Here is a 60,948-nt window from a genome sequence, read left to right on the forward strand (position 1 = left end):
CACTGTAAGCAAAATGTTTGCCTTGCGGTAAGTTGAGCCAATGTTTGAGACAATGGCAAGTTGAGCAAATTGAAGTGTTTTCTTCCCAAGCATTATGCAAGGCATTATCGCTGGGATATGAGGTAGCAACAAAAAGTGCAAAGTGTTTGTTAGGTGTTAAGCCTGTGTTAAAATATGTTTAAAATGATTCAAAGACAAAAAAGCAATTGTGATTGTGTTGAATTGTGTTTCGTAAATAAAGATAGACATGGTTTTAAAAAGGTAATGGTGATATTTAATTCAGTACAGAAATGTGTAGGCAGCTTAACTTACCCTGTCCCGCGGCTCATCTTACCCCATACCCAGGGTAAGTTGTGCCAGGAGGCCACTTTTCATGGACAAGCTATGTTTTCAAAACTGTAATATTTACATGAATTCTGATTATTTCCAGGGATACACAACATCCTGATGCTGAATGTAAAAAATGTCTGAACTTACCCCACTCTCCCCTGTGACTGTTTTACACATTAATTTCTACCCGCACTTGATAGTGATAAGCTGTTTTCACAAATCTAATAGCCCCAAACGACAGCATTTGACCCTGACATTTGTCGGGTTACAAAGTTGGTGGAGGGAGTAGCATTTTACCCTCTGGTGCTAATGTAGTTATAGCATTAGCAAATAATTAATTATTTGGATTTACATATTTGGGTCAGGCCACTTATTATGGCAAAGAGGGACCAATTACTTTTTACCAGTCAAAGGTTTGGACACACCTCATTCAAGGGTTTTTCTAATTTTTTTTTACTATTTTCTACATTGTAGAATAATAGTGAAGACATCACAACTATGAAATAACACATATGGAATCATGTAGTAACCAAAAAAGTGTTAAACAAATCTAAATATATTTTATATTTGAGATTCTTCAAATAGACACCCTTTGCCTTGATGACAGCTTTGCACACTCTTGGCATGACAGCTATGCACACTTTATGGGCTCTCGAGTGGCGCAGCGGTCTAAGGCACTGCATCTCAGTGCTTGAGGCGTCACTACAGACCCCCTGGTTCGATTCCAGGCTGTATCACGACCGGCCGTGATTCGGAGTCCCATAGGGCAGCGCACAATTGGCCCAACGTCATCTGGGTTTGCCTAGTTAAATAAAGGTAAAAAAATAAAAACATCTCTCAACCAGCTTCACATGGAATGCTTTTCCAACAGTCTTGAAGGAGTTCCCACATATGCTGAGCACTTGTTGGCTGCTATTCCTTCACTCTGCGGTCCAACTCATCCCAAACTATCTCAATTGGGTTGAGGTCGGGAAATTTGTGGAAGCCAGGTCATCTGATGCAGCACTCCATCACTCTCCTTGTTGGTAAAATAGCCCTTACACAGCCTGGATGTGTGTTGGGTCATTGTCCTGTTGAAAAACAAATGATAGTCCCACTAAGTGCACATTCCACAAATTAACTTTTAAGAAGGCACACCTGTTAATTGAAATGCATTCCAGGTGACTACCTCATGAAGCTGGTTGAGAGAATGCCAAGAGTGTGCAAAGCTGTCATCAAGGCAAAGGGTGGCTACTTTGAAGAATCTCAAATACAAAATATATTTTGATTTGTTTAACACTATTTTGGTTCCTACATGATTCCATATGTGTTATTTCATAGTTTTGATGTCTTCACTATTATTCTACAATGTAGAAAATAGTAAAAATAAAGAAAAACCCTGAAATGAGTAGGTGTGTCCAAACTTTTGACTGGTACTGTATAAATCAACATTAACATGACATAACTGTGTTATATAAACATCCAATGGGTTACAATCCGTTCACATACAATCCATTCACATGTTCTCTTTTAGACTAACGGTCAAAATAGACAATGGTTAAATCAGCGAGGCAACAACAGACTGTGGTCTGGAAGGCGTAATATTTGTATTTTCCTTAATGAACTGTATAGTTCATTAATTGAAGACGACTCACTTATTTTTTTATATATTTGTTTTATTTCACCTTTATTTAACCAGGTAAGCCAGTTGAGAACAAGTTCTCATTTACAACTGCGACCTGGCCAAGATAAAGCAAAGCGGTGCGATAAAAACAACAACAACACAGAGTTACATATTGGATAAACAAAACGTACAGTCAATAACACAATATAAAATCTATATACAGTGTAGTAAGTTATGGAGGTAAAGCAATAAATAGAGGTAAAGCAATAAATAGGCCATAGTGCAAAATAATTACAATTTAGTATTAACACTGGAATGATAGATGTGCAGAAGATGATGTGCAAATAGAGATACTGGGGTGCAAATTAGCAAAATAAATAACAATATGGGGATGAGGTAGTTGGGTGGGCTAATTACAGATGGGCTGTGTACAGGTGCAGTGATCGGTAAGCTGCTCTGACAACTGATGCTTAATGTTAGTGAGGGAGATAAGAGTCTCCAGCTTCAGAGATTTTTGCAGTTCGTTCCAGTCATTGGCAGCAGAGAACTGGAAGGAATGGCGGCCAAAGGAGGTGTTGGCTTTGGGGATGACCAGTGAGATATATCTGCTGGAGCACATACTACGGGTGGGTGTTGCTATGGTGACCAATGAGCTAAGATAAGGCAGGGATTTGCCTAGCAGTGATTTATAGATGACCTGGAGCCAGTGGGTTTGGCGACGAATATGTAGTGACGGCCAGCCAACGAGGCAGTCAGTTGAGAAACCAAGGCTGTTTAGTCTGCCAATAAGAATGCGGTGATTGACGGAGTCGAAAGCCTTGGACAGGTCGATGAAGACGGCTGCACAGTACTGTCATTTATCGATTGCGGTTATAATATTGTTTAGGACCTTGAGCGTGGCTGAGGTGCACCCATGACCAGCTCGGAAACCAGATTGCATAGCGGAGAAGGTATGGTGGGATTCGAAATGGTCGGTGATCTGTTTGTTAACTTGGCTTTCAAATACTTTCAAAAGGCAGGGCAGGATGGATATAGGTCTGTAACAGTTTGGATCTAGTGTCACTTTCCAATCTCTGGGGATCTCAGACGATACGAAAGAGAGGTTGAACAGGCTTGTAATAAGGGTTGTGACAATTTCGGCGGCTAATTTTAGAAAGAAAGGGTCCAGAGGTATAAAGATTACTTCAGTCTGCATAGCGATATCAAAGTGTTTGGGCCCATGAATGCTGTGTAGAGCGGCTCAGTGAAAGTGAAAGTTGCATGGACCTTGTGCAGGAGCTTCACTGTATCCTTGGTTATGATGTAAAATGAGAGCGAACCTCCAAAGCTATCCAGGCACACTCCTACTCTCTGTGAAGCAGTGGACACAAGGGTTTTCTCCTTCATCTCACTGTTATGCACGAACTTATAGGTATTTTTATGACACATCATAACCGATTACTTATCAGTGGTTCCTAACACCCCGTACAAACTCTCTCCTTCTCCGATTTCCTTGTGCGTGAGCCCTATGTAGCATGCCTGACCCTTCCACTCTGCCTTCCAATAGCTATGCCCTGACAGGCTCTCTCTACACAGCACCGTGTGTTCAGATGGATTACTTGAATGGTCCCTCTCCAATTCTGTACGTGACATTGCTTTGTTGTCCTCAGAGAGAGATACCACCCTGGATATTGTGCTGTCATCAAACGTAAGAGGACAGGCACCTAGGGTAGAAGTTGGACAAGGTCATAAGCAGGAGGATCAAGATAATCGATCTGTAAATATTTTTAAATACATTTTCAATATGATACATGTAGATTAATAAAATAAAAACCATGTAATCATATTAAAAACATTAATAAACAGTAGTGGTGGGCAACAATAATGATAAGGCTTCCATTTTAGAACTGTCGCCCTCCTCGTCTCTCTGTCCTGGCTGACTCTGTACAAAGAAAGAGTTGAGATTTGGCCAAGGGAGAGCACAGTTCATGATAAAGTATGACGGACAAGTGGTTCAATATGAACAGAAGTACAATGAAGTAACAAACTGTAGATGGCTCAGTGAATATTAAGGGTACATAAATATATGAATTAAAACATACTTACAGAAGCTTCTCTAGTTTGCTGCTAGGGTCTTCCAGCAGGTCTGAAAAGTGTTTCAGGGTCGTCTGCATGCGCGTGGCCCAGGTCCAGCTCTTGCAATAGGCAGGATTCAAATGCTGTGCTGACACCTGAGAGGCACAATCATCCTCAGTTACATCACAGCCAAAGAGCCTAGGGAGATCAAAGAAAGTACTAGCCATGCATATTTAATTGAGGGGAAGGATGACTTTTTTAGATATGTTTGTGTGTGTGTGTGTGTCAAACACACACACACACACATACGTATCACTCCATACAGAGCATTGCATTCTCACCCTGGTTACCCTTAGGCTGCAGGACACCATGCTTTCAACAAGAGAAAGGCACTTCCATTTTATTTTTCTCACTGGGTACATCATGGGCAATTGTAAATATTTATTTTCATATTTTTGGTGGAGTGACACACAAAGAAAAATGCAGAGGTGCCCAGTGGCTCCATATCTTCCCTATGTAAAGACACCCCGTGCCAGTTTCTAGACAAAGATTAAGTGTACACTGTAAAAATATATATATACTGTCAGCCAGTTAGCTGTAAGTTTACAGTAATGTACTGTTAAACCGAAGTTTCTTTGGAATTTACGGTATCATACTATACCTTTTGTTACAGTAACTTATAGGTAACTGGCTGCCAGTAAGTTACCGTAAAAACTAGAGGATATGTTGTACAGTGTTGTCCCGGACATTAAACTAAAAATCTCCATTGAACATGCTTCTTATTCCAGGACAAAGCTTAATAAAAACCAACCCCTCAAGTTCAAGTACTTTACAGCATGCAGGATTTTGTTGTGAACATCAGTAAGTGCATCCAGAGCAAATGTCAAGGGAACTAACAAAAGTCTCTGCAATTTGCAGTGAGGAGCCATAAACCCATAAAAAATCAGTTCAACTCTAGAATCCCGCAGCTCAATATCACTGACATTCAAGTCCTCCAGCTTTGTTTGGTTTGATCTGATCACTGAGGCCAGACCCTCACAAGCCTTCTCGGTTAGACTACACCTCTCCAGTCTTTAGAGAGTGGAGATGAAGAGGGAAAAGATAGAGATAATTTGAAGTGACAGTGCATATCCAAACAATCAGGGCAGTTCACCTTGGAATGAAAATTCTCTCTGCATTCCTTTACCCTACCCAGTCCATGGACGTTGATTATTGGTCTAAATTTCATCCGCCTTGGCCTTGATTTGAGCATCCACAGACATTGATTTTTGGTCCAGTCCGGCCTGGATTTGGCCTAGAAATACAGTGAGGGAAAAAAGTATTTGATCCCCTGCTGATTTTGTACGTTTGCCCACTGACAAAGAAATGATCAGTCTATAATTTTAATGGCAGGTTTATTTGAACAGTGAGAGACAGAATAACAACAACAAAATCCAGAAAAACGCATGTAAAAAATGTTATAAATTGATTAGCATTTTAATGAGGGAAATAAGTATTTGAACCCCTCTCAATCAGAAAGATTTCTGGCTCCCATGGGTCTTTTATACAGGTAATGAGCTGAGATTAGGAGCACACTCTTAAAGGGAGTGCTCCTAATCTCAGCTTGTTACCTGTATAAAAGACACCTGTCCACAGAAGCAATCAATCAATCAGATTCCAAACTCTCCACCATAGCCAAGACCAAAGAGCTCTCCAAGGATGTCAGGGACAAGATTGTAGACCTACACAAGGCTGGAATGGGCTACAAGACCATCGCCAAGCAGCTTGGTGAGAAGGTGACAACAGTTGGTGCGATTATTCGCAAATGGAAGAAACACAAAATAACTGTCAATCTCCCTCGGCCTGGGGCTCCATGCAAGATCTCACCTCGTGGACAGGCAATGATCATGAGAACGGTGAGGAATCAGCCCAGAACTACACGGGAGGATCTTGTCAATGATCTCAAGGCAGCTGGGACCATAGTCACCAAGAAAACAATGGGTAACACACTACGCCGTGAAGGACTGAAATCCTGCAGCGCCCGCAAGGTCCCCCTGCTCAAGAAAGCACAGGGCCGTCTGAAGTTGCCAATGAACATCTGAATGATTCAGAGGAGAACTGGGTGAAAGTGTTGTGGTCAGATGAGACCAAAATTGAGCTCTTTGGCATCAACTCAACTCGCAGTGTTTGGAGGAGGAGGAATGCTGCCTATGATCCCAAGAACACCATCCCCACCGTCAAACATGGAGGTGGAAACATTATGCTTTGGGGGTGTTTTTCTGCTAAGGGGACAGGACAACTTCACCGCATCAAAGGGACGATGGACGGGGCCATGTACCGTCAAATCTTGGGTGAGACCCTCCTTCCCTCAGCCAGGGCATTGAAAATCGTGGATGGGCATTCCAGCATGACAATGACCCAAAACACACGGCCAAGGCAACAAAGGAGTGGCTCAAGAAGAGGCACATTAAGGTCCTGGAGTGGCCTAGCCAGTCTCCAGACCTTAATCCCATAGAAAATCTGTGGAGGGAGCTGAAGGTTCGAGTTGCCAAACATCAGCCTCGAAACCTTAATGACTTAGAGAAGATCTGCAAAGAGGAATGCGACAAAATCCCTCCTGAGATGTGTGCAAACCTGGTGGCCAACTACAAGAGACGTCTGACCTCTGTGATTGCCAACAAGGGTTTTGCCACCAAGTACTAAGTCATGTTTAGCAGAGGGGTCAAATACTTATTTCTCTCATTAAAATGCAAATCAATTTATAACTTTTTTGACATGCGTTTTTCTGGATTTTATTTTGTTATTCTGTCTCTCACTGTTCAAATAAACCTACCATTAAAATTATAGACTGATAATTTCTTTGTCAGTGGGCAAACGTACAAAATCAGCAGGGGATCAAATACTTTTTTCCCTCACTGTAGATGTCTATGATTGGTTCTGATTTTATCCGGACTGGCATTATTTGGCCCAAAAATAGATGTCAATGTTTGGTTCAGATTTGTTCTGGACCGGCCCAAAAATCAACGTCTGTAGATGTTCAAATCAAGGCCAGGGAAGACCGACCAAATTCGGCCTTGTTTGAGGGCAGAGCTCATTAGAAATATACCCAGTGTGCTTTGCAAGTGTTCATTTTCACATTTACATTTTGGCAATTTAGCAGACACTTATCCAGAGCGACTTACAATCAGCGCATTCAACTAAGGTAGATAAACAACCACATATCACAGTCATAGCAAGTAAAATGTTTCCATAACCATTACTGAGAATGTTGTAGACAGTTAAAGGGTTCTGTTGATTGTGTCAAAAGCCCTTGAACATGATCACTGCCAATTCTGAAGAATATGACAAGGCTAACATAAGTGTGAGTGATATATGGGAGCAATTATATATATTTCTTACTTCAATATCCGTTTTGCTCCAATTAGCTTTTTATTTTGTATTTTTTAAATCTGACATAATGCTTTCCTCTAACATTATAGGAGTGGCTCTTTTTACTGACTCTGATCTTTTCAACTGGTTCAGTCAAAAGAACTAATCTTTCGACTCATTTCTCTCATTTGATACAGTCATGCCCAGAGAACGCAGGACCCATTACCGGCGAACTATGAACTAAAATCTCAAAATAATCATGATTCTACAAGCCTCTTGTTCACCATCGGGGGCTTATAAGAGCTACCATTTGTGACTGAGACGTATAAAAGTGTGCTTCAAACAATGTACATTTGTAATTGCTAGGCATACAAATAAGATTATTTCTTGATAACCTTGAAACGAGGTCTGTTGCAAATGCAACCGGAATAGATTGTCAATGATTCTTGGCGGAATCCAATTGCTTGACTGCTGCAAAGGAGATTAACACAATATCGTCTGCGAACTGCAAAAGCCAGCCCCCCACATGATTAGTTCTCGAGTTTATTGAGCAGAATCAGGCTGTGTATCCTATTTCTTGGTTCTACCAGGCTGTGTCCTTGTCCATTGATTACATTCAATAATCAATGAATTGCATTAATTCTTGCACCATGAGATCAATTATCAGTTCTAAACATTTATTTCCCTGCGCATAGGCTACATACAGTGGGGGGAAAAAGTATTTAGTCAGCCACCAATTGTGCAAGTTCTCCCACTTAAAAAGATGAGAGAGGCCTGTAATTTTCATCATAGGTACACGTCAACTATGACAGACAAAATGAGGAAAAAAATTCCAGAAAATCACATTGTAGGATTTTTAATGAATTTATTTGCAAATTATGGTGCAGATCTCCTCTAGAGCAGTGATGTTTTGAGGCTGTCGCTGGGCAACACGGACTTTCAACTCCCTCCAAAGATTTTCTATGGGGTTGAGATCTGGAGACTGGCTAGGACATTCCAGGACCTTGAAAATGCTTCTTACGAAGCCACTCCTTCGTTGCCCGGGCGGTGTGTTTGGGATCATTGTCATGCTGAAAGACCCAGCCACGTTTCATCTTCAATGCCCTTGCTGATGGAAGGAGGTTTTCACTCAAAATCTCACGATACATGGCCCCATTCATTCTTTCCTTTACACGGATCAGTCGTCCTGGTCCCTTTGCAGAAAAACAGCCCCAAAGCATGATGTTTCCACCCCCATGCTTCACAGTAGGTATGGTGTTCTTTGGATGCAACTCAGCATTCTTTGTCCTCCAAACACGACGAGTTGAGTTTTTACCAAAAAGTTCTATTTTGGTTTAATCTGACCCAATCCTCTTCTGGATCATCCAAATGCACTCTAGCAAACTTCAGACGGGCCTGGACATGTACTGGCTTAAGCAGGGGGACACGTCTGGCACTGCAGGATTTGAGTCCCTGGCGGCGTAGTGTGTTACTGATGGTAGGCTTTGTTACTTTGGTCCCAGCTCTCTGCAGGTCATTCACTAGGTCCCCCCGTGTGGTTCTGGGATTTTTGCTCACCGTTCTTGTGATCATTTTGACCCCACGGGGTGAGATCTTGCATGGAGCCCCAGATCGAGGGAGATTATCAGTGGTCTTGTATGTCTTCCATTTCCTAATAATTGCTCCCACAGTTGATATCTTCAAACCAAGCTGCTTATCTATTGCAGATTCAGTCATCCCAGCCTGGTGCAGGTCTACAATTTTGTTTCTGGTGTCCTTTGACAGCTCTTTGGTCTTGGCCATAGTGGAGTTTGGAGTGTGACTGTTTGAGGTTGTGGACAGGTGTCTTTTATACTGATAACAAGTTCAAACAGGTGCCATTAATACAGGTAACGAGTGGAGGACAGAGGAGCCTCTCAAAGAAGAAGTTACAGGTCTGTGAGAGCCAGAAATCTTGCTTGTTTGTAGGTGACAAAATACTTATTTTCCACCATAATTTGCAAATAAATTCATTAAAAATCCTACAATGTGATTTTCTGGATTTCTTTTTCTCAATTTGTCTGTCATAGTTGACGTGTACCTATGATGAAAATTACAGGCCTCTCTCATCTTTTTAAGTGGAAGAACTTGCACAATTGGTGGCTAACTAAATACTTTTTTTCCCCACTGTAGCATCCCTCTTTTTGAGCCGGGTGTTTGAGTAACTAAACTAGCCAGCTGGATTTGCTAGCTAAGTAAGTGAAAAAAAATGACGAAATCTCTCTCTCTCTTTTGCTTCTTCATTTTTGAACTATTGTCTTTCTCTCTCTTTGAATCAACTACTCACCACATGTTATACACTTGCAGTGCTAGCTAGCTGTAGCTTATGCTTTCAGTACTAGATTAATTATCAGATCCATTGATTGGGTGGACAACATGTCAGTTCATGCTGCAAGAGCTCTGATAGGTTGGAGGACGTCCTCCGGAATTTGTCATAATTACTGTGTAAGTCTATGGAAGGGGTTGAGAACGAAGAGCCTCCTAGGACGGAAGCTAGCTGTCCTCCGGCTACACCATGGTGCTACCCTACAGAGTGCTGTTGAGGCTACAGTAGACCTTCATTGTTTTACCATTTTTAATTTTATGAATTTCACTGAGGAGGATGGTCCTCCCCTTCCTCCTCTGAGGAGCCTCCACTGGTCTGTACTCTATGCTGTTCACCCCACCTAACCAAATGAACACCCCACTTCCATATCCTGTCGCCAAAATGTGCATTAGCAGTCGAAATTACTAACCTACCTTTACATTTGGTAGCCCTCATTGTTTTTACTGTAGTGTACTGGAGCCTCTTCATCTACAGTGAGGGAAAAAAGTATTTGATCCCCTGCTGATTTTGTATGTTTGCCCACTGACAAAGACATGATCAGTCTATAATTTTAATGGTAGGTTTATTTGAACAGTGAGAGACAGAATAACAACAAAAAAATCCAGAAAAACGCATGTCAAAAATGTTATAAATTGATTTGCATTTTAATGAGGGAAATAAGTATTTGACTCCTCTGCAAAACAAGGCTTAGTACTTGGTGGAAAAACCCTTGTTGGCAATCACAGAGGTCAGACAATTCTTGTAGTTGGCCTCCAGGTTTGCACACATCTCAGGAGGGATTTTGTTCCACTCCTCTTTGCAGATCTTCTCCAAGTCATTAAGGTTTCGAGGCTGACGTTTGGCAACTTGAACCTTCAGCTCCCTCCACAGATTTTCTATGGGATTAAGGTCTGGAGACTGGCTAGGCCACTCCAGGACCTTAATGTCCTTCTTCTTGAGCCACTCCTTTGTTGCCTTTGCCGTGTGTTTTGGGTCATTGTCATGCTGGAATACCCATCCACAACCCATTTTCAATGCCCTGGCTGAGGGAAGGAGGTTCTCACCTAAGATTTGACGGTACATTCCCCCGTCCATCGTCCCTTTGATGCGGTGAAGTTGTCCTGTCCCCTTAGCAGAAAAACACCCCCAAAGCATAATGTTTCCACCTCCATGTTTGATGGTGGGGATGGTGTTCTTGGGGACATAGGCAGCATTCCTCCTCCTCCAAACACGGCGAGTTGAGTTGATGCCAAAGAGCTCAATTTTGGTCTCATCTGACCACAACATTTTCACGCAGTTCTCCTCTGAATCATTCAGATGTTCATTGGCAAAGACGGGCCTGTATATGTGCTTTCTTTAGCAGGGGGATCTTGCGGGCGCTGCAGGATTTCAGTCCTTCACGGCCTAGTGTGTTACCAATTGTTTTCTTGGTGACTATGGTCCCAGCTGCCTTGAGATCATTGACAAGATCCTCCCGTGTAGTTCTGGGCTGATTCCTCACCGTTCTCATGATCATTGCAACTCCACGAGGTGAGATCTTGCATGGAGCCCCAGGCCGAGGGAGATTGACAGTTATTTTGTGTTTCTTCCATTTGCGAATAATCACACCAACTGTTGTCACTTTCTCACCAAGCTGCTTGGCGATGGTCTTGTAGCCCATTCCAGCCTTGTGTAGGTCTACAATCTTGTCCCTGACATCCTTGGAGAGCTCTTTGGTCTTGGCCATGGTGGAGAGTTTGGAATCTGATTGATTGATTGCTTCTGTGGACATGTGTCTTTTATACAGGTAACAGCTCGTTTCCTGTATAAAAGACACCTGGAAGCCAGAAATCTTTCTGATTGAGGGGGGGTCAAATACTTATTTCCCTCATTAAAATGCTAATCAATTTATAACATTTTTGAAATGCGTTTTTCTGGATTTTTTGTTGTTATTCTGTCTCTCACTGTTCAAATAAACCTACCATTAAAATTATAGACTGATCATTTCTTTGTCAGTGGGCAAACGTACAAAATCAGCAGGGGATCAAATACTTTTTTCCCTCACTGTAAATGAGTTTTCACCTCCAGTTTTGGGTTAATGTGTAAAAATGTGAGGAAATTATCCCCCTTCATTCCCCTGGTGTAGAGGTATTATCTGTTAGATCAAATGTTATTTCTGGGTCAAAAAAAGATTCCCTGTTCTTCGTCCTCTCTATTTCTGATGCCTAATCACCCACTTGCATTCCACTGCCTACCTGATTCATAAATTGATCAGGTCATTCTGCATCTACTGGGCCAAATCTCTATCTTTATATCTCCATTAGATTAAGCCAAGCCAAGTGCTTGACACACACACACTAACTCATGCACACACACACAGAGGGGAGAGAATCTGTGCTTGAGTCAGTCAGCAAGAAAATGAGCAGGAGAGAGAAATACAGAGAGAGAGGTAAAGAGGAGATATAACACCAATGGTAAGGATGACTGCAGCTGGTTGGAAGCACTGGAGCCCGAATAAGAGTTGAGTGATGCCTTGGTAGCTGCTTGGGAAGTTAAGTTACTTCCACTGGAACCAAAAGGTAAGAACCACAAATATATAGCCTTGTGTGTGATGCTTGAGGCAGTCCTCTTGACTTAAGCTGCCATGCTCTGTTGAATGTAATTTGAGCAAAACACAATAGCTAACTAGTTCAATGTATGCATTTGTGACTTTTATAATGTGTGTATTTTGAATTCTGCACTGGAGTGAATCACAAATGAATACTAACATTGATCTGTGAATTGCAGCCAAAGAAATCACATTCAAATGTGTTATAAAAGGAAGAAAGGCATAGTCACAATCCTTGTTAGCCTAGAATAAACCAAAATGATGGTATTGTTTTAATGATATTCAGTTCCTCAATCTACCCGGTTACAGATGTTGTCCAATGACCAGACACACACACTGAGCTCTGTTGGATGTGTACTCCTCCCAGAGTGCGAAGAGCCTTGGCGTGACCCTGGACAACACCCTGTCATTCTCCGCTAACATCAAGGAGGTGACCCGATCCTGTAGGTTCATGCTCTACAACATTCGGAGAGTACGACCCTGCCTTACACAGGAAGCGGCACAGGTCCTAATCCAGGTACTTGTCATCTCCCGTCTGGATTACTGCAACTCGCTGTTGGCTGGGCTCCCTGCCTGTGCCATTAAACCCCTACAACTCATCCAGAATGCCGCAGCCCGTCTGGTGTTCAACCTTCCCAAGTTCTCTCACGTCACCCCGCTCCTCCGCACACTCCACTGGCTTCCAGTTTAAGCTTGCATCTGCTACAAGACCATGGTGTGAGGGGAACGGCACCTCCGTACCTTCAGGCTCTGATCAGTCCCTACACCCAAACGAGGGCATTGCGTTCATCCACCTCTGGCCTGCTGGCTCCACTACCTCTGCGGAAGCATAGTTCCCGCTCAGCCCAGTCAAAACTGTTCGCTGCTCTGGCACCCCAATGGTGGAACAAGCTCCCTCACGACGCCAGGACAGCGGAGTCACTCACCACCTTCCGGAGACATTTGAAACCCCACCTCTTTAAGGAATACCTGGGATAGGATAAAGTCATCCTTCTACCCCCCCCTTACCCCAACCCACCCCCCCCCCAAAAAAAAAAAATTATATATATATATATAAAAACTAAAAAACTAACACATTTCAAAAATTAAAAATAAATACTACAAAAATAATGAAAAATATAAAATAAATAAAAATTAAAAAATTTGTAAAGTGGTTATCCCACTGGCTATAAGGTGAATGCACCTATTTGTAAGTCGCTCTGGATAAGAGCGTCTGCTAAATGACGTAAATGTAAATGTAAATGTTTGAGTGATATCCGGGACCACAAGCCTACCTGGTAATAGAAATGTAATATATACAAATGTTTGCCTTTAGGAGCTGGTTTTCCAGACACATACTGTATTAAAACCACTCCTGTCTCCTGACTAAAACGCACTTTCAATGGAGATTCTCCATTGGGCATGTTTTTTTCGTCCAGTTGTAGGCTTAATTTCAAATAAAAATCTAATGTTTTAACTGGTATTATATACAGTACCAGTAAAAAGTTTGGACTCACCTACTCATTGCAGGGTTTTTCTTTATTTTGACTATTTTCTACATTTTAGAATAATAGTGAAGACATCAAAACTATGAAATAACACATATGGAATCATGTAGTAATCAAAAAATTGTTAACCTCTTAAGGATCTGACCCTTTTTTTCAATCTTCGCCTATAATTACATACCCATATCTAACTGCCTGTAGCTCAGGACCTGAAGCAAGGATATGCACTCCCAGAAATGTCAAACATGATGGATCATTAGCTTATACACTAACTTTCACACATCTAGATGGCCCGGCGGGGTGGGTGTGGAGCCAGAGACAGCAGGGGTTCAAACTGTAGAACCCAGTTCCTACATTTGAATATAAAAATGGATTTTTATCTCTGGGACCCTTAGGATGACAAATCAGAGCAAGATTACTGAATGTAAGTACATTATTTACCTTCAGAGGTGAATGTATCAAACCAGTTGCCGTGATAATTATTTTGTTGTTGCACACTCTCCTCAAACAATAACATGGTATTTTTTCACTGTAATAGCTACTGTAAATTGGACAGTGCAGTTAGATTAACAAGAATTTAAGATTTCTGCCCATATAACACATGTCTATGTCCTGGAATGTTTGCTGTTACTTACAACAGTCATGCTAATCACATTAGCGCACATTCGCTCAACCGTCCCGTATACGGGACACCGATCCCGTAGAGGTTAAACAAATCAAAATGTATTTTATATTTGAGATTCTTCAAAGTAGCCACCCTTTGCCTTGATGACAGCTTTGCACACTCTTGGCATTTTCTCAACCAGCTTCATGAGATAGTCACCTGGAATGCATTTCAATTAATTTGTTTAACACTTTTTTGTTTACTACATGATTCCATATGTGTCATTTCATAGTTTTGATGTCTTCACTATTATTCTACAATATAGAAAATAGTAAAAATAAAGAAAAACCCTTGAATGAGTAGGTGTGTCCAAACTTTTGACTGGTACTGTTACATACAGTGCATTCGGAAAGTATTCAGACCCCCTGACTTTTTCCACATTTTGTTACGTTACAGCCTTATCCTAAAATTCATTAAAAAATAAATACATTTAGTCAATCTACACACAATACCCCATAATGACAAAGCTAAAACAGTTTTTTTTTTTTTTGCACATTTATTTAAAAAAAAAAACACATACCTTATTTACGTAAGTATTCAGACCCTTTGCTACGAGACTCAAAATTGAGCTCAGGTGCATCCTGTTTCCATTGATCATCCTTGAGATGTTTCTACAACTTGATTGGAGTCCACTGGTGGTAAATTCAATTGAGTGGACATGATTTGGAAAGGCACACACCTGTCTATATAAGGTCCCACAGTTGACAGTGCATGTCAGAGCAAAAACCAAGCCATGAGGTTGAAGGAATTGTCTGTAGAGCTCCGAGACAGGATTGTGTCGAGGCACAGATCTGGGGATGGGTACCAAAACATTTCTGCAGCATTGAAGGTCCCCAATAACACAGTGGCCTCCATCATATTTAAATGGAAGAAGTTTGGAACCACCAAGACTCTTCCTAGAGCTGGCCGCCCGCCCAAACTGAGCAATCGGGGGAGAAAGGCCTTGGTCAGGGAGGTGACCAAGAACCTGATGGTCACTCTAACAGAGCTCCAGAGTTCCTCTGTGGAGATGGGAGAAACAGAAGGACAACCATCTCTGCAGCACTCCACCAATCAGGCCTGTATGGTAGAGTGGCCAGACGGAAGCCACTCCTCAGTAAAAGGCACATGACAGCCCTGTTTGAGTTTGCCAAAAGGCACCCAAAGGAATCTTAGACCATGAGAAACCAGATTCTCTGGTCTGATGAAACCAATATTGAACTCTTTGGCCTGAATGCCAAGCGTCACGTCTGGCGGAAACCTGGCACCATCCCTACGGTGAAGCATGTTAGTGGCAGCGTCATACTGTGGGGATGTTTTTCAGCGGCAGGGACTGGGAGACTAGTCCGGATCGAGGGAGAGAGGAACGGAGAAAAGTACAGAGAGATCCTTGATGAAACCTGCTCCAGAGCGCTCAGGACCTCAGACTGGGGCAAAGGTTCACCTTCCAACAGGACAACGACCCTAAGCGCACAGCCAAGACAATGCAGGAGTAGCTTTGGGACAAGTCTCTGAATGTGCTTGAGTTGCCCAGCCAGAGCCCAGACTTGAACCCGATCAAACATCTCTGGAGAGACCTGAAAATAGCTGTGCAGCGACACTCCCCATCGAACCTGACAGAGCTTGAGAGGATCTGCAGTGAAGAATGGGAGAAACTCTCCAAATACAGGTGTGCCAAGCTTGTAGCGTCATACTCAAGAAGACTCGAGGCTGTAATCACTGGCAAAGGTGCTTCAACAAAGTACTGAGTAAAGGGTCTGAATACTTATGTAAATGTGATAGTTTATTTTTAATAAATTAGCAAAAAATTCTAAAAACCTGTTTTTGCTTTGCCATAATGGGGTATTGTGTGTTGATTGATGAGGGGGGGAAGTATTCAATCCATTTTAGAATAAGGTTGTAATGTAACAAAATGTGGAAAAAGTCAAGGGGTCTGAATACTTTCCGAATGCACTGTAGTTTACAACAGGTATAAAAGGTGCAGCGAAATCCTTATGTGCTAGCTCCCTCAACAATGCAGTACATTAGTCAATAACAATAATCAGTGGTTAAAATACTTAAGCAAAAATACTTTAAAGTATTACTTAAGTAGTTTTTTGGGGTATCTGTACTTTACTTTACTATTTATATATTTTTTAACTTTAACTTTTACTTTACTACATTCCAAAAGACAATAATGTACTTTTTACTCCATACATTTTCTCTGACACCCAAAAGTACTCGTTACATTTCGAATGTTTAGCAGGGCAGGAAAATGGTCAAATTCATGCACTTATCAAGAGAACATCCCTGGTCATCCCTGCTGCCTCTGATCTTGCGGACTCACTGAACACAAATGCTTTGTTTGTAAATTATGTCTGAGTGTTGGAGTGTGCCCCTGGCTATCTGTAAATAAAATAAAATAAAAATTGTGCCATCTGGTTTGCTTAATATAAGGAATTTGAAATGATTTACACTTTTTACTATTGATACTTAAGTATATTTTAGCAATTACATTTACTTTTGATACTTAGGTATATTTAAAACCAAATACTTTTAGACTTTTACTCAAGTAGTATTTTACTAGATGCCTTTCACTTTTCCTTAAGTCATTTTCTATTAAGGTATCTTTACTTTTACTCAAGGATGACAACTGGGTGCTTTTTCCACTGCTAACAATAATGACAATAAAAATATAGCTCCAAGCAGCAATGCTGGACCATAAGGACAAATTTGAAACATTGTCCTAGGATGAGCAAATGTCTTACCACACTTGCCAATAATAACTCAAAATCAAACAGATCATGCAATACGCTTTTAATGTATTTTGGACTATTTTTAATGATGAATCCTTTAAAACATATTATTCTACAGAACCACTGTGCCAATAGGCAAAACATTTGGTATATAGCATCTATAGATGTTAATCTTCAAACACAATATTTTCCAAGACGCTTGCTCAAACAGTATGGCCGCTATGAGCCAATGAGCTTGCATTAATGACTTTTCCTGTCCAATAGCACCACCATGTGGCCAAACTGACCCATAATTTACAGCATAGCTAGACTCATATACCTGAGCATGTGTGCCACATTTCAACACTCAGAGTCAAACAGATCAAGAAATAATAAAATATAAACATGTGCACGTTATAGCGCCAACATGTGGTTGAGCTCAATGTGCTTAGACATGTTGAGTCTTGACAGTGTTTGAAACATATGTACCAAGTTTTTTACCAATACGAATATCCGTGTCAGAGTTACATGCATTTATGTGCTAGACCATGCCCATTTGAAAGTTTATTGGTCAGTAGCGTCCATGTTGTTTGAGATGCTATCCTGGAGAACTTGGTTCATAGATGCCATGTACGATTAGTTGCTTATAGTTTACCTTGAATTTCAGTTCAACTTTGTGACACTGGGTGGAGGCTAACCCTGTGCATTGGTGTTCTGCTCAGTACAACTGAGATGTGCAGGTAACTGCCAAAATAAAGGAAACACTTGAGTAAATGAGGGATACAAAGTATATAGGTCACACAGGGTGGGGGGCGTGACCTTCAAAAGTTAGCATTTTCAATCGGTTGTTATTGCGCCACCATGTGGCCAATTGGCATGGCTTTGCATGAGAGGGTGTGGCCCTTGGCCCTTGGCCCTTGGCCATCTTGCAAAGTTGCACCCTCCTGGGCCTTATTATCTCACAGGAATTCAAATTGTTACACGAAATGGACGGAAGAACCCAAATAATAATGAATGCCAACAAATACAATAGATTTTCACCCACCTTCGCTGGCTTGAACCCCTAAAAAGTCAAGTCAAGAGAGGTAGTATGCATAGTAATAATGGACTGTATTACACTGTATTTGCAAATATAAAGTGGGTAGTGATTGTCCCTTTGTGTTTTGACTGGTTGTCAGGCAATCCGTGTGTGTGTGTGTGTGTGTGCATGCGAGCATGCATGTGTCCAATCCTAAAGTGAAGCATACGCCCCAGGAGCACCCGGAATGTTGTGACCTCCATCTCTATCTGTATCATGGTGGATATTGATAGCCCTCCTCCTATATAGCAAACCAAATACAGCCGTTATGCACTTTGTGTAATCCTTTCCCCTGACTGCAGCAGCTACACCCACCTACAGTATGATTGTCAATAAGTATTTGCAGTCAGTAAAATCAGATGGTAAATCGTTATGGCCAGATGTAATCTTGTTACAGCTCTATCCAGACAACTATTTTGGCCCTAATACTAACTGCATTGTAGTTAAACCCCCTTATCAGAAATGCCACCATTGACTCTCCGTATCACAGTTGTGTGCTTTCCATATAAACTCAATTGCTCAAACCTAGACGGAGACGATTGCTCAAAACCAGATAAAGGGAATTTGTTTTGCAATTCAAATAGGACAGCTGACGTGGAAGAAGCTGAAATTAGATTAGGGCACAAATGATCAAATACAAATCTCTTATAATAGAATACTGTACATTTCAAAGGTAATGGCCCTGACAAATGTTGCAAAAGATAAACAAGAATTAGTAAGTGGAAGAAGCATGAAAGCACAGCCACATGCAATTAGAATTATATAGCTCTACATGCAAAGCAAACAGACACCCACATTTAGAAGTGATACTTAAGAGAGAAGGAGAGCATATTGCGCCATCCTCTGCGCGTTGAGACTGGTCCCTTAAACAATATACTATACATTGGTACTAGGCCTGATCACTATTGTTAAATCCCTGGCAAGCTGTTTCCCAAAAACCATTGTTCCACTAAAACTGATCAATACAACATTGCAACTCTCTCTCTGTAAATTCTAATGTGTTTCTATAATATGGGGCAACGCTTCCAGACAATTTCTTCTGGCTATTGACTGTGGTGACATTTGAAATACCAGGTATCAACGTTGCTGTGACGAGTATTGAGTATACGAAGAGGCAGGACGCAGACGCAGAAATTAACAAGGTCAAGTCTAAGGTCTATCTTAAGATGAATGCACTCACTGTAACTCGCTCTGGATAAGAGCATCTACTACATGACTAAAATGTAAAATGTAAATGTTTAACATACAGATTTCACACTACTGTATTGAATTGAAAAAATTAAATAAAATAAAAACATGATTGGATTGTGAAAAAACACCAATCTCTTTCATAATTTCTTTGAACAATAAAAGCTAATTTACCAATATTTCTGAAAATTGATATATAGCGTTTTGGAATGAAACTCTTCATTTGCTGCTTGTTCTTGTTTTATCGAAGGAGAAATGGTTTTTGTTTGGTCTGACTAATGTTCATTAGCTGCAAAAAACACTCAAAACTGGACAGTTTTAGCTCCATCTCTACATTCAAAAACTCAATCATGGACACTCTTACTGACACTTGTGGCTGCGTGATGTATTGCTGTCTCTACCTTTTTGCCCTTTGTGCTGTTGTCTGTGCCCAACAACGTTTGCACCATATTTGTGCTGCTGCCATGTTGTGTCGCTACCGTGCTGTGTTGTCATGTGTTGCTGCCATGCTGTGTTGTTGTTTTAGGTCTCTCTTTATGTAGTGTTGTGGTGTCTCTCTTGTCGTGATGTATGTTTTGTCCTACATTTCAAAAAAATATCCCAGACCCCGTCCCCGCAGGAGGCCTTTTGCGTCTTGGTAGGCTGTCATTGAAAATAAGAATTTGTTCTTAACTGACTTGCCTAGTTAAATAAAGGTTAAATAAAATAAAAAATAACAAAAAATGGCTCTATAAAGAACCTTTCTCAATCTCAAAAGGTTCATTGTAGAACCATACAGGGTTTTTTTATTCTGGTTTAATAGCCATATTATTTTGTAAAAATTCCATAGGTTTTATTATTGTGTTTATGAACAGGTTGAATCAGGTGTGCTAGCTCTGGAATGGCTGGGGGTCTCTAAGGGAGAGAATTGCTGAGAATTTGGTAAAGGCCCTTTGTGAAATATTATTATTATAATTGTATTTATTTTTGCTTTTTCAGGCGGTGCTGCAGCACCCCTACTTCCCGCAGCTATGTCTACAGCACAACGCCAGAGTCATGTCTCAAGTGTAAAACTAATAATGACTCAATAATCCACACTTTCTGGGAATGCTATAAAGTCTGTAAATTGTGGGCAGAGCTAGAAAGTTGGCTGTCAGAAGTATTACAATGTAATCTTACAGTACTTTTAATCCGTCTGTCTGCATATTTCAAAACATGGAATATGAGGGTGTAGTGAGATACCCAATGGGCTGAACGATTCTCTTCTCAACACTCACATTGAAAAAACCTATATTAAAAACTTGGAAGTTAATCAATCCGCCATCATTGACACAATGGAAAAATCTAATGGTTTATTATTGAAATATTGAAATAGGATGGGCGACCGAGAAAAGCAAATTTGTACAATTAAAGGCGAAGTGGCAAACAGTAATGCTGGCACCAGGGGTGGGGGTGTGAGCATGCGGGTCTGAGCAGATGAGATGCAGTCATTGTCTGTGTGTGTCTGTAAGATGTTGTTCGTATGTATTTGGAGTGCAAAAAAAATACGGATATTAATATTATTAAAAATCGAATAAATCTCTCCAATCTTTTACAGGAATGACATGTCAAGCTCGGAGCTCCTATTTGGACACTGAAATGCTGTGGGGGTATCGCTTCACACCAGTCCTCTCCCTGGAGAAGGGCTTCTATGAAGTGGACTACAACAGCTTCCACAACATCTATGAGACCAACACAGCCTGCTGTAGTGCCAAAGACCTGGCGACCACCACAGCCAAAAAGATCCAGCTCAAATCAGGTCTGGTGGTACGACCAACTTCCAGACAGTCCGTGTCATCAATGTGACAGCCTCTTTTCAGCTATGGTGTATTTTCTCAAATTAATTTCTTATATTGCAGCATAATTTCTCTACTATATTTTTTCTACCATGTGAATAATTATGGGCTATATTCAATCCGTAGCGCTGAAAATTCGCTTTATAGCGCAATTGACAATTAAAGGCAATGTTTCCGTGGTCCCGGAGATTGCATTCACGGTAAACGCTGCATATTTTGGCCCAATCGGAACTTAGCCTACCTTTACATTTTAACACGGATCTTCCGCCATACTTCGTCGATAGGGATTGAATCCAGCCCTAAATAAATGTACTTGAACTGCAAAATAGGACAAAGACTTCCAGAGTGAAAAGCAATAGGATGCTATGTGCAAAGGTCACCTACAGGACAGGGAGGAATGTGTTGGAAATCTGTAGCAGTTGTATGAGAACGTGGCAAAAACATTAATGAGTCCAGTTCTGTGGGTTAGGTAAATATTCCGTCAACATCCCACCAAACATACACAGAACATGGTTGCCATGTTCTCAGAATATAGGATATCAATGTTCTAGACATTTTAATTCTAAGTACTGGCCAATGATTATAACGGTGATTCTGATCCAACCATAAATTCATACATTGTGCATCTGGCCTGGGAGGATGGAAGTTCAATATGTACACTACCAGTCAAAAGTCTGGACACACCTACTCATTCAAGGGTTTTTCTTTATTTTTACATTTTTTTACATTGTAGAATAATGGTGACGACATCAAAACTATGAAATAACACATGTAGTAACCAAAAAAGATTGAAATAAATCAAAATATATTTTATATTTGAGATTCTTCAAATAGCCACCCTTTGCCTTGATCACAGCTTTGCACACTTTTGTCATTTTCTCAACCAGCTTCATGAGGTAGTCACCTGGAATGCATTTCAATTAACAGGGGTGCCTTGTTAAAAGTTAATATGTGGAATTTATTTCCTTCCTAATGCGTTTGAGCCAATCAATTGTGTTGTGACAAGGTAGGGGTGGCATACAGAAGATAGCCCTATTTGGTAAAAGACCAAGTCCATATTATGGCAAGAACAGCTCAAATAAGCAAAGAGAAATGACAGTCCATCATTACTTTAAGGTCAGTCAATACGGAACATTTCAAGAACTTTGAAAGTTTCTTCAAGTGCAGTCGCAAAAACCATCAAGCGCTATGATGAAACTGGCTCCCATGAGGACCGCCACAGGAAAGGAAGACCCAGAGTTACCTCTGCTGCAGAGGATAAGTTCATTAGAGTTACCAGCCTCAGAAATTGCAGCCCAAATAAATGCTTCACAAAGTTCAAGTAACAGACATATCTCAACATCAACTGTTCAGAGGGGACTGTGTGAATCAGGCCTTCATGGTCTAATTGCTGCAAAGAAACCACTACTAAAGGACACCAATAAGAAGAAGAGACTTGCTTGGTCCAAGAAACACGAGCAATGGACATTAGACCGGTGGAAATCTGTCTTTTGGTCTGATGAGTCCAAATTTGAGATTTTTGGTTCCAACCACCGTGTCTTTGTGAGACGCAGAGTAGGTGAACGGTTGACCTCCACATGTGTGTTTCCCACCGTGAAGCATGGAGGAGGAGGTGTGATGGTGTGGGGGTGCTTTGCTGTTGACACTGTCAGTGATTTATTTAGAATTCAAGGCACACTTAACCAGCATGGCTACCACAGTATTCTGCAGCGATACGCCATCCAATCTGGTTTGTGCTTAGTGGGACTATCATTTGTTTTTCAACAGGACAATGACTCAAAACATACCTCCAGGCTGTGTAAGGGCTATTTGACCAAGAAGGAGAGTGATGGAGTGCTGCATCAGATGACCTGGCCTCCACAATCACCCGACCTCAACCCAATTGAGATGGTTTGGGATGAGTTGGACCGCAGAGTGAAGGAAAAGCAGCCAACAACTGCTCAGCATATGTAGGAACTCCTTCAAAACTGTTGGAAAAGCATTCCAGATGAAGCTGGTTGAGAGAATGCCAAGAGTGTGCAAAGCTGTCATCAAGGCAAAGGGTGGCTATTTGAAGAATCTCAAATCTAAAATATATTTTGATTTGTTTAACACTTTTTTCATTACTACATGATTCCATATGTGTTATTTTATAGTTTTGATGTCTTCACTATTATTCTACAATGTAGAAAATAGCAAAAAATAAAGAAAAACCCTTGAATGAGTAGGTGTGTCCAAACTTTTGACTGGTAGTGTATATACACATATACTGTACATACATACATACATATCCTTTAAAAAAATATATTTTCCTTTATTACTTACCAACCCCACCACCCCTCCCCTAATTGGAGTAAAATAGTGAACAACAATGCTTAGGCCTCTACTTCCAGCTTATACATACTATATACATTTTATGGACACAGTCAATCTTACAATAGTTATATTTATTTCGTTTTTACTCCTGAACTTCCTCTACCCTCAACCTCTCTGTTCATTTTCATGATGTCCATCCGGTTTGCTTCTATATGCCATATCTTTCAAACTGTGCTCTTTCACAAAAGCTCTTAACCTATAACCTATATACTTATTATGGACACAGTATGTTTTACATTAGTTATCTTGTTGTTATTAGTTGTTATTAGTCCCAACCTTCAGCTCCATTCAACCCCTCCCATCTATCTCTTAACACCATCCATATTGGATTTCTATTTGCCATATATTTTTCAACTGTACTGTGGTGTTTCACAAAAGTTCTGAACCTTTCTATTTTCATTGTTTCTACAGATAGTGAATTGAAAATATTTTTTTTTGCTAAAAGTGTTATTATATTATTTATCAATTGACTATGACTTTTCAGATCACCCAGTAGTGCTATCTGCAGGGTTAGCTCCAGGTTAATATTGCAATCCTTCAGCCATTCCTGGACTTGTGACCAAAAACAAGCTAAAAATGGACAGTACCAAAACAAATGATCTAATGATTCTGTCTCTTCGCAGCAAAATCTGCAGAGCTGGGAAGATTGTACCCCCCATATAAATAACATTCTATTGGTAGCAAGAATTTTGAATAATCATTTAAATGGAAAAATTCTAAGTTTTGAATAGGCCGTCGTTTTGTGTATCAGTTCATAAACCATGTGCCATGGAATCGGTACATAAAAAATCTCTTCCCAACTATTTTGCAATCTATATGGGACGGCTGTCAATCCTTTGGTCCTTAAATACTTTTTTATTTATCACAATTTTCTTTAACCAATTATGGTCTTTAATGGAGGGCAGACAGACAAGTTCCTTACTTTTTCCCCCTTCCATTTTAACGGTAATGCTACAATTATTTGGTTGTAATTTTGGGTAGAGCAGACATTTCCATTTGTTTTTGTTAGCTGCATGTGCGACATAACTCCACCAGTCCTACCTATGATATCATTTACAAAGATGTATACCTTTTTTAAACTTTTTTTTATTTTTTTTCCATTTTCTTTATCAATTAGTATATTTGAGTTTAACCACAAAATAGTGATATTTGGGACATGATTTCCTTTTCAAATAACTGAAAGTGAGAGGTTGTAATCTGAATAAAGGGAAAAAGGCCATTCTTGAACATGGGGTGAGACAATCTTACTAATTTGCTAGAGAACCAGTTCGGATTTAAGTATAACTTTGTATGACTGAAGCTTTTAGTGATAGGTCTAATGGTTTAATCTTTAATAATTTCAGTCCTCCGAATTCATGTTCCTTATATAAATAGGCCCATTTAATTTTGTCTGGCTTGCCGTTCCAAATCAAATGGAATATATTTTTCTCATATAATAAAAAAAAACACTGTTCGCTAGGCATAGGCAAGACCATAAGCAAATAGGTAAACTGGGATAATACTAAAGAGTTAATCAGGGTGATTTTCCACAAATAGACAGGTATTTACCTTTCCATGGTAGCAAGATCTTATCTATTTTTGCTAACTTTCAAATAAAATGTATTGCCGTGAGATAATTTCTTTCTTTTGGGATATGTATACCGAGTATATCCACATATTTTCTAATCCCTTGATATTATTGTTGGATCTGATTTTAATAGCTAACATTTTGATGACCATAATAAATAGATATGCCGAAAGTTGACAACCTTATTTTACTCCTCTTGACAGTTTAAAACTTTCTAAGAAATAGCCATTATTTACTATTTTACACCTAGGGTTACTATACACGATTTTAACCCATTTTATAAGAGATTCTCCAAAATTGAAATGCTCCAGGCATTTATATATAAATTCCAGTCGTACTTTATCAAAAGCCTTTTCAAAGTCAGCTATGAATAGCAGGCCTGGTTTCCCAGATTTTTCATAGTGTTCTATTGTTTCCAGTACTTGCCTTATATTATCTCCAATGTATTGTCCATGTAAGAAACCTGTCTGATTAGAATGAATAATGTCCGACAATACCTTTTTAATTCTATGCGCTATACATTTTGCATCACAACACTGAAGTGTAAGGGGCCTCCAATTTTTTAAATGGACTGGATCTTTATATTTCCCACTTGTATCCTGTTTCAGTAATATGAAATCAGACCTTCTTCAGTAATAATGAAATCAGACCTTCTTGAGTGTCTGATAATCTACCATTTACATAGGAGTGGTTAAAACATGCTAATAACATAAAGTAAGCATTTCACTGTAATGTCTGCACCTGTTGTATTCGGCGCATGTGACCAATAAAATTTGATTTGATTTGATTTTATCGGTCCTCTGAGTATATCAAAAAAGGTTTGGTATACCTCAACTGGTATGCCATCCAACCCTGGAGTTTTCCCGGACTTAAAGTCTTTAATTGCATCCAGAAGTTCCTCTGTAATTTCGCCTTCACGTGAGTCTTTCTGTATGGCTGTTAATTTTACATTATCAATAGAATGTAAAATTCTATTGATGGGGCGGCAGGTAGCTTAGTGGTTAAGAGCGTTGTGCCAGTAACCAAAAGGTCGCTGGTTCTAATCCCCAAGCCGACTTGGTGAAAAATCTGTCGATGTGCCATTGAGCAAGGCACTTAACCCTAATTGCTCCTGTAAGTCGCTCTGGATAAGAACGTCTGCTAAAAATGAAAACAAATCCATACAATTAGCTTCAGTCAGAGGAGATGGAGGTGACTGAAACGAAAACGTATGCTTAAAGTACTTAAAGTAACCAATTTCAGTTAATTATTTTTGGTAGCATTTCTATGTTGAAAATCCATCCAGTTTGCTTAATTTTTTATAATATATTACACTTGATCTTTCTTGAATAAGTTCCTCCATTTCTTTTTGTTTTTCCTCTAACTTATTCTGAGCCTCTATGTTTTCTTTGCGACTTGCGGTAACTCTCTGGTGTCCTAAATCAATAGTTGTTTAGTAGTCCGAAAATGTCGGACGCATTAACTTGATTGACCATGCTGTAGGTCATGTAATGGTTTGTTACATGCAATATGCTTTGTGGACTTCACAGAACAGATGCTCTCCGGTTTTGTGATGAAACAAAACTGTGGTTGAATTTATTTACACATAATTGCACAAGGGTTGTGGAGACACCACACAATGGATGTGTAAAATAATGTTTGCAGACAAACTCTCCATTGTATCTAAGCAGTTGTGTCAAATGTGTTGTATATCAGTTGTACAACTTGAGTGCGTACGAGGCCTTCGAGAGCAATGTGAAGCAGTTCATCGCAGTAATGTTCTTTAAATGAAAGGAGGGGTGGGGAAAGGTTGGATGTTTATCAGATTGTGATAAAGGTGTGTAGGTAAGGGAAGTCCTTTCTCAGTGTCCCAACTCTCTTCCTTCACTGTGATCCTGTGTGGCTCAGTTGGTACAGTAGTCTGGATCGTGGGTTTGATTCCCGCTGGGGCCACCCATACGGAAATATATGCTAATGCCAATCGCTTAGATTCTGCTAAATGACAATTGTGTTGCCTTGGTCAAGAGTGAGGGTGTAGGTTTACAACAGCACCAGAGTCCTCTAGTCGCTTCAGAGCTTTCGCCTCATGGGAGAGGTTGTGGTACGAATTCTGTCAGGAAGAGCAGAAATTCAAACATCAATTGATTTTCAAATAGGTCTACAGACCATGCAAAGTGGTATGAAATTGTTCATGACAACAGATAACGCCAACGTCTCTCCTCTGTATCAACACATTTAATTTGATGTGTCTCCACATATCATATTCAATGTCATTCATATGTGACTTTGCATATTGTTTTAGACAAGACAAGTGATTGTTGATAGACCAAGGGATACATCCCAATTATCTCTCCTTCCTCCCAAAGTGTGCTCTCTTTCACTTGCTTTCACTGATTTGAAAGGAAATGACTGGCTTAAGGAATATGGTGGAAACTTCCTCTGGCCCATTCCTCCACCATTCCAATGCTTTTAGATTTGTGGGAAGTAGTGAATGAGTGTACACTTCAGAAGAAATTAGATATTGTTGGGACGCAACCCATGTCAACATCCTCCCTCACCTTCATAGACTTCATGGTGTCGTAGCCATAGTAGTGAATGGGGTGCTTCAGGTACTTAGACTCTGGGTAGCCAAATCCAGTGATGTGGACCACGTCACAGTAGTTAAGGGCCACGTAGATGGCCAGAATGCCAGTAGTAGGGTGCGCTGGGATCTGTGAGGACAAGCATAAGAGACCCATTAGAGATATTATATTTTATTTCACCAGCAGGTGGCAGCACTAGCGTGTAAAAATAACAATGAAAGACTAACAGTCTTCTCCATCACTACATCAGTTTTAATAATAAAACATAAAATAATAATATGTGCACAATTTAGAGACACTTTTATGGAAAGCTATTTACAGTCATGGGTGCACACATTTTACATATGGGTGGCCCTGGGTATTGAATCCACAATCCTGGCATTGCAAGCGCCATGGTCTACCAACTGAGCCATAATGCCTAAACACTGTACATACTTACAGCCGGTTTCCCACACACAGGTGAAAGTCTTGGATTTAAAAAATGATCCATTGAAAACAGACCATAGTGTACTTACTGTACTGTACAGTACCATATGAATTACCATCTGACTCATTGTTACCATCGAACTCATTGTTACCTAACTCATTTGGTACCATCTAACTCTTTTGGTACCATCTAACTCATTTGCTACCATCTAACTCATTTGGTACCATCTAACTCATTTGGTACCATCTAACTCATTTGGTACCATCTAACTCATTTGGTACCATCTAACTCTTTGTTTTGTTGCTGGTTTTTTTGTTGTTGTTGGGGGGGGGGGGGGGGGGGGGGTTAGATCAGCTTTAATATTGCAGATATATTGTAAGTTCTATCAATTTCATTGTTTGCATCATTTCTAATCCTCCTTATTTTTATTTTCTCTATACATTTTCCCTCCTACCCTACCATCCCTATCCTGATTGGAGTAAACTAACGGACAACAATACTTCTACTACTACTTACAGCTATTTTCGCTCACATCTATGGTACCTGTAGTTAAATAAATTATACATATATTCCACATTTTCTCTTTCTTCAAGTGCTGAACTTTCGCCCACAGCGGCCAATCCACCAATCATTCTGATCTTAACTCCATCTCTCCGATGTCCACAGATTAACCCATCTTTCCAAGTATAATGCCATTTTGCTATTTCCTTTTGCAATACATCCCTCCATTTTACTATGATGTCTTATGAGGGTCCTAAACCTCCCTATTTATTACATTTCTACCGATATTGCCCTAAAAATAAATACTTTACCCAAGAGTATAATGATATTTCCCATTGACTGATCGTGGTTTTTCAGATCCCCTAACAATACCGTTTGCAGGTCCATCTGAACCCTGATATAATGACATACAGTGCCTTGCAAAAGTATTAAGCCCCCTTGGCGTTTTTCCTATTTTGTTGCATTACAACCTGTAATTTAAATGGACTCCAAAAGCGAGCCACCGATGGACAATACCAGCAAATATGTTCTATTGATTGTTTCCTCATGGCAAAGACTGCACAAGACTGACTGTTCAATGCTCCATATATTGAGCATTATTTCTGTAGCAAGTATTTTATACAATAGGTTTAAATTGAAACGAACGGATTGATGTGCCAATTGTTGTTTTATACTGTATGTCAGTTCATAGACCCGATGCCAAGGTATTGGGACATCAAGAACCTGTTCCCAACTGACTTTAATTTTATACGGTATTGCTGTCAAACCTTTTGACTTTAAGTGAAACTGATCATTTTGGGGGGATTTATACTAATCATTTTAAGCCATTTATGATGTAATAATAATATGCCATTTAGCAGACGCTTCTATCCAAAGCGACTTACAGTCATGCGTGCATACATTTTTTTACGTATGGGTGGTCGAACCCACTACCCAGGCGTTACAAGAGCCATGCTCTACCAATTGAGCTACAGAGGACCACATTTAATGGGTGGCAGACAGACCGATTCTTTAATTTCTTCCTTAAGTCATTGTCTCTTCCAATTTTGTGGCAGAGCCGCGATGAGTTGGTTCTAATTTTGTATTGAGCATACACCTCCATACACTGTTGTTAATTGCTTGTGTGACAATGTTACCGTTCTTGTTTACAATGTCTTTCATAAATATTATACCCTTCTTGTAACAAATTTCCAATAAATTTAGTTTTTTCTCTATCAGTACATTGGAGTTAAGACATATTATTTGCTGTAATACTAGATCTGCCTTTTCTGGAGGATGAAATTGAAATTGTAGCCAACTCTGTATGACTTCATTTAAAAATGAAAGATACTTTAAAACAGGTACCCATTGTCAATCCACCGAAAATGTAAGGTTTTAATCTGCAAAAAGGCAAAGAGCCCACTCTTAAACATAGGCTGGGCCTCTCTTAGTAGCTTGCTAGAAAACCAGTTTGGATTTATATACAATTTCGGTACAATGGAGGCCTTAAGGGAGAGGTTTAATGCCTTAATATTTAATAGTTTTAACCCTCCAAACTCATGTTCGTTATATAAATATGCTTGTTTAACTTGATCTGGTTTGCCATTCCAAATAAAGTTAAATATGTTTTTCTCGCATGATTTGAAAAAGGATTCTACTGGGGTCGGTAGAGCAATGAATAAATACAGTATACAGTGAGGGAAAAAAGTATTTGATCCCCTGCTGATTTTGTACGTTTGCCCACTGACAAAGAAATGATCAGTCTATAATTTTAATGGTAGGTTTATTTGAACAGTGAGAGACAGAATAACAACAAAAAAATCCAGAGAAACGCATTTCAAAATTGTTACAAATTGATTAGCATTTTAATGAGGGAAATAAGTATTTGACCCCCCCTCAATCAGAAAGATTTCTGGCTTTCAGGTGTCTTTTATACAGGAAACGAGCTGAGATTAGGAGCACACTCTTAAAGGGAGTGCTCCTAATCTCAGCTTGTTACCTGTATAAAATACACCTGTCCACAGAAGCAATCAATCAATCAGATTCCAAACTCTCCACCATGGCCAAGACCAAAGAGCTCTCCAAGGATGTCAGGGACAAGATTGTAGACCTACACAAGGCTGGAATGGGCTACAAGACCATCGCCAAGCAGCTTGGTAAGAAAGTGACAACAGTGAGGGAAAAAAGTATTTGATCCCCTGCTGATTTTGTACGTTTGCCCACTGACAAAGAAATGATCAGTCTATAATTTTAATGGTAGGTTTATTTGAACAGTGAGAGACAGAATAACAAACAAAAAATCCAGAAAAACGCATGTCAAAAATGTTATAAATTGATTTGCATTTTAGACAGAATTAATCTAAATTAACTCAATAAATATTTTTTGCTGAGATCTTAGTTGCGCAATTTTACATCTAACTAAGATGTTTGGTGCAGTATTTCTCAATGAAAAAATTTGCATGAAAACGAGTCGTCTCTCGTTGAATGACAAGGACTTTATTGAAGAATACCTACTGTCGACCAATCACCGACGAAGGGGCGTAGACTTCAGCACCGAACTTCGGCTTGCCTCTAGAAATTTGTTTGTGTGCCCGTACAGCCGAAAAAACCCTCACCGAAGTCCAAAACTAACAAAAACAGCACAAAATGTTGGCATAATATATGCACAAACTCTTCCGAACTGTTTCGGCTGGGAAGCATGCCGACACCTTAATGGCAATTTAAAGTTAGCATCTTTTATAGACCCAATCCGTAATATAGTGTATACACTTATCATAGTTTGAGTTTAGTCCAGAGAAACTGGAGAAATTATCCAGGTCCTCAATGAGGCCCTTCAAGGTTGAAGATTGAGGACTCAAGAGAAAACTTGAATCATCAGCGTACATTAATACTTTTGTCTCTAATCCCTTCATTTTTAGCCCCTTAATGTTATCATTAGATCTGATTTTTAAAGCTAACAGTTCAATGGTCATATTAAATACTGTAGGTATGGTGACAGAGAGCAACCTTTTTTCACGCCTCTTGACAATTCAAAGTTCTCAGAGAAGTAACTGTAATTTATTATTTTACATAAAGAATTGTTGTACATCACTTTTAGAAATCTTAAATTGAAAAGAAAAAGGCACAAACAGATTCTAGACGTACTGTATCAAATGCTATCTCAAAATCTGCTATAACGATTATACCTGGTTTCCCTGCATTCAAAGTTTTCCATTATTTGTAGTAGTTGTCAATGTTGCCTCCAATATATCTTCCTTCTAAGAATACCGTCTGATTGTGATGAATAATGTCCGGAAGGACCTTTTTTATTCTATGAGCAATACATTTTGCCAATATTTTTGCATCACAACACTGAAGGGTCTAACTCATTGTTACCATCTAACTCATTGGTTACAAAGGAAAACTTGTAACACCAAGGTCTGTAGGTTTCTAAACATATACGGCTCTCCACCCTTTGAGTCATATCCCTTACAAAACAAGGTTTGTTTTCTTAGTCACTCCTTCCAGAGAAAGGAGGAGACGAAAGAGGAAGGATAACATCAGTGACCCAACTACTAGCTGTGACTAATAGGAGGAGCGCCATTCCCTAAAGTGACCTCATCAAGAGTGGCCATGTCACAATCTTTACATGATTTAATCAAGTTTACAAGAGACACGCTTGGCTCTATTATTTTTTTTTTAACAGATAGAACAGTAGAGAGAAGACAGGAAAGATTGGAGGAGATAGAGTTAAAGGGCAGTGGGTGAATTCAAACCCATGCCAACTCTTGCACCAGCGCAGCGGGGTCAGTGGCAAAACCACTGGACCACACAGAAAATGCATCCTACTGTCCTCCCTTCCTTCCTTGAGCTATTCATTAATCAGTATGAGATTGGATAGTTGAAAGTAAAGGTCCCATAACATACCTTTCACCAATCCAGTCACTTTAGACCAGTGATTACTTCAAGGAAGACAGGAAGGAAGGATGCATTTGGAAAGTATTCAAACCAAGCCCTAGTTTCAGGGCCGATGACATTGAGGGCAGAGTCCTTCTGCTTTTAGCTCGCTATACTTTTAATGAATTTTTCTGCAAAAGGTGGGTAAACTGTCCCGGAGTGGGAAAAAAGTGGGTAAACTGTGTTTACTTACCCTCCACTACACCACTGCCTGCAATGTGAGAGGTTGCCCATGCAGTCATGAGACTTAAATATCTAGAGAGGAAATAAATAGTAGCAGAGCTCTGCTGTACTTGAAGACGTTGTTTGTTTCTTAAACTTAGATTTTTGAAGTGAAGTTAAAATGAAGCTTAAAAGGCACTTCCTGAAATAGGGATTAAATGTTCTGACATTCCTCAGTCAAAACAGGCCACGTACTTCTGCTTCTTCATACTTCTACTTCTGTTTTCTTTCAAAAACTTAAAATGAGCTTGCCTGGCACAATAGAATAGTCCCAAAAGTGCAAACCCAACGCATCTGGCACTCAAGGCAGGTGTGACGGATGTCACTGTGCCACTTTAGCAGTATAGCTTCCCTCACTGTACCTGTCTCCTTGCTGGGCTTAAACTAGTGATCCTCCACAAACACACATGACCTCACGCTTAAATTAGAGTAAAAGCCTTTGAAATTAAACAAATACTATTTGAACCCAGGTCTGCTGCCTGGATACATCGCTTTATTCAGACAAGGGTGGATAACCAGTCAGGTTCAGTAAAAAACTTGAGAGAAGTATCGGCGACAAAATAAACCACATCGTCTCACGGGCATCACCATAACCTTAAACGTCCTCTCCATAATTCCTATTTTCTCACACATTTCCATTTCAAGACAGTTACCTTAAGTTTCCAGCACATCCTTTGAGAGCCAAGGTATGCCACAGTTTGAACTTGAAGAGCACTTTAAGAGTGGGGACAAAGCACCATTGTAACAGTCGGGGCATTTCGCTCAGTGCTGAATCGAACCCCTATGCACAGAGGAAGACGAGGACGGCACCTTAACAAAGGAGGAGTGGGCAAACTCCAAGGTCAGAAAAAAAGAAATACGTCAACGTGTGATTTTTGCCACTGACATTCTAAGTAATGACATCATTAGCTTGGCCGGGAACAGCCAAGGCTCCAAAGTAATACTTATAGTTTCAAATGAACCCAATGTTTTCAATGAAACCCGTCCCTCTCATCGCCCCTACCTGGGCGTGAACCAGGGACCCTCTGCACACATCGACAACAGTCACCCTCGAAGCACCGTTACCCGTCGCTCCACAAAAGCCGCGGCCCTTGCAGAGCAAGGGAAACTACTTCAAGGTCTCAGAGCGAGTGACGTCACCGATTGAAACCCCACTAGTGCGCACCGCTAACTAGCTAGCCATTTCACACCGGTTACACATGCATAATAATTTATCTACTTTCATGTGACCACTAATATTGATACATCGACAATGAATAATTATAGATTACTACACAGATATTAATTGAAGCTTTAGCTTGACCCTAAACCCTCTTGACCCCTTATTGACTGTGGTGATGGGAGAGAGTTTTGACAGGCGCTTCTCTGAAAAGCAATTATTTTCACACCCAAACAAAGCTACGTTCATAGCCTTCTTATCAGTACAGTAACTTGTCTGCACGCTTCAGACATTTTCTAACCGTTCTAAGAAGCTCCTAAATATAACCACTAAAATCTTAAAAGTTACTCAAATGACAAGAACAAGGCTGACATGGTGGTTAAATGACCAGAACGTCGACTTATTACACTAGTGCCATTTTTGCTAGATAGTATTTTGAAGCGTCTGGCTAACGAGGAGCTACCCTATAGCTGTCACGCTCGTCGGATATAGAGGACCAAGGCGCAGCGTGGAAGGTGAACATACTTATTTATTAAATGATACACGAACAAAACAACAAATCGATACGTGACGTCCACAGGTGCAAAACACAAACCAACACGGAACAAGATCCCACAAATACTGTGGGAAAACCACCTGACTAAATATGGTTCCCAATCAGAGACAACCAGCCACAGCTGATACTCGTTGCCTCTGATTGAGAACCACTCTGGCCAACATAGATATACAAAAACTAGACTAGACACAACGAGCACAAAACATAAACTCTACACACCCTGGCTCAACTTAAAAGAGTCCCTAGAGCCAGGGCGTGACAATAGCGTAAATTTCACACAAGATTAACACGTCCTGTTTGCAATTCTAAAATGTTCCATGGTATGCGAAATGGCAATTTTAGCTTTTCATGTTTGTGAAAGCAAAGACATGGTGAAATTTTTTTTAACTATTGTGTTACAATACCATTTCCCATAATGTAATAATTGTACTTCCAACTCGCTTTAAACAAGTACATTTCTGGTAGGGTGAGCAGCTATTCTGAGCAGCTCTCACCTGGTTGGTCTTTGGAGGTGTGTTGAGAGGCAAGTGGAGCAGGCGGCTGGCCGTTTGCTGCAGGAAGTAGGGGTCCAGGATGCGGATATTGCTGGTTTTACCCAACCAGATCTCAGGAGGGGGTTTCCAGAAGCCCTTTCTGATCTGAGGCCACAGATAGGGTGAATAGAGTGAGTCTAGTTAAAAAGAGTCCTGGGTGGTCCATAAGTATCAAGTGTCTCAGATTAAGTGTGCTGATCTAGGATCAGGTCCCCCTATCCATGTAATCTTATTCATCATGAAGGCAAAACTGATCCTAGATCAGCACTCCTACTCTGAGACGCTGATACATACGGCCCCTGGTTAAAACAGCTTCACTAGTAGGGCTACGTTCCAATATCCACACCAGCACACTACTTAGAATCAGACCTGGGTTCAACTACTATTTGAAATCATTTCAAATACTTTCGCTCGGTTTGATTGAGCTAGCCAGGTGCAATGCACCTACCCATCTGGCACTCCAGGCAGGCTACACCAAACACTAAAAGTATTTGAAAAATGTCAAATAGTATTTGAACCCAGGTGTACTTAGGATGCATTCCCAATACATTGCTTAATTTTACAGTATTTGCCCACTTTCAGATTTTCTCTATTTTTGCATATTTTTGATATTGAATGTTATCAGATCTTAAACCAAAACCTAATATTAGATAAAGGGAACCTGAGTTTACAAACCAAAAAATATATATACTTATTTTTTTATTTAATTAGCAAAGTTATGCAACACCCAATTCCCCTGTGTGGAAAAGTAATTGCCCCCTTACACTCAATAACTTGTTGTGCAACCTTTAGCTGCAAAGACTGCAACCGAATGCTTCCTGCAGTTAAATTCGGGGTTGCATAACTTTATTAATTAAATAAATAAAATAATATTTTGTTTTGTTATTTGTAAACCTTTATCTAATATTAGGTTTTGGTTGAAGATCTGATAACATTCAGTATCAAAAATATGAAAAATTGAGAAAATCAGAAAGGGGGCAAATACTTTTTCACGCCCCTGTATGTGCTATGCTAGTGTGGAAATTACAACAGAGCCTAGATCTACGTATTAACTCCTGCCCAGTCATTGGTTGATCACAGGTGCCTTCTCTTCCCGCTTAGAATTAGACTACTGTGTAAATGAGGGTGGCATGACCCTACACCCAAAGGCTGTTCCTTTCAACATTATTATTAGACACTGCTCCAACACAACCTACTAACAGAGCCTCAGGGTAGGGAGATAGGGTGGAAAATACAATGTTCCAGCAGGTGAGGGGGATAATGCTTAAACGGATAGGGGGTTTTAACGTGGCATTGGGGAGAGAGCGGGAGAGAAAAGTGTGTGCATGGATGTGTTTGTGTGTGTGGATGAAACAGAAAGAGGTAGACTAACTAGAGAGAGAGAGAGTGTGTGTGTGTGTGTGTCTGTGTGTGTGTGATCAGTTGTATAATCCCCTGTCATCCATTCATGTTCTTTACCTCATATATGACATTGTATGTCCTGTAATCAGTTTTATAGTTGCAAGGCACATTTCTGTGTAAACAGACAATAAAACCTTACTTCATCTCATCTCATCATATCATATCTTATGTTAGATGGGGAGTAATGGGCATCCCTGTCTTAGTGTTGAAAATATCACATCCAGTATAGTACCCTCTTCTCATTGTACAGGATCTCTTTGAGCCAGCGCACGTCTTGCTGCTTGAAAGGCACGAGGACCAGGAGGGTATCAGGGTCATTGTGGATGCTGGGGTTGTAGGAAGCTGACTCAGGGTAGAAGAGACGCATGGTAGTCTTGTTCCCCACGTCGGTCTCATACCCCCGAACTGGGGCATCGTTCAACCTGGGAACGACCAATAAGACATTACGTGGAGCATAGTCACTCAGTCTGCATACTGCTGTTATAACCATGACATAACGTGACATAAACGTGCCATAGCAAGACATAAAGCACTCAGTCTCTTTACCTGATCACTATGTCGTACTTGTTAATGGCACTTCCTAACGAGGTGTTCTTGATGGCGAACCCATTTCCAACCACCATACAGGTTCTGCAAGACAAACTAAGAGCAGGAAGAGGACAAAACAGTACAGCTGTCACGATCGTCAGGGAGAGACCAATGCGCAGCGTTGAAGGTGAACATATTTAATATATAAATGATCACACGACCAAAACAACAGACGATAAAGTGATGTCTACGGTTTAACACAAACCAAATAAGAACAAAAAACCACAAACACAAAGTGAAAGACAGACAGTTAAATATGGCTCCCAATCAGAGACAACCAGCTGACACTCGTTGCCTCTGATTGGGAGTCACTCAGGCCAACATAGAAATACAAACATAGAATTACACACCCTGGCTCAACATAACAGTGTCCCCAGAGCCAGGGCGTGACAACAGCTCAACCAAGGTATCATGGTAGACCTTTTAAAAACATGAACTGTCAATAATCAGGAATGTGTCAACTGTCAGCTGAGTAAAATATTAACTTCAATAGATTCATAAACTAGATTGTAATCTTATGGAAACATTTACACATTTTTACAGTAGTGTCATTGTCAGGGATGAGATATACTTTGACCTAACTTTTTTATCGTCTCTGGCATGTCATAGCTGGCTATGGCTGACAATGCTTTCACGAGGAAAAGCTCTGGAAAACAGAAAATGAACATAAACATCTCACACAAGAAATGTAAACATGAGATACAGACATGGTTAATTCAGATAACACTAGTAACACTGATGCTTGCTATTACATGTCAGTAATAACACTGTCATAGGAATAACATAACACGCACTAGTCTAGTCCAAAAGCATAATTCAAATAAGAGCACACTGAAAAGCACCTTTAACAGAATATGCATTTTGTATGAAGTACCCAGAGGAGGCTGGTGAAGGGGAGGGCGGCTCATAGAAATGGATTGATTGGAGTGGTATCAAACACGTGTTCGATGTGTTTGATACCGTTCCATTAATTCCGTGCCAGCCATTACATTAAGCCTGTCCTTCTATTTAAAGTCCCACCAGCCACCATTGGAAGTACAATTTGAAGTGGAGGATGGTGACAACTTACCACTGCCCTTAACACCATAAGGCAAGGCTAACATGGACAAGTAGCTTCGCCAGAAGAAATCGTCCAGCTTCAAGAAGAGTTGAGCATTCCTGCTCACACTGGTAGGAGAAAACACAGGTAGAAATACATACACTTGCTGATAAGAAATATTAAATCAATGTGGCATAGACTATCACTTAAAATAACTATAATTGTGGAAGGAAGTTAGATGTTATATACTTTCTTCAAAGCTTGATTTAGATATGAATGTGTTAAGAATTAAACTTGTGCTGAGAAACAAACCCAAACTCATTGTATCATTGCAAAAAATGCCATTACCATTGCAAAACATGACACAACTAACTGGTCACATTTCCAAGAAACCACAAAGAAAAGAAAAAAGCAGAAGAGAAACATGCAAATGTTGGTTTTCTTATTTTGAATGGCCATTTGTGATATTCATGTTATTTGAAGTATGTCATTACCAAAGTTACATATGTATTTTTCTTCCCTATTTTTTTCGATGCTATATTTACATTAATTATTCAAATAGGGCCTATGACCCAAATATTTGGTAGTTGAGAAAGAAAAGCTTAATCTTATCTGCAGGGGAGGGGGAGAGAGAGGGAGAAAGAAAGAAAAACAACAAACTCTCCTCTCCTCCGTGTTTCTTATCAAGTAGACTTAATTACTCACTTGAAGTTGAGACTCTCCCACTTCTGAGAGATGTTCCAGCTGTCACAGAGGGCCTTACTGAAAGCCCCTCCGCTACTGAAAAACACAGGAAACCAAACATAAACACACCACTGAAATAGAGACTCGACTGAAACACACAGAACATGGAAACCAAACAGAAACACACCACTGAAATAGAGACTCGACTGAAACACACAGAACATGGAAACCAAACAGAAACACACCGCTGAAATAGAGACTCGACTGAAACACACACAGTATGTGGTCTCTGCAGTGGTTAATGGTCTCAACTGCGAACCAAAAGCTGGGGACAAAACGTTGGTTTCCACTGTGGTTATCTGTGGTAGGAATGAGCTACCACCTTGCCCATGCTTATGCTACACTCTTAGGGTTCGTCGGCTGTCCCCATAGGAGAACCCTTTTTGGTTCCAGGTAAAACCCTTTTTTGTTCCAGGTAGAACTACCTGGAACCAAAAAGGGTTATTCAAAGGGTTCTCCTATGGGGACAGCCGTTGCACAACAACATATACTGTGGTGAAAGTGAACAAGACTCCCTAATTATGAGTAACTCAAGTGTTCTTGAGAAGCGCTATATATATGGTCAGTAGAATTGCTATCAAATGCTAGGATGGTGATGAAATTGGTGACACGCTTTGGTGATGAAATTTAACTTCCTTATGTTATAATATAAATTTTTACCAAGACAAATATGATTACTCATGTTATGAATCGTTCAGTGGGGTCTTTCTCTAACATATCATTAACATTATATTTTTAAAAAACAGCCTAACAAATGCAATAATGCACCGAACTCTGTTGACGCAGGTTTCTCATAAATAGCATGAGCTGGCGCACATTCAGGTTTCTCATAACAACTTTTGAGGATTTTACATTTTGTGGTGGTCGTCTGCAAAGTCGTTTCCACGGGTATCAAAAAGCTAAATTAGCATGATACGAGCTGAATTCAATGTAAATGGCTTTGGGAAAAAAAGCTTGGTATACGCTCAGTGCTCTGTTGACATTTCATAGAGATACGCTTGTTTTTGTGAGAAAAGTTTGAAAAATAACAGGAATTTCTAATTAATATGAAAAGCGTATACTAAAATATGAAAATACTACATGTCATGTCCCTATATTGTTTTGTCCTCTATATTGTTTTATGTCCTGCGGATTCAAGAAGAAAGATGACGAGTTCAACAGGAAAGTCAGCCTGTCAGGTAGCCAGTAGCATTAATTCTTGCACAGAATCCAGCCTAGCTGACGCAATACAATATACCTGATTTTAGACCACTTTTTTTTCTCTGGCCTCCATTCTTTAAGTCACCCTAATTCTGACCATCCTCCAAGGGTAAAAACTCAAATGACCTTTGAACAGATTATGACAGACGTGGTTTGGACCATTGGTTTTCTTAGACGATTATCTAGACAATTAACATATTATTTTACCCATTGGTCAAAAGATGCAAATCCTGATCTTGATGGGATGGTCTGGTCGAAGCTATCTGGCATCGGTACAGCTCTATTTCTCTCTTATACGTACCATGTGTAATGTTCTGTAATTGTTCTGTAATGAACGAGTTTAGATAGCTATATTGAATACAAAAGCGCTGCTTATCAGAGTCTAGCAGACCCACTTATCTTGGCTAAAAAGGTCACATGCAATGGAACGTTGTTTTTGCATTTGGACAACACCTCCTGCAAAGAGACTTTGAGCTTCTCCTCTGTCTTTCTCTAACGCCCTGACTAGTCCCTGGTCATGGCAGTCCTGAACCAAGCTTTATCTCTCCCCCCAGCCTTGCTAAAGAGTATGTGTGTGCGTCCCAACTGGCACTCTATTCCCTATATAGTCACTACATTTGACCAGAGCCCATTGGCACAAAAGTAGTACACTATATAGGGAATAGTGTGCCATTTGAGACGCACCCTGTATCTCTCTTACAAGCCACTCTGTGCTTGCATAAACTCTGCCACCCTATGTAGCACTCAAATCCTGTCAAACGCAGAAGAACCTTGAGGAGGACCAGGTGGCTGAATGAAGACAAAGGGGAGCTTTACCTCTGAAGGAAGAAATGTGAACAGTAGTAGGACACACAGCACAGCAGCAGCACAGGTACAAGTACTCTGGACCATGCTGCAAATGAACACAGGAAGGCAATTTTAATGTACAGATTTAAAAAATGTGCACGCTTCTCAGCACAGTATGCCATACTCGCCTGGGTCAAAATCCATAAGAGAAAGTTATTTCCCTGGTGATGTTGAAGTCGCAAGGGCATTTGTTATTTCAATTTAATGCAGTAAATGTAAGGTTCTGTATTTATTTTCTTAGTTCACCTTGTGTTCTTGAACGTAGCCCTGTCTTTCATTTTTGTTCATTGATTTCACCTGTATTAGTTACTCACCTGGTCTCATCAGCTCCTTATTTAGTTCAGTTCATTCTGTTTGTGCCTTGTGAGGTATTGTTTGTTTTGACTCTACTAAGCCTTTTCCTAGCTCGTTTGTGAGAACCAGTTATAGCCTTCAGTCCTAGTTTTGATTCACCTGCCTGTTTGCCTACCTGTGTATGACCATTGCCCGCCTGTGACCACGATTCCTGCCTCCTGCGAAGGCCTAATAAACACCTGCCGAGCTCTGTGCGTGAATCTACACCTTTTTCTCCCTGAGTATTCATTACAGTAAAATATTCTTCACCAGACGATTTTGACCCAGGCGAGTGCATCATGCTGTGCTATGCTGTGACACAAATATAAACAAAGACGGGTCAAACTCAAGCTCTGGGGGCTGTATATATCAATCTAGGATCAGTTTATCCTTTCAGATAATAATATATTAATAATTGAAAATGTGAACTTCAAGTGAACTTAACGTAAACTTCAAGACAGTGAAAACGTCCTGGAATCTGACTAATGGTAACGGGTCTGTTTTTCAACACACTACACATTGCAGAGTAGCAACAAGACAAAGTCTTGACAATTTCAATGTCCGTGGTGTCTATTTACAATAAGGTGTTACAAACAACACATTTCAATATATTCACAAGAAAAGCCCATTTGTTTTACTAACCTCCCCTCACATTTGAACTGACTAAGGTTAAGTAAAACCCTAGCAGCAGAATATACAATAACATAATACCATGACTGGTTTAAAGTCATGACTGACTAAATTACCTGACATTAGATTACCTGAAATCTGAAGCATCTATCAATTCTCAAACTAACAGAATTGGATATAATGCATACAAATACTGGTTTAAATCACATCAACAAAAAAGCTGCTTACTTTTGGTGTTCTTCAGGGACATCTTCACCTGCTCCTTCTCATGTCTGGAGTGTTTGTGGAGATGATGAAACCCTGAGAGAGAGAGAGAGAGAGAGAGAGAGAGAGAGAGAGAGAGAGAACATCCTGTTTAATATATCGCCCAATCAGTTAGCCACCTCCCCTCATAGGTTGGTCTACACACAAAAAACTCCTCATAGGTTGGTCTACACACAAAAAAACTCCTCATAGGTTGGTCTACACACAAAAAACTCCTCATAGGTTGGTCTACACACAAAAAACTCTTCATAGGTTGGTCTACACACAAAAAACTCCTCATAGGTTGGTCTACACACAAAAAACTATCTCTCACACACACACACACATCCTTGAAACCCCCTATGCTCCTTTGAGACCCCACGAGCTAGGAATTGCCAGGGACCTCACAATATTACCACAATACTTAGCTGCCGATACGATATGTATTGCGATTCTATATTCATTGCCATTCAATAATGTGATTTTATTGCGATTTCATAGTCCAAACATATTGCTCACCATATGTCTGATGCAGAGGGACAAGACAGAGCCAATACCAAAATTGAACTCTTTGGCCTGAATGCTATGTGTCACGTCTAGAGGAAACCTAGCACCATCCCTACGGTGAAGTATGGTGGTGGCAGCATCATGCTGTGGGGATGTTTTTCAGCGTCAGGGACTGGGAGACTAGTCAGGATCGAGGAAAAGATTAACGGAGATCCTTGATGAAAACCCTAAGCACACAGCAAAGACAACGCAGGAGTGGCTTCGGGACAAGTCTCTGAATGTCCTTGAGTGGCCCAGCCAGAGCCCAGACTTGAACCCGATCGAACATCTCTGGAGACCTGAAAATAGCTGTGCAGCAACGCTCCCCATCCAACCTGTTGTGTGTAATTGGTAGCGTCGTGTCGTTTACTCGCTCCTTGTTATTCTCTTTCTCATTGTTAAGTAAACCTTTACCTTGTTGAGTCCTGCCGCTTCGTATCCTCAGTACTCGTCACACAAGCACACATCTCATTCATGCTCCTATATCCATGGCCTACTCCCATGCTCTCTCTACATCGTCCTTTATCTACAAGTTTTCATGCAGCCTCAAATGGAAATAACACTGTGATAATACAACAATGGTTGGCCACATACAGTTGGTCCATAAGAGAAGGGCTGACTACATCATATCCCACTGTATAGAACAGATAGGGGCCACACTTACAGTACCATTCAAACACATGGCGACAAATTGTTCATGACACAAAGACAAGGCTGACCTATAATCTGCCATTGTCGCCTATAGAAAAGGGGTCCAATGCTTTGCGATTCTGATTCGGACGGCCTATGTTAAGATCAAAGATTATTTGGGATTAATAGTGTCATTGATGTCACACGTGGCAGTTGGTTTCATACAGAATACCGTTTGGGATTGGTATTACGCTATTCCGTCCATTCACTGTAGTTTCTAGACAGACAGTATGGCACAAAGCCAATACAACAACAACAAACACAATAACAAAGCAAAATAGAATGCATGTTGTGTGTTACCCTAAATTAACACTTAACTGTTGTCCTTGTCTTTCTTGCACTAACACTTAATAGCACCACAGCCGATTTCGCTGATAACTGCTGTTTTTAGGAAGGTTTTACTTGCAATAATCACTGACTGTAAATCACTCTGGTATAAGCTAAAGGACCAAAATGGAAATGAATATCACCCTGATGAAAAGAAACTAACGACCCGTATGAGAAGAAAGAAACTATCGCTGTGTCTGCAGGATGTGAAACTTTGACTAAACCGGAAATCACACAGAGGAAACAGCACTAAAACTTCACTTTACTCTCTGTAAAAACAGCATTTAAAAAAAGTTATCTTTCTCGCTAATTCACCCATTAAGGTCAGGGATTGTGTCTAACTGCTTGCGATGGTGGCAGAAGTGGCAAGAGATGCCAAAGCAAATTCTAGGTAAAGATGTAGTCCCAGCCCGCTCATCAGAAAGTGGCACTTTCCACATTGTTTGTGACACATTTGTAAGAAAATATGACCCCAATCTTAGTCCACTGCTATTTGAAATATATTTGAGAGTACGCACCTACACACTCACCACCGATTTCCCCAACCAGCACAATCTTAGCAGGAACTACATCATGAATATGAAACTTTATCCAGACGTTAATATGTAAACAATAGACCTGCCCCAACAGGACGGAAACAGACAATTTTAGTGAATAAGGCTTTCTGGTTCCCCCCTATTAAACAGATGGTAACCTGCAGGGCTGGGGATGAGTAGCGCTCGAATGTGTAAGATCACACCACAAATTGGGAGTCTAGTATACTTTTAACTGAGCATAACACCATAATTCTAGTGTACTGTGAGCCAGTAAAGACAATCTACAAATGGACCATTGTCTGTTTGCTTTTTGGATGGAGCCATTTAGGTGGGTTTGTAACCTGTTTTACCAACAGGATTAGAATGTAATCTTCTGCTTTGTGCCAATGAACACTATCTAACAGATACCATTGTCTGGGCAGCAGGTAGCGGTTAAGAGCATTGGGCCAGTAACTGAAAGGTCACTGGTTCGAATCCCAGATCCGACTAGGTGAACAAAAATCTATTGATGTGCCCTTGAGCAAGGTACTTCACCCCAATTGCTCCTGTAAGTTGCTCTGGATAAGAGCGGCTGCTAAATGATTAAAATGTTAAATGTCTCTGTGTCACTCATTAAAAAAATACCAAAGGTGATGCAGAACCTGGCTTCAAGCACATGCCTCCCCACTAGAAACTGGGGTTAATTTCCTGTCTCTACCCTTCCTCCTGTGTCTTCCTCATTTCTATCTCCCAATTTGTGTCCATGCCTATCTTAACAAAGATTGAAAAAATACCTTAAAGTAGAGTGGATCTCCACTCTCTTTAAAAAACAAGGGTGACTTAAAGGTGCAATATGGTAGCGAAAATTCTGATAGTTCGCCTAATTTCAGTTTATGTGACAAAACAAGCAATGTAGAGAATTATTGTACCATTTAAACCGCTGTGAAATATATTTTCAATAACCCAAAATATTGTATTTTCAGCTGTTTGAAGCTGCTGTACAAAACCTAAAGTAAAAGACGCAAAAACTAAACTTAAGAACAGATCTATAACTCACATTTCTATGTGAAATTGGTCATGTTGATGGTGTTTCATTGAGAAGACAAACACTGCACCTTGAATCTGTATCTCTACAATAGAAAACATCAGATAAGCATTTTGAAATAGTAGCCTGTAGTCACTCCCTATCAGTTTATTGAGAAGCACTTGCATCAAAGGATAAGATGCCTGGGCTGATACTCAAACAATGACACAACAGCAATGCTCTCCAACCCTGTTCCAGGAGAGCTACCGTCCTGTAGGTTCACTCTAACTCTAATCTAGCGCACCTGATTCTAATAATTAGCTGGTTGAGAAGCTGAATCAGGATGGTTGCACCTGGAGTTGGAGCAAAAATCCACAGGAGGGTAGCTCTCCATGGACAGGATTTGGGTGCCCTGCAGAGATAAGCTGACACAGGACTTAACATCCACAGACACATGCTTACATACTCAAAAACACAGCCTTATGGTGACATTTACTTTTTGAACTATCACAGCACAGTTAAAACAGAATGTGTGTGTTGCATGTGTGTGTGTGTGAGAGAGAGAGAGAGAGAGAGAGAGAGAGAGAGAGAGAGAGAGAGAGAGAGAGAGAGAGAGAGAGAGAGAGAGAGAGAGAGAGAGAGAGAGAGAGAGAGAGAGAGAGAGAGAGAGAGAGAGCCTGTGAGAACGTGAAGATGATGTGAGAGACACTAATCTTGTGGTGAATGCATGAGAAGAACAGTTTACACCACCACCACTACAATAGGCACACTACAGTGTGCACAACAATGTGGTTTGAAATGAATATTATCGAGTTGTCTGTTGATTGAGCCACACAGGCGCTCCCAAAAACCTATAGATTGTAGTGAGATGTTGGCCCTAGACGCTGATCTTGGGTCAGTTTAGCATTTTTCACATTAACGGTTACGGTTAGGATTGAGGGAGGGGAAGCTGATCCTAGATCTGTACCTAGGGGAAACTTTATCTCGGAAACCAATTGCAGCAGACCTGATGCCTATCAGAGGCCTGTAGCAGTGAACACCTGGATAAAGTTGATGGCATGGAACTAGCCCATTCTGACAGTGCACATATCAACCAGATTAGGCTTTAAGGCCTGCTGTGTGTTCACTTATTTTGACCAAGGCCCAGTGCACTAATATATAGGAAATAGGCAATTTGGGACAGTGACGATGTATCATTTCAAATGAAATGAATACAAGACAATGTAGCAAAAGTATCCTCTATAGCCTCTATCTGGCTGCTATGGTCCTACACACTATATTTAATGTTTCCCCTATGCTACTTCACATGTAATTAGCTGGTGCTATTATTACTTTAAAACACCCAATCAACATGGTTCTGTGTCTTGGTAGTCTGTAATGGGTTGGTGAGTTTTCAATGAATCAAACTACTCTTCACCATCACTTTTATCTAGCATGTCACATTTGAGTTTATTGTGTAAAAACATTAAAGTACAATTAATACTGTTCAATCCTTCACCAGTCAGATAAATGTAGCCTATTATATAAATCTATGTCATCTCATATTGTTTGGGAACTTTAAGTCCCCAGTTCAAATTAGATTATTTATTATGAATATGAAATCATATGGCATGATGATATTCCTTAATCAAAACATAATTCGTTATAAATTAGTGTAATATACATTAGTTGCAATGTATTGATGCAATGTAGGTAGCCTAACAAAGATTGCATGAATTCGATCAATTATACACAAAATACACAATATTCAGTGATGCCATTTGTTTTTTGGGACACACATTGTTATTCATGCCAAAGATTCGGAATTTTACCACCAGTCCACAACTTGTTACATTTAATAAACATGTATTATTACTCATGAATGTCTTACCGTAAATAGATTTTGAAAACCTAAGAAAAGCCTAGAACTTACCGTGTAGAACCACAAATATTGTTCCCTGTAGCTGTCAGCCGAAGGTATGTCTATACAGTGGGTAAATGCATGCAAGACTGAGGGATGGCGACTATGCGTCGCACTATTCTTTAGGGTCAAATCTGACACAATTCTGAAAGATGACAATATTTGAAGACGATGTAACCAAACGTACACACTCCGAAACGCAGTTGTCAAAAAACAACTGCTTTCTACGCACGATATTAGACAAATACCCGAAGACTTCTAGGCTACGCTTAAACGCATGCGCCATGCACTGGAAAATTGTCACTACAGAATATTTCCGTTGTTACCAACTGTACAAGGGCGAGTCGGTCCATCCCTTCTAAATACCCGTTATTTATAAATGTATGTTTCCTAAATGTGCTATTCAGGCATTAAATGGTGGCTCTAAAATGTGTTCCTCTTCAAGTGCGGACATGGAGATCGTCTGAATCAGGCTTTCAGTCTTTTTATAAAGGCTAAGACCTTATCATTAACTTAAAATGTTTGTTCGTTTAGTTTTATGTGGAGTCTAAATGGCACACAGAAGGTCACTTCTGTATTTCATGTCCTTGTGCACTTTCCCAAAATGTTTGTTAGTGTAGTCAGTGGCACACTAACATATTCCACCTAACCAGTGGCGTAAAGTAATAAGTACATTTACATTTACATTTTAGTCATTTAGCAGACGCTCTTATCCAGAGCGACTTACAGGAGCAAGTAAAATTGTGTTAGTAACTAAGTAAAAATACTTTGAAGTACTAAAGTAGTTTTTTGGTGTATCTGTACTTTACTATTTATATGTGACAATTGCATACTTTTTGCACCACTGTACTTAAGTACATTAAAAACCAGATACTTTTAGACTTTTACTCAAGTAGTATTTTACTTGGTTACTCACTTGAGTCATTTTCTATTAAGGTATCTTTACTTTTACTCAAGTATGACAATTCAGTTCTTTTTCCACCACTGCACCTAACACTTGTCCAAATACATCAAGCATCTTCAGATAAGTCACAACTAGCAAACAAAAACGGTTGTACAATTCTTTATTTCTGTACAACAACTATTTAAGTAAAAAAAACAAGCAACTGCAAATTCTGAATCCACCAAGGCAATACAGTACAACTACAGTAGAATCCTCAGGACATGTATTAAAAACAAAATCATCTATAGGCTACAGCGAAACAGATACAGTGCCTTCAGAAAGTATTCACACCCCTCGACTTTTTCAACATTGTGTTGTGTTACAGACTGAATTTAAAACTGATTAAATGTAGATGTTTTTGGTCACTGGCCTACACACAATACCACATAATGTCAAAGTGGAATTATGTTTTTAGAAATGTTTACAAATTAATTAAAAATGAAAAGCTGAAATGTCTTGAGTCAATAAGTATTCAACACCTTTGTTATGGGAAGCCTTAATAAATTCAGGAGTAAAGAATTGCTTAAGTCACATAATAGGTTTCATGGACTCTGTGCAATAGTGTTTAAAATGGATGTTTGAATGACTACATCTCTGTACCCCACACATACAATTATCTGTCAGGTCCCTCAGTCGAGCAGTGAATTTCAAACACAGATTTAACCACAAAGACCAGGGAGGTTTTCCAATGCCTCGCAAAGAAGGGAACCTATTGGTAGATGGGTAAAAAGTACACAGACATTGAATCTCTTTGAGCATGGTGAAGTTATTAATTACACTATGGATGGTGTATCAATACACCCAGTCACTAAAATTACAGGCGTCCTTCCTAACTCAGTTGCCGGAGAGGAAGGAAACCGCTCTGGGATTTCACGATGAGGCCAATGGTGACTTTAAAACAGAGTTTAATGGCTGTGATAAGAGAAAACAGAGGATGGATCAACAACATTGTAGTTACTCCACAATACTAACCTAATTGACAGAGTGAAAAGAAGGAAGCCTGTTCAGATTGAAAATATTCCAAAAACATACATCCTGTTTGCAACAACTCACTAAAGTAATACTGCAAAAAATGTGGCAACGCAATAAACTTTTTGTCCAGAATATAAAGTGTTGTATTGGATTTGCCCCCAAAACATTACTGAGTACCACTCCATATGTTCAAGCATATTGGTGGCTGCATCATGTTATGGGTATGCTTGTAGTAGTTAAGGACTGGGGAGTTTTTCAGGATAATAATAAACGTTATGGAGCTAAGCAAGGGCAAAATCCTAGAGGAAAACCTGGTTCAGTCTGCTTTCCACCAGACACTGGGAGATGAATTCACCTTTCAGCAGGACAATAACCTAAAACACAAGGCCAAATCTACACTGCAGTTGCTTACTAAGAAGACAGTGAATGTTTGAGTGGCAGTTAGTTTTGACTTAAATCTGCTTGAAAATCTATGGCAAGACTTGAAAATGGTTGTCAAGCAATGATCAACAACCAACTTGACAGAGCTTGAAGAATTCTGAAAAGAATAACGGGCAAATATTGTACGATCCAGGTGTGCAAAGCTCTTAGAAAGACTTGCAGCTGTAATCGCTGCCAAAGGTGATTCTAACATTTATTGACTCAGCGGTGTGAATACATAAATGAGATATCTATATTTCATTTTCAATAAATTAGCAAACATTTCAAAAAACATGTTTTCACTTCGTCATTATGGGCTATTGTGTGTTTTATTTTTGCCATTTTTAATTCAGGCTGTAACAACAAAATGTGGAATAAGTCAAGGGATATTAATACTTTCTGAAGGCACTGTATGTACAGTATCTGGCTAAATTATTAGAAAACAAAATATGCATCAATATTTTCTCAAACTGATTTGTGGTTTGTGAGTGAATTTCAAAGTGAAGGGACATCTGTGGCCTTTTGTCATTTGGGAAAAAGTCAGTCCTCCACCCTCTCTCCTCAGTGACCAGGAACCCGATAAGTGGTCGAGGAGATGTCAATTTGTTAATAGGTGAATGAAAGAGTGCCCTCCCCTCCTCGATAGCCACCTTTCATCGAGGATAGTCATGAGAGTCCTTTGTGGAAGAGTTTTGAAATCTGCCACACCTTCTTTGAACCAGCTTTAGTTTTTTCTGAGGAGAAAAGCATGCACACGTTGAAAAACAATATGCTACTTACCTTGCACAACTTAATTTGTTTTTATTACTTTAAACATTTATCTTGGGATCCACCCCTGTAAATGTCATTCATGCGACACGCGAGTGGAGAAGTAGAGTAATTTCATACAAGCATATTTGTCCACATTACCTCTCCTCGCTGCCTCTCCATGATTACTTTTGACCTTTTTCAAAAGGAGGCGAGAGAGGACGGAGGAGAGAGGACACAGGATTTTAGAAAATACAATTGAGAAAAGGCCAGAGTTCCAAACAACCACCATTCCCAATGTGTTCATCCCTCTGAGGTCCTACCGTAGTAGTGCAACATGTTGTGTTTGGACATCTAGACACTACAGCTTGCCGGCATCCTTGAACTTGCTGAGCAGGCCTTGGTCAGCCCGCAGGGGGAAGGAGAGGGAGCGACTGTGGTAGTACTGGGAGTCCGCCTGGAGGTTCTGGATGACGTCCGAAAGCAGGTGGGCATGCTCCACCCCGCAGCCCGGGGCCTCGTAGCTCAGGGCGGTGAAGTGGATGTGGAAGTGGTAGTAGGAAGGCTGGTAGTGGAGGTACACCCTCAGCTTACTGACTGCCACACCGTACCGCTTCAGAATGCTCTCCTGTGATAGGGGAAAGCACCATGAAAAACAAGCACAACTATTTGACAGAGTAACGTGAAGTTGCCCCTAGACCCCTCAAACTCAACTCTGGACCTCGAAGCCAGTTCAACTACAGTTTTTCATTGTTCCCCTCTAATAAAGGACTGATTTAGACCGGGGACACCAGGTGTGTGCAATTAATTATCAGGTAGAACATAAAACCAGCAGGCTCCAGACCACGTAGGGTAAGAGTTGAGTTCCCCTGTCCTAGACACTGATCTTGGGTGAGTTTTGCCCCACTAATGGTTAAGGTTAGGATTGGGAGAGGGGAAGCTGATCATGAATCAAATCAAATCAAATTTTATTGGTCACATGCGCCGAATACAACAGGTGCAGACATTACAGTGAAATGCTTACTTACAGCCCTTAACCAACAGTGCATTTATTTTAAACAAAAAAAGTAAGAATAAAACAACAACAAAAAAAGTGTTGAGAAAAAAAGAGCAGAAGTAAAATAAAGTGACAGTAGGGAGGCCATATATACAGTAAAATAAAGTGACAGTAGGGAGGCTATATATACAGGGGGGTACCGTTGCATAGTCAATGTGCGGGGGCACCGGCTAGTTGAGGTAGTTGAGGTAATATGTACATGTGGGTAGAGTTAAAGTGACTATGCATAAATACTTAACAGAGTAGCAGCAGCGTAAAAAGGATGGGGTGGGGGGGCAGTGCAAATAGTCCGGGTAGCCATGATTAGCTGTTCAGGAGTCTTATGGCTTGGGGGTAGAAGCTGTTGAGAAGTCTTTTGGACCTAGACTTGGCACTCCGGTACCGCTTGCCGTGCGGTAGCAGAGAGAACAGTCTATGACTAGGGTGGCTGGAGTCTTTGACAATTTTGAGGGCCTTCCTCTGACACCGCCTGGTATAGAGGTCCTGGATGGCAGGGAGCTTTGCCCCAGTGATGTACTGGGCCGTACGCACTACCCTCTGTAGTGCCTTGCGGTCAGAGGCCAAGCAGTTGCCATACCAGGCGGTGATGCAACCAGTCAGGATGCTCTCGATGGTGCAGCTGTAGAATTTTTTGAGGATCTGAGGACCCATGCCAAATCTTTTTAGTCTCCTGAGGGGGAATAGGCTTTGTCGTGCCCTCTTCACGACTGTCTTGGTGTGTTTGGACCATGATAGTTCGTTGGTGATGTGGACACCAAGGAACTTGAAGCTCTCAACCTGTTCCACTACAGCCCCGTCGATGAGAATGGGGGCGTGCTCAGTCCTCTTTTTTTTCCTGTAGTCCACAATCATCTCCTTTGTCTTGGTCACGTTGAGGGAGAGGTTGTTGTCCTGGCACCACACGGCCAGATCTCTGACCTCCTCCCTATAGGCTGTCTCATCGTTGTCGGTGATCAGGCCTACCACTGTTGTGTCGTCGGCAAACTTAATGATGGTGTTGGAGTCGTGCCTGGCCATGCAGTCATGGGTGAACAGAGAGTACAGGAGGGGACTGAGCACGCACCCCTGAGGGGCCCCCGTGTTGAGGATCAGTGTGGCAGATGTGTTGTTACCTACCCTTACCACCTGGGGGCGGCCCGTCAGGAAGTCCAGGATCCAGTTGCAGAGGGAGGTGTTTAGTCCCAGGATCCTTAGCTTAGTGATGAGCTTAGAGGGCACTATGGTGTTGAATGCTGAGCTGTAGTCAATGAATAGCATTCTCACGTAGGTGTTCCTCTTGTCCAGGTGGGAAAGGGCAGTGTGGAGTGCGATAGAGATTGCATCATCTGTGGATCTGTTGGGGCGGTATGCAAATTGGAGTGGGTCTAGGGTTTCTGGGATTATGCTGTTGATGTGAGCCATGACCAGTCTTTCAAAGCACTTCATGGCTACAGACGTCAGTGCTACGGGTCGGTAGTCATTTAGGCAGGTTATCTTAGAGTTCTTGGGCACGGGGACTATGGTGGTCTGCTTGAAACATGTTGGTATTACAGACTCAGTCAGGGACATGTTGAAAATGTCAGTGAAGACACTTGCCAGTTGGTCAGCACATGCTCGGAGTACACGTCCTGGTAATCCGTCTGGCCCTGCGGCCTTGTGAATGTTGACCTGCTTAAAAGTCTTACTCACATCGGCTACGGAGAGCGTGATCACATAGTCGTCCGGAACAGCTGGTGCTCTCATGCATGCTTCAGTGTTGCTTGCCTCGAAGCGAGCATAGAAGTGGTTTAGCTCGTCTGGTAGGCTTGTGTCACTGGGCAGCTCGCGGCTGTGCTTCCCTTTGTAGTCTGTAATAGTTTTCAAGCCCTGCCACATCCGACGAGCGTCAGAGCCAGTGTAGTATGATTCAATCTTAGACCTGTATTGACTCTTTGCCTGTTTGATGGTTCGTCGGAGGTCATAGCGGGATTTCTTATAAGCGTCCGGGTTAGAGTCCCGTTCCTTGAAAGCGGCAGCTCTACCCTTTAGCTCAGTGCGGATGTTTCCTGTAATCCATGGCTTCTGGTTGGGGTATGTACGTACGGTCACTGTGGGGACGACATCATCGATGCACTTATTGATGAAGCCAGTGACTGATGTGGTGTACTCCTCAATGCTGTCTGAAGAATCCCGGAACATGTTCCAGTCTGTGCTAGCAAAACAGTCCTGTAGCTTAGCATCTGCGTCATCTGACCACTTTTTTATTAACCGAATCACTGGTGCTTCCTGCTTCAGTTTTTGCTTATAAGCAGGAATCAGGAGGATAGAGTTATGGTCAGATTTGCCAAATGGAGGGCGAGGGAGAGCTTTGTATGCGTCTCTGTGTGTGGAGTAAAGGTGGTCTAGAGTTTTTTCCCCTCTGGTTGCACATTTAACATGCTGGTAGAAATTAGGTAGAACGGATTTAAGTTTCCCTGCATTAAAGTCCCCGGCTACTAGGAGCGCTGCATCTGGATGAGCGTTTTCCTGTTGATTAATGGCCTTGTACAACTCATTCAGTGCCTAGGGGAATCTGTACCTAGGGGAAACTTCACCCCGGAATGTATTTGATAGGAAAGGAAATGGTTTGATGACAAGAAGGTTGCTAAATAAACAGTCAGTATTCCTAGGCAAAGTAAGTCCCATCCCTCTAACAATCGCAATACGCTCAACAAGCAAATTTAAATAAGAAAATATGTATGATTATAGGATCATTCTCACCTCTCCCTTCTTGCGGATGTTGGTCAGCAATGGCAGATGCAGCGCTGTCAGGTCCCGCAAACTTTTGATGTCCCTTCGATGAACGATGGCAATCAAATGCAAGTCATCCAACTAGGAGAAGGGGGGGGTGAAAGTAACCATAAATCATGTGCTCAATAGGAGGCTTAGATCCTTCCTCATTGTGAATGGCATCTCCATTGTCCACTGTGACCATATGTATAAATTGTCTCAAAGTTGAAGCATTTTAGATCACAATGAATAAGATTACATGGACAGGATCATACATACTGTACAAGGTATGTCACCTGCTTTTGGTCCCACTTGAAATCTGGGAGCAGGACAAAGCCGACGTCCTGGTCTGGGTCCTCATAAACGATGCGCTCTGCCTCCGCTTTCTTCTCCAAGATGTTGTACACCCACTGGAGGGAAAAAACACAGCGACAATAACATCTTCTTCACATAAATCATAGAAGTGCAGGTTTACAAATCAGGATCTCTCAATATTGGCCACCATTAATTAGATATTTGAGTGATATAAAAGTAAACTATACCTGACAAGTATGACAAGTTTAGGTTAATTTCCCCATCCTTTGTGGGCTCTGCCTGTCAAGCAGCAGAAGGGCACATTTGCCGATGTACTGTTACTGTTCTGTGTACTGTTTCCAATACCTGCCATCCGTTGAAAATTGCCAACTCGTGTTCTATGTGGTGATGCAAATACCTTTACTAGTGAAGGCCATTTCAAGTATTTTCAGTTAGCCTTTTGATTCCGCTTTGTTCACCTAAAAGAGCCGGCTCCAAACACCTCTTTGTTCAGTAGCCATGATTGTGTTAAATAAACATGGGTGGGGCCCCAGACTGGCCTCTGACTGGGGCCTCCAAATCACTAAGTACGCCCCTGTCCGTGGTATCACTTTAACCCTTTAAGATCAGAGGAAGAAAGCCTGCACTAAATGACTTCTCCAGCATCCGTGGAGCATTGCCCAATCTGGCTCTTCTATATGGATGGTATTGTAATCCCAGATTGAGGATGATCCCCTGTAAAAACTGTGCATTTACTGAGTTGACAATCAATGTCTCCGGATGTGGAGTGGGAGACTGTGTGTGTAGTGGTATAATGTGGGACTAATAATTACACCTTGAAAGCAATGAAATGCTACCTGTACACTGAAGCTCTGACTCTGAATGTAAGGTAGGGTGATAGAGCGGTAGTCCTCCCCAGACTCCTGCACCAAGTAGGTCTCCTGGCGCAGGTATTTCTTCACATGCTTCTCTGTGGCCGGACACACCACTGTGGTCTTGATCTCTTTGGAACCAAGGAACAAGACAAGGATCAACACCACATCAGATTTCAGTCAGAGATTTGAATTGGATTATGAAGTGATAATGATGCCACTTCCCATTGCAGAATTACTTGATTTGGTGAAATGTATTGAATATACAGCTGTCCCCGACTAAAACAAATCTTGGTCAACCGAGAGTGGTCCTGTTCTTTCGACCAATCGATTGGTTGAGTAAAACCAACTACATATGCACTGAGCTTGTAGGATGCTTTAAGCTGTTTGATTAAATAATGAAAGACAAATGATTCAAGAAAGAGCACGATGGTCACACTTTTTTTAAAAATGACAGCGAGTGTGACTGGCACACGTTTTCTCGCACTGCCCTCTACTGCAGCGAAAAGGCACCACAGCAAGTGTTTATTGTGCTGTCCATGTTGAAGCTGCAACAATTTTAGCCATTTAGTTTCTTATTGAAAAGTTGTGTTACCGAAATCCCTAATTTGTTTAGGAAAAACGTTGCATATTCCCTCAACCCGTGCTCTCTTTACGTGAAACATGTAAGCATCGCATGCGACCAAGGAAGTGTGATAATAATCATTAAGATATATTAGAGATTCGCAGTAGACGTCCTAAATACCCCACAGCCTTCAGATGTGAGATAAACAGTGCACTTGAGATGCGTTTTAAGGCTATGGATACAAAAGTGAACTTATCATTTCAAAACGTTTAGGTCAGTTGTATGCCGCTTTGCGATCTATTAACAGCAAGGGTTACATTAAATAGGCAAAATATTTTTTGCTGATACAAAAGGGAAACCCAGCCTCGAGCTGCCCAGTGACGTGAGCCTACCAGATGAGCTAAATGCCTTTTTTGCTCGCTTCAAGGCAAGTAACACTGAAGCATGCATCAGAGCACCAGCTGTTCCGGACGACTTTGATCACGCTCTCCGTAGCCGATGTGAGCAAGACCTTTAAACAGGTCAACATTCCCAAGGCCGCGGGGCCAGACGGATTACCAGGACTTGTACGGACCAACTGGCAAGTGTCTTCACAGATATTTTTCACCTCTCCCTGACCGAGTCTGTAATATCTACATGTTCCAAGCAGACCACCATAGTCCCTGTACCCAAGAAAGCGAAGGTAACCTGCCTAAATGACTACCGACCTGTAGCACTCACGTCCGTCGCCATGAAGTGCTTTGAAAGGCTGGTCATGGCTCACATCAACACCATCATCCCGGAAACCCTATACCCACTCCAATTCACATACCGCCCCAACAGATCCACAGATGACGCAATCTCAAATTGCACTCTACACTACCATTTCCAACCTGGACAAAATAAACACCTACAGTGGGGAGAACAAGTATTTGATACACTGCCGATTTTGCAGGTTTTCCTACTTACAAAGCATGTAATGGTCTGTAATTTGTATCATAGGAACACTTCAACTGTGAGACTGAATCTAAAACAAAAATCCAGAAAATCACATTGTATGATTTTTAAGTAATTAATTTGCATTTTATTGCATGACATAAGTATTTGATCACCTACCAACCAGTAAGAATTCCGGCTCTCATAGACCTGTTCGTTTTTCTTTAAGAAGCCCTCCTGTTCTCCACTCATTACCTGTATTAACTGCACCTGTTTGAACTCGTTACCTGTATAAAAGACACCTGTCCACACACTCAATCAAACAGACTCCAACCTCTCCACAATGGCCAAGACCAGAGAGCTGTGTAAGGACATCAGGGATAAAATTGTAGACCTGCACAAGGCTGGGATGGGCTACAGGACAATAGGCAAGCAGCTTGGTGAGAAGGCAACAACTGTTGGCGCAATTATTAGAAAATGGAAGAAGTTCAAGATGATGGTCAATCATCCTCGGTCTGGGGCTCCATGCAAGATCTCACCTCGTGGGGCATCAATGATCATGAGGAAGGTGAGGGATCAGCCCAGAACTACACGGCAGGACCTGGTCAATGACCTGAAAAGAGCTGGGACCACAGTCTCAAAGAAAACCATTAGTAACACACTACGCCGTCATGGATTAAAATCCTACAGCGCACGCAAGGTCCCCCTGCTCAAGCCAGCGCATGTCCAGGCCCGTCTGAAGTTTGCCAATGACCATCTGGATGATCCAGAGGAGGAATGGGAGAAGGTCATGTGGTCTGATGAGACAAAAATAGAGCTTTTTGGTCCACTCGCCGTGTTTGGAGGAAGAAGAAGGATGAGTACAACCCCAAGAACACCATCCCAACCGTGAAGCATGGAGGTGGAAACATCATTCTTTGGGGATGCTTTTCTGCAAAGGGGACAGGACGACTGCACCGTATTGAGGGGAGGATGGATGGGGCCATGTATCGCGAGATCTTGGCCAACAACCTCCTTCCCTCAGTAAGAGCATTGAAAATGGGTCGTGGCTGGGTCTTCCAGCATGACAACGACCCGAAACACACAGCCAGGGCAACTAAGGAGTGGCTCCGTAAGAAGCATCTCAAGGTCCTGGAGTGGCCTAGCCAGTCTCCAGACCTGAACCCAATAGAAAATCTTTGGAGGGAGCTGAAAGTCCGTATTGCCCAGAGACAGCCCCGAAACCTGAAGGATCTGGAAAAGGTGTGTATGGAGGAGTGGGCCAAAATCCCTGCTGCAGCGTGTGCAAACCTGGTCAAGACCTACAGGAAACGTATGATCTCTGTAATTGCAAGCAAAGGTTTCTGTATCATATTAAGTTCTGCTTTTCTGATGTATCAAATACTTATGTCATGCAATAAAATGCAAATTAATTACTTAAAAATCATACAATGTGATTTTCTGGATTTTTGTTTTAGATTCTGTCTCACAGTTGAAGTGTACCTATGATAACATTTAAAGTTAAACCATATTGTTCATTTTTTTGCACTGCATGGATCACCGGTGTGGTTGAATGCAGCATTGCTGTATGGTGCACTCAAAATGTATTGTAGTTGTGTAGCCGGCCTAATCTACTGCTCAAATGTTGCTGTAATAGTACTTTTTTTTTTTTTTTTTTAAATAGGCCTACATGTTTCTCCTTTGCATGGTGTTTTGTTGCAGGTTTTATTTTTTGGTTATTCATAGTCAAGCTTTAAAAACCAAAGCCAGACTGCAAAATGTTAGTAGCCTAGCTAGGACTGTGGCAGTTGTCTGTACACTTTCCCTCCGCTGCGCGCTGTAAACTGGACACACGAAAGCAGCGCAATTGAAGTTGAATTCACCGATGTGAGCGCATCAGGCTGTAATTTTATAAAGTATATGACTCAACTGTTGACTCAATTATACTAGCATGAATGTCCTAGTCTGCCCGCGGGCCTTGTGTGACACTTGCGCTAGCCTATTAGCCACGTTATGACTGACGTGATCATTGCCCTTGCTAGTTTGATTGTATTGACATTCCCAGCCTTAATTACAGTTGTCTGTTTTTGTTCAAAATATTAGTCATTAAAACAAACAGTGTATCCCGAATGAGTGGAGGCAGCAAACAATGTAACAGGCCAGCTGCGATTTACAACCTGACAGCAATAAAAAAAATTGGGACTACCAAGAAATATAATTATTCATGCATTGAACTGCTGCCATCTTTTCTGCCAACAATGCCTTATTGTAAATCATGGAATGTAGAGTCCAATAGAACCTATTTCTAAAACTTCTAGTTAGTTTTGAAGCATAAACTGGAAATTTGATCATTTTTACTGATATGAGTATTTGTTTGATATCTGCAAAGTAGTTAAAACGCTGTCAGTACCACTTTAAGGGTTGGTTTCTGGGACACAGATTATGCCTAGTCCTGGAATAAAAAGTTATTCAATGAAGATTCTCCACTGAGCATGCCTTTTAGTCCAGGACTTGGCTTAATCTGTGTCTGGGAAACCGGGCCTAAGTGTGTGTGTCATATCATTATGCCCTATTTTTACCCAGTCAAAACACTTCACAGCAAATATCAGTGTGAAGTTGTGTAAGGGAAATTGAAATTGGGGAACAGTGTGCTAGTCTGATTTAGGCATGTTAGCTACTAGGTGGCACTAGTAGTTCCTAGTGTGTTCTCTGTCAAGGGAGTCACGCATTTTCACATCATAAATGTTCATGTCATTTTGGGGCAGTTCTAGCCTATGTATCCTGGGGCATACCATTCAAATGAGCAGGGGGTTGGAGTTGATATGTGCTGTAGATATCATTCCTCATGTCCAACTTCAGTCTGGAGCCATTGAAAATCTCCAACAGGGTGTCCTCCCTGATAGGGGTCTTCTCCAGAATGATGACAGCCTCCTGGTCGTTCAACTGATAAGGAATTAGGGAAATAATACATTGTTGTTTGAGATTCAATGACTGTCCACCTTGTTAACTAGCTAGCTAGACAATCTAACGTTAACAAGGTTTTAAGCATTTAACTACATGTATTGTCATATACTTGGACAGGACATGCATGATACAAATAGAAACACTTTTACTCAAACGACACCTCGCGGCCGGCTATCGCTAAACTGATTCGTACACGTGCCGACTGCTCACATTAACAACAGGCAAGTGAGACGAATTATGCGACGCGAACTTCTACCAAGCTACTAACAGTTGCAGTTTAAGTGGCTGCAAGTGTGGTGCAACCACAGTTTTCCAACCTATATAAGATACAGCTATATAACGTTACCACCTATAAACATCAATAAGCTCTTTGGTTTTAGTTTAGCTAGCTACTAGCCAACATTGACTAACTAGCTAGATACCTAGATACTGTAACGTTAGCCACCTTTCCGTGTATGAACATATTTTTCTCCCGTGCAGAGTCCCGCAGAACCGTTGTTGTTTTAAATCCGAACAAAGGATTTGCAGATGCTGATTGATCGCGATTTTCCTCGTCACTATTCGCTTCATTCTTTAATCGTTTGGCCTTTGCAGCATCAGTTTCATTTCTGTCCGCAAAATCAACTTCACGTTTACCAGTTTCCGCCATTTTTATTCTAGGGTACTTCTTCTTCGGTGGGGTTTTACGGCAGACTAAATCCTTATTGCCGCCTCCTACTGGGTGAGGTGAAAACTGTGAAACTTTAACATAAGAAATAGAGGAAGGGTGAAAAAACAAACTCATATTCTCCAAAAACAAACAGCCCAAAATAATATATATTATTATTATATAAATAATATTATCCGTCTTATTCATGTCTACTCAGATCCCTACACAGGCTCTGGGGCCTGAGAGGGGGGAACTTATTTGGACAATATTCCTTGCAATGTTTCAGCTGTGAAGTCATGTAGATCCAAAAACATTTTAGCCACATTCACAATGATTTCCAATTTCTGCTGGGCATTTATCACCTGGGCATTGAATGCAACAAAACCCACTTTCTTCACGATCATTAGGCCTATATCAGGATCTCTCAACTGCTGAACAACATTCTCAGCACACTGCGGGGCTTCCACTGCCACGTCTTCCTCATCTTCATTTGGTCAAACTATTTCCAATGCCTCTGCATAGGAGACATGCTGGACAAGCCTGACACTTTCTACTTCGATCCAGTAGCGTTGCGTGGGTAAAATCACTGAGGAAGCCGAGCCAAGCCAGTAAAAAAGCAATATTGCAACCTATGTTGTGATAATTACGTTGTTTGCTCTATAACCCATTCGTTCATAGCCACCATGATATACAATAAGGCCATGACAACAGTCACACAGTAGCGGAATAAATTCAACCACACATACATTTGTTTCATCACAAAACCGGAGAGTAACATCTGTCCGGTGTAGTCCACAAAGCAAATATTGCATGTAACAAACAGGTATATCACCTGCAGCATGGTCAAGCAAGTTA

General features: G+C 40.9%; 2 protein-coding genes across 5 annotated transcripts; both read right to left on the reverse strand.

The window, feature by feature from the left end:
• Nucleotides 1-26,637: 26,637 nt before the first annotated feature.
• LOC311142218 (CMP-N-acetylneuraminate-beta-galactosamide-alpha-2,3-sialyltransferase 4-like) lies at nt 26,638-47,299 on the reverse strand. Of its 2 annotated transcripts, none has more exons than XM_084177825.1 (11): nt 47,002-47,299; nt 41,973-42,044; nt 40,752-40,827; nt 38,697-38,768; nt 38,022-38,119; nt 37,535-37,598; nt 36,911-37,006; nt 36,597-36,786; nt 34,925-35,068; nt 27,627-27,779; nt 26,638-27,178 (listed from the first exon to the last, which is right to left on the reverse strand). In XM_084177825.1, the coding sequence occupies exons 2-11, from the start codon at nt 41,992-41,994 to the stop codon at nt 27,089-27,091; spliced, it is 1,005 nt and encodes a 334-aa protein (XP_084033951.1). In that variant the 5' UTR covers nt 41,995-42,044; nt 47,002-47,299; the 3' UTR covers nt 26,638-27,088. The 2 variants fall into 2 exon arrangements, with proteins under 2 accessions (XP_084033951.1, XP_084033950.1); XM_084177824.1 differs by having other exon boundaries at nt 38,697-38,771.
• Nucleotides 47,300-48,036: 737 nt separating this feature from the next.
• On the reverse strand, nt 48,037-60,115 carry dcps (decapping enzyme, scavenger). Of its 3 annotated transcripts, XR_014614290.1 has the most exons (8): nt 59,890-60,106; nt 59,273-59,423; nt 55,007-55,152; nt 54,152-54,265; nt 53,847-53,957; nt 50,395-50,699; nt 49,743-50,058; nt 48,037-48,204 (listed from the first exon to the last, which is right to left on the reverse strand). XR_014614290.1 is itself a non-coding variant. In XM_084178004.1 (7 exons), the coding sequence occupies exons 1-6, from the start codon at nt 60,091-60,093 to the stop codon at nt 50,433-50,435; spliced, it is 993 nt and encodes a 330-aa protein (XP_084034130.1). In that variant the 5' UTR covers nt 60,094-60,115; the 3' UTR covers nt 48,037-50,058; nt 50,395-50,432. The 3 variants fall into 3 exon arrangements, 2 of the variants coding, with proteins under 2 accessions (XP_084034130.1, XP_084034129.1); XM_084178004.1 differs by having other exon boundaries at nt 48,037-50,058; nt 59,890-60,115; XM_084178003.1 differs by lacking the exons at nt 48,037-48,204; nt 49,743-50,058 and adding an exon at nt 50,234-50,267.
• Nucleotides 60,116-60,948: the final 833 nt, after the last annotated feature.

Source organism: Coregonus lavaretus (genome assembly GCF_964263955.1).
Source record: "Coregonus lavaretus genome assembly, chromosome: 15".
Taxonomy (NCBI): Eukaryota; Metazoa; Chordata; class Actinopteri; order Salmoniformes; family Salmonidae; genus Coregonus; species Coregonus lavaretus.

Coding starts and splice junctions, on each gene's coding strand:
- LOC311142218 (XM_084177824.1), bottom strand. CDS start 41,994: ATGTCCCTGAAGAACACCAAAA. Junction 37,599..38,021: donor TTATGGTGTTAAGGGCAGTG/GTAAGTTGTCAC, acceptor TCTGTTTTCCAG/AGCTTTTCCTCGTGAAAGCA. Junction 27,780..34,924: donor CACCTCCAAAGACCAACCAG/GTGAGAGCTGCT, acceptor TTGTCCTCACAG/ATCCCAGCGCACCCTACTAC.
- dcps (XM_084178004.1), bottom strand. CDS start 60,093: ATGGCGGAAACTGGTAAACGTGAAGTTGATTTTGCGGACAGAAATGAA. Junction 53,958..54,151: donor TCAAGTGGGACCAAAAGCAG/GTGACATACCTT, acceptor CCCTTCTCCTAG/TTGGATGACTTGCATTTGAT. Junction 50,700..53,846: donor ACATCCGCAAGAAGGGAGAG/GTGAGAATGATC, acceptor CCCCTATCACAG/GAGAGCATTCTGAAGCGGTA.